Genomic DNA, 72,089 nt, shown 5'->3' on the forward strand with positions numbered 1-72,089 from the left:
GTTTTGCCTCATTTGTTTAATTTATTTCCACAAACTGGTAATGTCGAGAATGCACCGGCCTCTCTTAAACAACAAGCTGAAGCCCGGTGACTGACAGAAAGGGAAGAGGTAGGGGGCAGTGGGAGCGGGAGCAGAGAGGCAGCAGGGAAAACACACAACAATGAAAGCATAGCCACACGGCGCTTGTGAAAGGGTGCCGCGCTGATAGAGCTCACACATCCAGTGTTCCCGGAGACAGTCATCAACGTCCGGGGCAGCTGCGAGGAGCCGGGCAGGCACAGACAGCAGTGCCCCCCTGGTCTGAGCCAAGCAGCGCAGCCTTCTCTCTGGCCCGCCGTTATAACGTAGAAAGTGTTAACTTTGCCTGAAGAGTCATGTTTGGCATACTACAAGACAAGTTTAGAAAAATAACGCTGGCTGTTAAGGCGTTAATTCTGTAACTTGTTGATACCCAGTGAATTGAATTATGCATTTATTTAGGTTGTTTGCATAGCACGTCAAGATTCTGGTCACAGTATAAGCGCTTTACAGGGACAAGGCATAAGACAGGAAGAAAAGCAAACATTATAAAAATAAAAAATAAACAACAAAAAACAAGACGGAGGGAAGAGAGGGGAGGGGGGAGGAGAAATGCGACACGGCGGGAAGGGGAGGGGGCGGAGCGGGTCAAATAAACAAACAAGCCGGAGGGAAGAGAGGGGAGGGGGGAGGAGAAATGCGACACGGCGGGAAGGGGAGGGGGCGGAGCGGGTAAACAAAGACGGACGTGCACGCGCTTTTAAGCTCAATGCGCATGCGCATTGAGCTTAAAAGTCACGGGCACTGCAAGGAATCGCCACGATTCCTTGCAGTGTGGATAAAGAGTGGATAAGTCCCAATACTCTCGCCTTGCTCGATGCGCATGCGCATCGACAGGCGAGACCTAAAAATGTTAAAATTCGCAACATTTGATCTTTTTGCAATGTTTATTTTGCTTTTATTTTGCAAGCTAATGTTTTCTCAATCGGCTATTTTCCTCATTTCACTTTCTTTATTTTTTGTACTTTATTTACACTTTTCTTTCTTATTTTATTATTTTTACACAGGTGCTGAAAAGAGATTTCAGCGGGACAGGTTTAGAACATGCCAGCTGAAATCCTTCCACAGGACTTCAACCAGCATTTCAGAATTGCCTGCCAAACTTTTCACAGCTTTCTAAATTAACTGAATAAAGCACATTTTTAAGAGTTTTATATGATCGAGCTGAAAAGTAATGCTCCCTCTGAGTCATGACTGTCTGCAAAACAAAGTGTGAAGCCAGAGAACTTTGGCTTGCAGCCATTGTCATGGGTATCGGAAAGCAAACATTTTTATTGGCCAGAATACTCCTGTCATGGACACTTTTCACCGAGGTGAGTGAATGGGAGGCAGCTTCTCGAGGAATGGGACAAGCTCTTCTTCATTTGAACAGTAGCTGTGTCCTTCCCTACTCAATGAAAGCAGATTCTTCAATATTTTTCTTACAACCAGACAGTAGCCCCTTGACCAGTGGCAGCCCACACAGGAGAGTGGTGAGGTGGGGGCCGGGTGGGGTGGGCTAGAGGGGACGCGACAGATGACGGGATCGTTAAAAAAAAAAAAATAATAATAATAAAACCACTTGCTCGCCGCATTGCCCCCACCCAACCGCTCTTACCTGTGCCAGCCTGCACTGCCCTTTGACTGACGTCTTGTTTAAGGTCAGTAATGCAGGCTTGCATCTCTTTCTTGTGGAATCCGGTTTTGGTAAGCTATTGAGATCAAGCCTTTGGGCTGGTATACAACCTTTAGCACGCATTTTTTACAACGCACTACCATTACAACGCAGGCATTACCACGCATACCATTACAACGCATTGCGCTGGGGGGCGCTCTAGGATAGAGAATAAGTTTAATTTTCTATCCAACACCTTCCCTAGTGTCCACGGGGACTGGAGTTGGAATAGAAAATTATACTTACCACTATCCAGCACCTCTACGCGCTATGCGTTGTAACGGTATTCGTTGTAAATACCGCGTTGTAAAGGTATGTGTGGTAAAAGTATGCGTTGTAACGTCATACATCCCTTTCGGCTTCATTCCTTTTAACTTGAAGTTATGATTCATCACTAGCTTTGGGGGTTTGGCCTCTCATAGTAATATACCTAGGGTTTGTATAGGCTAGGACATTAGAAAATCATGGTCTTGCCACAGGTGAGCAACAATGCCTCTTTGGAAGGGTTAATTTAACCTCGAGTTGTCAAAGTTAGATCTCCACTTCAGTACTGTGAGATGATCATTTTCAGGACCCCTAAATGAGCCCTTGTCATTTCCATGAATGCAGCTGCTGCAGTGATCTTTTTTCTTACTGGTGGGCAGTGGCCTCTTTGTAGACATTCTGTCTAAGGGAAGTAGTATATGTGTGCCTCTCCCTCTTGATGCGTTCAACTTTTGTGCTCTTTCCTTATCAAATCTTTTGATTCTCACAAACCCTGCCAAATATTTTGAACCAACATATCTTCACTAGAACAGGAGGATGTCCTCCAGCAGGAAGGCTTCTGGTGAACTTTAGGAACAACAAAGCTTAGATTCAGCACATGGTACCTACTGACTTTGACCCATTTGTGTGTGGGGTGGGAGAGAGGGAGTAGCTTATCTAAATTTTAGTTTTGCTATTGTGTGCAAAATCATGTGTGATACATTTGAGAGAAGATGTGGTCTCTTGGATTAATAGTCTATGGAATGCTCAGCAATTGGAGACCCACCACAGTCTGGTGGACGGTGGGATTGCCTAAAAATAGAAGCTTGAAACAGCCAAAACTTTCTGCAATTCATTGTGTGGCTTTGTGGCTTTTGAATATGTATGAGAATGGACAAACAACATAAGCACAGCCAAATCCAAGACCTTACATGATTTTCTGATGATGTTAGTGGGGAACACAACCACATTCAGCACAGTGCCAAGATTGTTTTTAATAATTTAGCTCTCTGGTTATTTTTTTTTTATTCAAAATGCTCTTAAAGTTCATAGAGTTGCATAATTGAATTTGTAGTTGGATGCTTAAAGTATATGTAAAGCGTGTGTGGGTGTTTATTTGTTTATGTGATCAAAGGCCCTAAATTCGATTATTTATGATATGGTGTGCACAAAGCTCTTTATAGGGTTATTGAAAATCAAATCTCAAAAGGGAGCAACTGCTCTTGCAATCTATAAGAATAACAGGGCTGCAGTATTTAGGGGCCTATTAGGATGGCGGACGGACCTGCGCCCGTCCGCAACCCCAGAGGAGGAGGGACTAATTAGGATGTCACCGCCACCCTGGGGGTCACATCCTGTATTTTTAACATTGCGGCGGGTGCTGCTTGAAGCAGCACACGCCGCAATGTTAAAAAAAACATGTTTACCTTTGCGTTCACGAAGCTGCAGGCACCGCGTGGTGCCTGCCGCTTTGTGCACGCAAAGGCAGGGGGGGTACCATAGGTACCCCCCATGTGCACCCCCCACCCCCCTTCACCCCTGGGGGCCCGCAACGGAAAGTCCGTATGCCTTCCCACATCGGAAATGCCGCCCTGGAAAGGCATAGGACCGCTGACATCCTAATGTGGCTGAGACCGCCAGCCATGTTAGAGCTTTTCTGCTTTTCTGCTTTTCCGCCGCGGTTGCCTTCCGACCGGGGCGGAAAAGCGGCGGAGGGAAAAAAGATCCCCCAGCCATCCTAATCTGGCGGGGGGTCTTTTTTCAGTCCGCAGCGGTTGATCCGCATCCTCCGAGCCGGCGGTGGCTTCGCCGGCCCGGAGGATGCGGATTAACCGCATAATCGCCCCCTTAATTTATGCCAGTGGTTCTTAAACTGCGCTCTATGGATACTTGGAGGACTACAACGCCTATTGTGGTCCTCCTATTCAGGGGGTCCACCACTGCTTAGAAAATTTAATACGTTTAGCAAATTAATGAAGTATACATACATAAATAAGCAAAATTGAAAGTTGCCATCCTGATTTTAATTTGTGAGAGCAGCACAAGTAAATGGAATCTAATATGAAGTGAAGCACTGGTCTGTGCCATCAAAAAGAGAGCATGTACTAGGAGCAAAAAAGACAAAGGGCCTGATTTAGATGTTGGCGGATGGGTTACTCCATCACAGCGGTGACAGATAACCCGTCCTCTTGACTATAAATGCCATTATAACCAATAGGATTTATATTTCGGGACGGAATATCCATCAGCGTTCTGACAGAGTAAACATCTAAATCAGGCCCGAAGTGGTGTGCCAGAGTCTAGCGTGTCACTTCATCTTTTAGTAATAAAATTACATTTTGAAAATTTCCAAACTTCCAATTAAATAAAAAATAAAAAAAATAGAATTTTTTTTGGTTTGTGGATTAAATATTAAATTTCAGAAATGGTGTATTTCTTTGATGTATACTTTTTTCTGTGGGTTTGAATTTCAAATTGTAGAAATTGCTTAGATGGGGGTCTTTGGCTTTCAGCAGTGATTCAGTGAGGATTCGAAAGGTTAAGAACTGCTGGTTTATCACATTCCATTAAAGGCAGCAGTGCTTAATTTGAGCTGGTGGTTTACAGTGCTCAACACCAGCACTTAATCAACACCAACGCTTTTTAGGAGCACCAGTTAAGGACACATTCATTTACGGGCAGATTAAGGGGCAGATTTACAAGCCCCTTGCGCCTCATTTACGCCGCCGTTGCGTCACTTTAGTGACGCAGCGGCGGCCCAAATCCTGCTCCATGGTGCGGGGGTACTTACAACGTGACGCATCTGGGAGATGTGTCACGTTGTAATGCCCTGTGCCACATGTAGGGATTCCTGTGCAGGGGGGGGGGGGGGGCGTCCCGGCGCAGGAACGCCTCCTAAAAGTGGCTGAGTGAAATCTACAAGATTTCACTCAGTCTCTTTTAGGCCCATGCTGCGTCAAAACTCTGCGCCTGCCTGAAGCAGGCGTAAGGATTGAGGCAGCATTAACTAGATAGGGCCCCCAGAGCATTGCTGGAGCTGCGTCGCAACGCGACACAACTCCAGCAATGCTTCACTTTTATGGCACAGATGCGTCACGCATCTGTGCCGTTTTTGCACCATGGTGCGCCGCATTGTAAATGCAGCGCATCCATGATGGCGGAGCTGTGGCGCACAATAACTGGCGCATCCCTGCTGATTTGCAGGGATGCGCCAGTTGTTGTAAATATGCCCCTAAGTGATTTGTCCAGAATCAGAGAATGTTGAGCCAACGCCGAGACACAAACCTGGCTCCCCAGTGCCAAAGTTTGCAGCTCTGGGCATTATTCCACATCCTCTCCCCACTCTTGTGGTCAGTAGTTAGTTCTGTTTTAGGTAGCACTCACAGGAGAATTGGGCTGGTGCAACCTGCCTCCTGATGATTGCCCCAGCACTTTTGTTTTTCAAATTAACCACTGTAAGGGAGTGAATACTTCCTACCAAATAAAACACATTGTAAATAGCAGGTTAAACATGTTTCCTCCTAACATTTCACTCTGGAGAAACATACAATTGGGAGTGTGAGCTATTGGGAGATCAGTAAGGAAGTCAGCTCTAATTTATACCATTACGATTGTGTTTTCCCCTTTTGGAATCGTTATTCTTATTGTCGTTATTCTTATTGATATTAATAATGATAATACGAAGGAGAAGACCTAATAATATCAACTGCCCCATCTTTCCTACTGCATGTCCGTACACCGCCTCGTGGTCCTCAGAGGGCTACGAGGCACACTCTGTAATTTTATTCTCAACATGCTGCTTGTGATTCTTGATGTGGCCTTTTGGTGGCGCCCTGACATTAACATAGCTGAACTATCTCCAGATTAAGTGCAACGTTCAATGCAAGCGTTGCAATGCTTGTACTCTTTTTAGACTATTTTCGCTAAATGTGCATTATGAACCACTTCTCTAGTGCAGCCGGGCTAGATAGTCACAAAATATTTCTTGGTGACTAAAAGTATATTTTGTACAAAATCTATAAATTGTAATTTGCTCTGAATAAATATTGCACAGGGTGCGATTAGAGTGGGAGATGTTTCCTCCTAAGAGCAGTGCAGGATGTAAAAAGGTGTTATGTGTACGGTATTTTGTCTTGTGATCCATGGTGAATAACTTCTTTTGACTACTAGGTACAATATAGTGTTTTGATATTGCATCACTCTCAAAGCCAGCGCATCGCCTTAGAGCCCAATGCATCGGAACCGTGCATCGCCACGGCAGCAGTGTGGAGAGATCAACGCATTCTTTGACTGCATGGAGAAACCCAGTGCATCACACTTCAGAACCAATGCATCTTGGCAAGGCCTGGGCGGTAAACTCAACTACGGGGGTGGAGTTCATGAAGTTTTGCAACTCCACACTCTGCTTGGAGCACATAGTTTGACAAAAACTCTGCCATCCGCTTCATAGCATAGTTTCCAGACACTCACCCCTAATATGGTTCCCATGCGGTTCAAACGCATGTGATCTTATTATTCGCTAGACCTTTTCCTTTTACATGATCTTCCATTGCTCTTATCTCCCAGGACTACCCCCTTCTGATGTTGGGCCCCTTCTGCAGTGGACTCAATGGAATCATGTTTACAGGCTTCCTGCAGGAACTTTTTCCAAGCATTGACTGGGTAAGCAATGAAAGGGTTTTGTTGTCTTTCATGCTTATCTGCTTTGCCCTTTTCACATCCAGCATGGGCAGTAGTTGGTACCAGGAAGTGTTGTTCTCTGATGGTAATTGATAATAACCGTACTGATTGGTCCAGGAAATCACCTTGGTTTCTTTCTCGTGTTTCATGTATTTTACAGGGATTCAGCTGGGCCCTTTTTGTGTTTTTATATTTAACATGAAGGAAACACTGCATGGGGGGAGGGCCTGTTCACACCGTCTTCCGATAAGCCTAGCTGCAGACTCGTGAAGGAGGACAGATTCCCCTTTATAACAGTGTTGTGTGTGCATGTGTTTACCCTCTGTGGTAACTGGTTAGCGTGAGATGCTTCGACTGCAGTGCTACTACATTGCACCTAGCTGTGGCAAGCAAATCCTGCCAATTCTTGTCCACACAGTCGCATTTGGCCTTGACAAGGGCTGATTTGTAATTATTTTGTGCTTATACCACATCTGAGTGATCACCCTCTCGAATAGCCAGGCTCAACTCATATTTTGTTTGTTTACACACATGGTTAAACCAAGCATGTTTCCTCTCTTCTAGGAGTTTCTTCCCAGTGGGTTTTGTTAAGAATACAGCTTTCAGTGCCTCAAAGGAATCTCCATGGGCTATTAGGATTAGCTCAGATGACAAAATATCTATCTTCATCAATTTTGGTGCCGCTCGCCTAGAGGTCTCACAGCGTTCCCAGTATTCTGCCTGACATCCGCTCCAGGATTAGCCCTTCATCTTACCAGCTCTTTGTGTCCACGGAGGAAGGAGACACACACCGGCGAGGCCGCAGAGGAGGCGAGAGGCGCGGCCCCGGGACTGCGAGGTACAGCGTCAATACCACCAGCTGTTTCCTCTTCCCGCGTGAGCCGCGCCCCCTCCCAGTGCCCCGCCTCTATCAAGGTGCTCATAACCTCTCGTGGCCCCCGCTTCGCGGGAGCCGCTCACCTAGAGGTCTCACAGCGTTTCCAGTATTCTGCCTGACATCCGCTACAGGAGTAGCCCTTCATCTTACCAGCTCTTTGTGTCCACGGAGGAAGGAAACACACACCGGCGAGGCCGCAGAGGAGGCGAGAGGCGCGGCCCCGGAACTGCGAGGTACAGCGTCAATACCACCAGCTGTTTCCTCTTCCCGCGTAAGCCGCGCCCCCTCCCAGTGTCCCGCCCCCTCTCACCTCACAGAGTCTTAAGCAAGGACACTAACGCGCATCGCGGGACGCGCGCAGGTCGCTGCCCGGGGCAAAGCCCGGGCAAAGGGCGGGCCCGTTTAAGCCTGTTTAAGCCCGTTCAAGCCTGTGCAAGCCTGGTCTGGGCCTACCCCCTTTTATCTTGCCTTCTGACTTTCTCCAGCATCCTGGTAGCCTTCAGCCATCACCTCTACCCCCACCTACCTACGTGTAAAACAGCGCCATCATGACCACAAGGGGCAGTAGGAGTAAGACGGCTCAAGGAGTGGGACAGGTTACTGGTCCAATTGACCAATTTATCACGAAAGCTAACGATGCAATCAACCAGGGGATTGTACTCTTAGAAAGACGAGTTTCCCAGGACCTCGCATGGCCTTCTGGCTTTAGCCAAAACACCTATCCAACAAAGAACTAATGCCCCACTACTGCAAGAAGTCCGTGCAGATTTACACACCATTCCTATGAGTGTCGATCTATCTGCCACTCTCTTATCTCTAGGGGAAGTTACCCTGGAAGATTTGGAGAAAACACCGACTCTGGTGATTAGTCCTACTCAAACGGCCCCGCAAACCCTGATAGAGTCGCAATCTATAGTAGTTTCTCCTACCATAACTGATAAGGGGACTAGAGAGGGAGCCATTCCCAAACAAGACAGTACTAGACCAATAGACAAGACTAAGCGGAACTGTCCACCAAAGTTCACAAGGTCCAAAAAATCCCCCCGTACCAATCATAAAAATAATGCTACTAATTCCTTACCTGTTAACGTGGATGACCCCTCTGTAACAGCCGCATCTCTGGATGATGCTCAGAGGGGATATGCTGCTGGCAATATAAACCACCTTGAGCTTAATGCACAAATGGTAGCCACAATAAAGGATCTTATAAAATCCCAACTATTACCAATTGAACGATCCTTAAATAACATTGAGAAACAAATCGCTAGACTCATCAACTATACTAGTCACCTAAAACCTTCTAGCAGCACTTTAGCTCCCCCAGCCTCCATAAATGCTAACCATTCTAAGGCAGCCACTGTACAGAAACCTTCACCTCCACCTTTAACACATAAAACCCCTTTACCTACAGGCAAAACTCCCATAATTCCTACCAATACACAAGCGATCCCAACAGACACCAAGGACACCACTCAGCAAGCACAGGGAAAGCCAGTAACATCTGCCGACCCTCCCAAAACTAAACCAAAGCCTCCTCCCCCCAAACCTTTGGACGTTCAACAGGCTGGTGATACCACCAATAAACCAGTCAGACCAAAGAGGCCCATCCACCTCCCTCCAGAGGCAAGCCCCTATACTGTGATCCTCACGTGGGTCCCAGAACTAGAGGAAAACACGAGTGAATCCACCTGGTCCTTAAAAAATAAAGTCATGCAATGGCTTAATATCAACAGACCCCTTCCTTCACATTGTAATAGTAGGCTTTCCATGGTACGTAGGGTCCCTTGGATCGGGGAAACAAGAAAAAGAATACAGGGGGACTGTATTATCATTAATTTTGATGACCCAGAGACAGTCAGATACATATGTTCTTGGTCAACCCTGGAGAGAAAGGGAGGTATAGACACTAATCGTCTGTCCTTTTTCTATCCTCCAAGGTTTCCCCATGAACAAGACTACCCTCTTAGTTGGAACCAATCTCCAGGTTGGAGCTGGTCCCAAGTAGACACACGTAACAGAAGAAGGGACTGGGATCATTACCCTTGGAACCCAAGAAGAGAGCAACCCTATGCAGAGGGGTGGAGAGGGGCACCAACTAGTAATTATTTTTCAGTCTTAGAAATGGTTGATTGACCATCAAGCAAATAAACATCTTTCAAGAATAAGACAAAAATTCCCCCGTCTCCTGTTAGCTCAGGATCTTTCTCAAGTCAAACTGGGGAACTTGGTATGGAACAACTCACTGTGGGTCTTACTAACATGTCCATTTCTGGGCCCACGACCGCACAAACTGATGGATCTCTGGCTCCCCCTTCGCCCTCAACTCCTGATCAAAGTCATTCTTACCGCCAATTACATCAATCTGACTCTAACCAATATATGTCCATTCTAACCTGGAACATAGCCGGTCTTTCAAACAAAGCAAAGGACCCAACCTTCTTGAACTTCATAAACACCTTTGACATCATAGCGCTTCAGGAATGTTGGGATCTGTCACCTATTAACCTGGACGGCTACAGCACACACTTTACCCCAGCCATTCAGTCTAGTAGAGGCAGACCTTCGGGAGGTCTTTGCTTATATGTTTCAAATAGGCTCAATGTATCTCTTGAATGCGTTGAGCTCGCTCCATCTGATCTTAGTCCAAAGACCTTTGGTCTCTCCCTACAGGCCTTCAGAATGACTGGGAAAGAGGTTGTTAGTTCTCTCATTATGAACCTATATAACAGCGCACAGAGAGACGACCAACAAAAATTTACCGAGTTCCTATCCAAACTTATAAAGGAGGGCATGGGAGGGTCCTGTTCAGATAGACGTCTAGTTATCCTAGGAGATTTTAATTGTCACCTATGCCCACACAGCGGAACCAGGGTCTGTGACCTAAGAGCCCCAAATGGTGAACACACTACCCATTTTGAGCACACAACTATGGGATCCAAACTGAACAACTTACTACATGAATGGGATCTGGGCTTTTTTAATGACTTAACAGTGCCCTCGACTGATTTCCAACCTACATTTCATGGAAGGGAATCGCTTACGACAATAGACTTCATCCTCTTGTCCAACAGTCATTATGGCGACGCTCAAGAAACCAGGAGAGAGGAGCTGGTTATGAGTGATCACTATCCTATTAGTGCCAAAATATATTCTCCTTCTAGTGGTAACAAATCCGGGAGCACTTCAGGAAACCTCTACTCACACTCTATATCACTTTCGTCGAGAAACGGGTATACTATAAAATGGGCAAAAATTGACACAGCTAAATTCCTTGAAAATCTGATCATGTTTGACCCTGATCTATTTCGAACTTGCCTAGAATACCCTCCCAACCCACAAGAAATCATCCCTGCATTCGACCAAATCGCAATACAAATCAGGAAAAATTTGACCAGAATTCACAATAAAAGCCATGTGTCCAAGAGCTCCGGATGGTTTGATCACGAGTGTTCAAACACTCATAACATTTTAAAGGCTACCCTCAATAAATCCCCAAAAAAGCGGTTGGAAATAAGATCCGCCCGTGCTGCTTATAAACAGGCAATCAAAAACAGGAAAAAGGAACTGAAAACTGCCGCCTGGAAAGCTTTGTCAAAAGCAAGCACTTTAAAGAACAACACGGCCTTTTGGAGGGAGGTCAACGCCCCTTTTTTCAATGATAGGTCGACTGACCTCATAGAAATCGCCATCACGGAGGAAGCCTGGATAAATCATTTCACCGAACTGTATAAATTAGATGACCAGATCGAACCACTCAATCTTGAAACTCAACTAATGGAGAGAAATGAGCCGCAAAGAAACCACACAGAGTCGTTTCCGCTTTCCATTTATTTTAATTACTCAGAAGTGGAATTGGCCATTCTTGAAAGCTCTAATGCCAAAGCCCCTGGCCCGGATGGAATCCCAATAGATTTATTTAAAGATAACATTCAACTGTGGGCACCAATTATTACAAATGTCCTAAACTCTTATGCTCACAAAGGATTCCCCGTAACTTGGCAAGAAGCTATTATAATACCCATATTTAAAAAAGGTGAAAGAATGGACCCAAAATGTTATAGACCAATTTCCTTACTGGACTCCATGATGAAGGTGGCTGGGAGAGTCCTGCTGAACCAATTACAAACATGGGCTCAGGAAAACAACATTTTGTCTAAATTCCAATATGGGTTCGTTTCTGGTCTTGGGACAGTGGAACAATGTCTTAACTTAGCTTTGATCATCGACAAACATGTGATGGCAAAAAGGAGCAATATATATATGACTTTCGTGGACTTAAGCTCTGCTTTTGATTGCCTTAACCATAGTATACTTTGGTCTACCCTCACTGCCATGGGAGTTGATTCTAACATACTCGCTTTTATAAAAGAACTTTACCGAGGAGCTGGGGCCAAGGTTCGCTATGGAAAGGACGGAACCTGCACGAGTAAATTTTCCATCAAAAAGGGGGTCAGGCAGGGCTGCATCCTTGCCCCCTTTCTTTTTAACTTGTATATTAACAGTGTTGCCGACTGCCTGGCGAAATTGGACGTTGATTACCCTAAAATAAATGGCCTCGCAGTCCCAATTCTTTTATATGCGGACGACGCTGTTATTATGTCCAGGACCCAATTAGGGCTACAAAAAGCACTGTCAGCCTTTTCAACATTCATGGGTGTGAGAGGCCTTAAGATTAACGTAAGCAAAACTTTTACCATGTGTTGTAGCAAAAAAAAGAACACTTCTTGCAATACGTTTATTAATGCATCCAAGATTAGTCTCACGAAAACCTTCACGTACCTGGGCATACTTTTTAATAGTAAAGGGTCATGGAAAAATGCTATTCACACTCGAAACTTGGCTTTTATCAGGCAAATTGGAGCCCTAAAGAAATTTGCCACAAAACTAGGTGGGAAACCGGTTGGGATCTTGTTGGATATATTTGCAGCTAAATGTGTCTCCACCGCAACATATGGTGCTGGAATCTGGGGTCTGGCGGACTGTGGAGAGATACAAACCAGTGAGAATGCTTTCTTGAGATACCTGCTGGCTGTCCCTCGATCTATTTCTACCACAGTCTGTCACAATGAGCTCGCCCGGGTACATATCTCGGACATAATCAAAGCTGCACCAATTCTGTTATGGCACAAAATATGGTCCTCGGAAAAAACAGTGCTAAACCAAGATGTGATTAAGGACTGTATGGCCTTAACTGATTCAAGAAAAATACCTTGGCTTGCCTATGTACAGAAATTTTTAATATCACTAGATTTCGCTGATTTATATGACAACCCGACTCTGTGCCAAACCATCTCTAAAAAGGACCTTAAGGCTCTCTGTTTAGGTCTACTTGAAGACAGGCGCTCCTATTTTGAAGGCAATAAATCATCGATTGCTCACCATAACCTCTTGCTTCGTGATGCAGGCATTCCCTCTTATCTTTCCCCGACTCTCTCAACCTATACGAGAATGCTGCTAACAAGGATGAGGACGGATTGTTTTTTCCGTCTACTAACATTTCCCACGACAAATGACTGGTCTACTCACCTGGTGGTCTGTCCATGTGACAATGCTTCTAAGCAATCCAACATTCACTTTCTCTTATTCTGTAAATTTTATGACTGGGGAAGAAAGAAACATCTACTCCCACTCCTGAAGCTGTGGGGTTTAAGACAGTGTAGGCCAGCCTTACTCAAGCTATACATGCTTGAGGATGAACTTACAATCACTGCAGCTGCTAGATTTCTGAAATTTGCAGGAAGGTGCAGAGCGACTATGAATTGACTGTCTTCTGATTCCTGACAGCCATAATTTGTATAACCCCAAAGACTCTAGTATTCTTCAATTCTATGTTTTTATGCTTGAGTTTTGAACTCATTTTATTATGCTGTATTGAATGTGCTTTTATGATTTTCCTTTGCAAAAATCGAATAAAGCTATTATTGAATTGAATTGAATTGGTAAAATAATATAAGAATAGTTCATAGATCTTTGCTTGCCGTTTAGTATTTTCCTGAATCTTGGGCCAGAAGACTCTTTTAAGATTATTTGATCAACTTCCGAAGAAACCACATTGAGAGGAGTACCTCCCATAGTTAAAAACAGGGGGTTGGGGTCACTATCTGGCCGAAACAGGCATCACCATATAACTCACCAATTGCCAAATTCTAACATCCACCAGGATGTAATCGATAACACTAGAACTAGGGCTGTCTTGAATGTGGCTTGCCTGTCAAGACCTGAGGGAGTTCTTTCATTGCAAGCCCTTAGCCTCCTCCCACCGACCAGTGAAGTATGCGGTAAAGCTGCATTTGTATTGCAATGACATTGTGCTTTGTGTGTTAAATTGGGGATTCCCCAGAACTGGTCTTCATCTTCAGTCAAAATACTGATTGGGGTGATGGTTCAGATTGTCTATCATGGACAAAATTGATGAGTCAGTCCCTGTGGAAACATACCTCGCATAAACATTAACATTAGTCAGAACTAACTCCAAAGGGGAAGTAATCTGTATCCCCATTAAATCACATGAGTTGATCAACAACTGTTTGTGGGTGCATGCAATAGAGTTTTTTACAGAAATAGCTAGACTAAGCTTCCGCTTGCCCTCCCTGAATTCCTTGGGGCTAGTGCTTTGGTAATATATGTAGTGTAGCCATTTATACCCTATCAGTGGCTCAGGTCTCCTGGAAGATACAGATGTCATTTTCCCCAATAAAAGTAAACTACCCTGGATCAGAGAATATAGAATGAATCCCTGCCTGGTTCCAGGAGATAATAGACAAACTGGAATTAACTTCAGGATCTTCCACCAGGGCTGGAATGGCTGTAGCGCGCACCAGGCAATCCCCCAGTGCGCAGTACGGGTGGGGGCCGATTTTGGGCCCCTGTGTGCCGTTTTTGTTACAGGGCCGTTATTGCAGCATAGCTGCAAAATCGGCCTTGTACCAAAATCGGCTGAAAACCGGCCCAGGCAAAGAGCTCGGCAGCACCTCCAACCCCCACCCCGAGTGGGGAGGGGATGGCGGCGGCCAAGCACTGTTCCAGGGCCGGTTGTGGTTCCCAGTCCGGCCCTGTCTGCCACTATGGTACACAAGAGAACCCCTGCTTTAATCTTACAATTGGCAACACAATTAGATTTGACTTTATTTGACCCAGCTCAAGATTGTTTGTATTTGGAGGAGTAGTAACTACGGCATCATTTAATCTTTTAGGTGAAAAAGACATCATAGATTGACATGTTTTGCCTAAGGTTTGCCCTATATGTGAGAAATGCTTGAAGTCAAGGGTAGCCTCTTGATCAAGAACATTCTCAACAGATGGAACAATATTTACGGATGTATGACGTTACGACACGGTCTTTACACCGCACTACCATTACAACGCTGGTTTTACAAAGCAAGTCGTTACCACGACTTGCGCTGTAGGGTGCTGGACTTAGGAATAGTATAATTTACTATTCCAACTCCAGCCTACGCACAGTAGGGAAGGTCTTGGAATAGTAAATCTACTATCCCTTAACCTAGAGCGCCCTCCAGCGCAAGTCGTGGTAACGACTTGCGTTGTAAAAGCAGCGTTGTAATGGTAGTGCGGTGTAAAGACTGCATCGTAATGATGTTCCCCATATTTACAGCCACGCTATTGACATTAGAGCTGGCCATTCCAAAAAGATTACACAATTTAGATTCAGCACCCAAAATGTTAATACAAGTTTGAGGAATTTGATCACTATGGAGCTCAGTTCTGGTCAATATGTCAGAATCCTTAGATATTGAATAAATCAAATGGGGTGCAGGTTTAGAAAGAGCAACAAATCAATTAACATCATTCAGAGAGGATAACATACTAGTTCTATGTTGAACCCCAGAGAGCAAATCAGTACCAGGCCTACAGTATTTAAACTATATGCTTGAGTTATTGGACTACACCTAGCATCAAGGGCAACCAGATTATTCCCCAGCTTCCCAGTTTTCAGTGTCAGCTCAATTGTAATATATATTGGATTCGATGTTGTGCTCCTCTGAGCGTGGAGCAAATCTTCACGAATCACCGAGCGGCAACCCCTAATGTGCCAAATCCAATGTATTACCTTGTTGATAAGAGAGTCCCCTGACTCGTATCTACCAAAAGAAAGGGGTTTTGGAACTCTAGTCATTACAATTCTGTATCTAAGAGGATTGTACCTCCCATTGGAGTATATAGTGGACTTATGACCACCCACTTTTGCCCCATCACGACTATTGATTACACACTCATGTAAACTCTTTGGTTGCCTGTCAAGATTACATTATGCTATGTTCCTCAGGTTGGATTTAGATACATGGCCAAAACCAGACAGGGAACTAGTCCATACTCTGGGGCACTATGGCCAGTGCCATCGCAACACAAGGGTGAGCAGGATTCACGGAGGGTTTGGGTTGCTGAGCCTTCGGAGTAACAGCCGATGGCTGGGCAACAACTTGTGTGGTGGGCATATTTACATTTACATTTCTGGTCAACTGGTGTTGTTTAATTGTAGTTATCAGCTGGTGGATGGTGATTTTAAGCTCTTTCGCCTCAGCAACCCCATGGTCAAAGGGATGCAATCAACATTAGAAGAGGTAGGAGCAACTACTAGAGCAGTGGAAGGACAATCAGTGCTCGCAACAGACAATAGCAATTCCTCTGGTAGTTCAAGCAATGGCAGAAACCGGTTACTACAGGGAATAACATCTTCGTGGGAGGGCGTGGATAATGAGGATATAGATACTAAGTCTGAAAATGTATTTAAATCTTTGTTAAGAGGTACATTCTCAGGCTGAGGTTAAGGCTTCACAAACATATTGGGAATTCTTATTTATTGTGGGTTAAAACTAGCCGACCTAGGGTATTCCCACATTGGTAGAGAAGTCGGAGGCTGTTTTGGGTCAGGGTTTAGCAATTTTCCACTCTTGACCAAACGATTGTCTATTCGATCAATGACACAGTTTGCTCCTGCCATTTTTATTATCTTTTTTTTTGTTTTCTTAATCTTTCTTGAGTCACTCACCCCCTCCATTGCCTTCCTTTTGCCCATATTTCCTGACAAAAAAGTAGCTTGACACTTTCCTTATGTTGGAGCAGTAGATATCCACTATCAAAGATGTCACACAGGTCATAAAATAATTTTTACAAAGAACCTAAAACGGGCAACACTCACAACATAAATGGCCTGGGTGTACACAGGAAAGGATACTTTGGATAAGATCCAACCTACTCCCCCGGTAATTCTATTACACTGGTAGAAGTGTGTCCACAGGTTTTTATACACAGTGTGTGACTGACAATACCTTTAGTGGAGGATGTTAGAGGGGGGGCAGCCCTGCCTCTTCCTGGTGCTGACGGGTGCGTGTCAGGACAGCCCTCAGCCCGGGATTTGCCTGGACACAGCCCGAGCTCGTCCCGCACTGCAGGAGAACTTCAAGCACTATAAGCTTATGTCACATTGAGCGGGAGGTGGCTGGCGGCAGGCCCCTCCTCGTTTTCTGTCAAGCTGGACCTTGGAGTCCTGAAACAAAGGGGCGGTGAGTCCTGCCCCAGTGCTCCTACGTGTTCCTGCTAAGCTCTGCACATGACGGGTTTACTGCAAATGTACATTATTAATGCGCTAAAAGGCAGTCCTCCGGGTTGGTATTTGACTGTGTATTCTTATTTTGTAGTGCTCTGGCCTGCTGTGACAGGGCTCAGTGGGTCAACTGCTGTTTTGGAAATGTACGTGACCCGTACTTCACAGGCTCAAGTCCTAGTGTGGTAACTAGGTCACTTTTTGGGATGCTAATGACAACTTAGCTGTTTGGGGCCTGCGGATGACAACTATATGGTCCGAAGGCCTGAAGTTCAAATTAAAATCAGGTGACTGGGTTGAGAGGCCACTCGGAGATTATGAATCACAGATTCAAATTTACGTAAGGGAGCTTAGTGCATGGCTTATCCAATGTCGAAATAAGCATGCATGTCACAGGTTCAGCCACTGGCATGACTGACTTAACTTGTCAGTCAGTCAGTCAAAAATTTACTTTATTTGGTTTATCAAGACCATAAAGCATACATGTACAAAAATTCTATTAAAATAACGACAGGTTAAAAGTTCATGTGGTTAAAATTTGTTTTTACATTCATTAATTAAATACTTCCTCCCAGGCCTTATCTGTGGTCTGTTTCTATTTTTGGAGCAAATTCTCTACAGAGTTCATGAATTTTACCCCGCGGCATATTAGAATGTTTGAACCTGCTCCCATCCAGCTGGTCACAGCTTGCCTACAGGTACGGATCTGTAGCATATTAAAAATAGGTTTCAATAAATTCTTCCTTTTTTCTATGGAAGATTCACATGTACACAGGAGGTGACACAAGGTCTCACTGTGGTAGTCACATAACCTACAACTTCGTCCCTGATGCGTGCCTTTCCATGATGGGATCAAGTCTTTGGAGCAGTGGTCTCCCATTCTGAGGGCCATGAATTTTGTTTTTAAGGATAGCCGGAAGTGCGCTATGAGGTAGGCTTGCGGTTTTAATTGTTTGTATGAATTTAAAACGGTCCATGCATGGCGCCACTTGGCCAGAGTCTTTTTATCTTCTTCCAAAGATAAGGCTTTTGCATTTAGTTTGCAAATCTTTTTGAAAGATGATTCTTCTAGTGGTTTCTTCCAGATCTCCTCTATTTTGAGGGTTTCTAGTGATGCTCGCAGATCATTGCCCCATGAGTTGGCTTCATGTCGGTCATATTGTTTTTTAATTTCTTGCCAACATAAGTTGTTTAAAGAGCCCATTTCCGCCGATCTTAGTTTCCAGCACCATTTTACTAGAGCAGCTTTCCGTTGGTATCTTTGATTTTGTAAACCGAGTTCTAGTCTTATTTGGGCCGAGGCTGACCCTTTGTATAGATGGAACACAGATTTGTATATTTTTGTCTGGAGAGTATTTAAAATGGCTGCTTCTTTTCCATGCCATATTTCCAGACCGTATGAGAGTGATGGTAAGACTTGGGCTGCCATTACCTTTAACAGGTGGTCGTATGATGGACATTGCAGTTTATCTTGGAGAACTCTGTACGCGAAGCTCAGTGATTGTGCTTTAGCGGTGATGATTCTTTTTTTGGTCTGAAAGTGACATGTTTTTACTTATTGTAACTCCCAGATATTTATAAGCGGTTGTTTCCTCGATTTGTCTGCCTTTTGTGTACCATTTAAAAGATCTTCTACTGTTGCCCGCTAGTCTCACCACTTTTGTTTTTTTGATGTTTAATTCTAGGCCTTCTCTCTCAAAATAATCTGTTAATTCTGATATTATTCTTTGTAGGCCTATTGGCGTTTGATTTAAGACTACTATGTCGTCGGCATATTGGAGAAACTGAATACTTTCGTTGGCTAATTTTGACTTAACTTGTCATCCTTCTAAGGTTTATAAAACGAGTCCATTTGGGTTGACTACCAAAAATATGGCAAATGGAGAATCAATATAGTTAAGAAATGGCAGACTGTGTTAATAAGGTGGCAATGCACGTTGGGGAATAATTACGTTTTGCAGAAGACAAGGGTGCTGTTTACCCCGTTGATAAATGCAAGTCTAGTGTGTTGCAGCTGCAAATCTTTTATTTGTTTCCTGAAAGCCCCTTTCATGTGGAGAGGTGTAGTGCAGCAGCCTGGGCAGCTGACTTCAGAGCACAGGATTCATGGGTCTATCCCCGGCTCCGGCGGCAGCTCTGTGAAGCACCCTGTGACTCTGGGCAATAGCTCACTTCATTTCCATGACGGCCCCCAGCGCCTTGAGACCCGTAAGGGTGAGTAGTTTGTGCTTTACAAATACAGAAGTTTGGATATCCAATTTGAGCTTTTCTTGAATATAGAAATGGGTGCAAGAGCCTGCTGTAGATGAGCCTCTGTACTGCAAGTGGTTCATGACACTTCGTTTCCTGTAGTAAATGTTCTTGCTCTGTAGAGTTCTGCAAACCATTCTTTGGTGGGCAAGCTTAGAAAGTCGCTGATATCTGGGAACCGATCGGACCTGGGGCCCTATTATGTATTAGGCGCAGTTTACCTGTTTGCGCCCAGCAGCAGACCATAAAACAGGTGCGCCGGCTGCAAACAGGGAAAGTTACCATATTACATAGAATATGCTGCCCCCAGGGCAGCCAGGGAAGCAGTGCATACAGGTGACCAGCAGCTTCGAAGCCGCAGCTGTGTGTTTCACTGTGCAGGTGACAACCCGCCTGCACTTTAAAAGGGAATGTCTGGTTGTCCAAAGAACCCCCTTTGCCCCCTCAAGAGGGCTGCTATCAGGACAGTGCACCCCCTGACCACTTCTTTGACTCTGACAGACCTTTTAGGTGGCACACTTTCAGTACCCGCCGCCAGCTTCTTTGCGCCTGTGTCTATAATACGATTCAGAAAAGGGGGTGGTGACGGACAGAGTATCTGAATTAAACAGAACACTCAAACCCAGTCAACAGATCAGGGCTTGATCCATCACCGTTTTTTAGCTCACTGCACCATCCCAGCTCAGAATCTGGCTACATGCAAATTAGTCTGTCCCTGGCCCAGTGCATCATGGGAACAGGGCAGACCAAACTACCAAGCCAATTCTTATACTGGGAAGGAAACAAGCTTCCGGGGACCGGTTTCTGGCATTTCAGCCGTCTTCGGCTCGGCTTGCTTGAATCCTGATGGAGCAATGAGCAAGGGACTCACATCTGAGTATACCCTCCCACGCTTATGGTGGACAAAACGATTCAGAAAAGGGGGTGGTGATGGACAGAGTATCTGAATTAAACAGAACACTCAAACCCAGTCAACAGATCAGGGCTTGATCCATCACCGTTTTTTAGCTCACTGCACCATCCCAGCTCAGAACCTGTCTACATGCAAATTAGTCTGTCCCTGGCCCAGTGCATCATGGGAACAGGGCAGACCAAACTACCAAGCCAATTCTTATACTGGGAAGGAAACAAGCTTCCGGGGACCGGTTTCTGGCATTTCAGCCGTCTTCGGCCCGGCTTGCTTGAATCCTGATGGAGCAATGAGCAAGGGACTCACATCTGAGTATACCCTTCCACGCTTATGGTGGATAAAACGATTCAGAAAAGGGGGTGGTGATGGACAGAGTATCTGAATTAAACAGAACACTCAAACCCAGTCAACAGATCAGGGCTTGATCCATCACCGTTTTTTAGCTCACTGCACCATCCCAGCTCAGAACCTGGCTACATGCAAATTAGTCTGTCCCTGGCCCAGTGCATCATGGGAACAGGGCAGACCAAACTACCAAGCCAATTCTTATACTGGGAAGGAAACAAGCTTCCGGGGACCGGTTTCTGGCATTTCAGCCGTCTTCGGCCCGGCTTGCTTGAATCCTGATGGAGCAATGAGCAAGGGACTCACATCTGAGTATACCCTTCCACGCTTATGGTGGACAAAACGATTCAGAAAAGGGGGTGGTGATGAACAGAGTATCTGAATTAAACAGAACACTCAAACCCAGTCAACAGATCAGGGCTTGATCCATCACCGTTTTTTAGCTCACTGCACCATCCCAGCTCAGAACCTGGCTACATGCAAATTAGTCTGTCCCTGGCCCAGTGCATCATGGGAACAGGGCAGACCAAACTACCAAGGCAATTCTTATACTGGGAAGGAAACAAGCTTCCGGGGACCGGTTTCTGGCATTTCAGCCGTCCCCGGTAGCTTGTCTCCTTTCTGGTGAAGCATTGGCTTGGTAGTTTAGTCTGCCCTGTTCCCAAGATGCACTGGGCCAGGCCAGGGACAGACTGATTTGCATATAGCCAGGTTCTGAGCTGGGATGGTGCAGTGAGATAAACAACGGTGATGGATCAAGCCCTGATCTTTGGACTGGGTAAGAGTGGTCTGCTTAATTCAGACACTCTGTTCATCACCACCCCCTTTTCTGAATCGTTTTTGGCCACTATAGGTGTGGCAGGGTATACTCAGACATGAGTCCCTTTCTCACTGCACCATCAGGATTCAAGCAAGCCGGGCCGAAGACGGCTGAAATGCCAGAAACCAGTCCCCGGTAGCTTGTCTCCTTTCTGGTGAAGAATTGGCTTGGTAGTTTAGTCTGCCCTGTTCCCAAGATGCACTGGGCCAGGGACAGACTGATTTGCATATAGCCAGGTTCTGAGCTGGGATGGTGCAGTGAGATAAACAACGGTGATGGATCAAGCCCTGATCTTTGGACTGGGTAAGAGTGGTCTGCTTAATTCAGACACTCTGTTCATCACCACCCCCTTTTCTGAATCGTTTTTGGCCACTATAGGTGTGGCAGGGTATACTCAGACATGAGTCCCTTTCTCACTGCACCATCAGGATTCAAGCAAGCCGGGCCGAAGACGGCTGAAATGCCAGAAACCGGTCCCCGGTAGCTTGTCTCCTTTCTGGTGAAGAATTGGCTTGGTAGTTTAGTCTGCCCTGTTCCCAAGATGCACTGGGCCAGGGACAGACTGATTTGCATATAGCGAGGTTCTGAGCTGGTATGGTGGAGTGAGATAAATAACGGTGATGGATCAAGCCCTGATCTTTGGACTGGGTAAGAGTGGTCTGCTTAATTCAGACACTCTGTTCATCACCACCCCCTTTTCTGAATCGTTTTTGGCCACTATAGGTGTGGCAGGGTATACTCAGACATGAGTCCCTTTCTCACTGCACCATCAGGATTCAAGCAAGCCGGGCCGAAGACGGCTGAAATGCCAGAAACGGGTCCCCGGTAGCTTGTCTCCTTTCTGGTGAAGAATTGGCTTGGTAGTTTAGTCTGCCCTGTCCCCAAGATGCACTGGGCCAGGGACAGACTGATTTGCATATAGCCAGGTTCTGAGCTGGGATGGTGCAGTGAGATAAATAACGGTGATGGATCAAGCCCTGATCTTTGGACTGGGTAAGAGTGGTCTGCTTAATTCAGACACTCTGTTCATCACCACCCCCTTTTCTGAATCGTTTTTGGCCACTATAGGTGTGGCAGGGTATACTCAGACATGAGTCCCTTTCTCACTGCACCATCAGGATTCAAGCAAGCCGGGCCGAAGACGGCTGAAATGCCAGAAACCGGTCCCCGGTAGCTTGTCTCCTTTCTGGTGAAGAATTGGCTTGGTAGTTTAGTCTGCCCTGTTCCCAAGATGCACTGGGCCAGGGACAGACTGATTTGCATATAGCCAGGTTCTGAGCTGGGATGGTGCAGTGAGATAAATAACAGTGATGGATCAAGCCCTGATCTTTGGACTGGGTAAGAGTGGTCTGCTTAATTCAGACACTCTGTTCATCACCACCCCCTTTTCTGAATCGTTTTTGGCCACTATAGGTGTGGCAGGGTATACTCAGACATGAGTCCCTTTCTCACTGCACCATCAGGATTCAAGCAAGCCGGGCCGAAGACGGCTGAAATGCCAGAAACCGGTCCCCGGTAGCTTGTCTCCTTTCTGGTGAAGAATTGGCTTGGTAGTTTAGTCTGCCCTGTTCCCAAGATGCACTGGGCCAGGGACAGACTGATTTGCATATAGCCAGGTTCTGAGCTGGGATGGTGCAGTGAGATAAATAACGGTGATGGATCAAGCCCTGATCTTTGGACTGGGTAAGAGTGGTCTGCTTAATTCAGACACTCTGTTCATCACCACCCCCTTTTCTGAATTGTGTCTATAATACGGAGTGGGCGCAGAGGCAAAGGGATTCTCATTTGCTTGAGGCCACGCCTGCATACAAATGAGGGAACACTCTCTTGAGAAAACATTGGTGCCCTATGTGTGCCAGCGCTTAAAGTATTACTGGGCTGCACAAGGGTCTGCAGCCGCTTCTGTAATACCAAAGTGCCCCAGGGGCGCTTAAAAGGGGCGCAAAGGCCTATTTCCCCTCTGGGGCACTTTAATGCAGGCCTAGATGGGTGTGTGTGAGGACATTTACGTGGGCTGGGGCAGAGGTATTTGTCCTGGTTGGCCAGAGGTCAAATATAAACTGGAGCACATAACCTTGAAGGAACATGGGGAGGGCACTAAACCATGACAATTTATTTCTAAAGGCTATGAAGGTGAACCCACAAGGTAGCCAGACTGAAACGGATGAGGCTGGTGGAGCAGGGCCACGTTAGATGCTTCCCACAAGTATGCACTTTTTACAAAAGAGACAAACAACTTTAATGGAAATCAGGTTATTGGCCAAATGTTACAGCATGAGGCTAGAAAAAACAGTCATGGCGAGTGGTAGACTAGCGGACACCAACTAGGGCGCATTTCGAAACAGACTGCAATATTTTCTCTGAAAGAGACAATTTTTCCTGCGATGTTCTAATAATGTATTTGTATCTGGTTGCATATTGTGCTCCAAGCACCCAGCTGGCTGTTATATAAGTGTATTTTAATGTGATGTTAAGCCGTGGCCTGCCAGGTATTCTTCATCACTTTATAGAAAGTGGTGATCAGCTTTAAATCATACTGCGGGGAATGAGATTTTGATACCTTTTCTGATTACCTAGATACCTATCTCATCCTTCCTTTTGGATCGATTATTTTCTGTCATTGAGTAAAAGACAAACCCCACATAGATTAAATCAACCCCATAGACTGACGCAACTCTGAAGAACCACTTACGACTGATAAAGTTTAAAGTTTTAATATAAAATCAGAATTAGTTGCATATACAATCCTCTCAGGATAAGATTCAACAAGTATACAGGAACTAAAAGGAACATAAATTCCCTAAAGAATCTAAGTCTACAAAAAAATACAATTAAAATCAATTCTAGAATCAACAGATTAAAAAGCATAGACACAAAGTGGTTCCGTTGCGTCATCTACAAAAAGAGAATAACAAGTTAATTCTGTCCCTACTCTATACTAGGTGACATCCCTACTTCGCAAGTTCGTTACCTAAAAAAGGTGTCAGCAGTTTGACTTCCAAAGAAGTTCAAACTCTCTTAGCCTCTAATGGTAACTTATATCGAGAAACAGTACCCTCTCTGCCTACCCATCCGCTCTCTAAGGGTCCTCGGCCTACTGCTCTCTTGCGCTCTGCTCTCTCTCTCTCTCTGACTCTTCAGGCCATCTGCGCATAACTTCTCCCCGGGGTGCTGTCCCTAAATACACAATCACAGTATAGGTGGAACGCCCCTTGACGCCCACCACGTATACATTTACACATGTTCTCATTCTTGGGTTTTTCCATAACTTCATCTCTTCGCGTCGTCCGTTAAGTTGACCTTGCTTCTTAGGCACCATCTTCGTCATCTGGCTGGCGACTTCATTGACATTCCAGTTGACACTTTCAGAGCAAAGTCTATCACCTCAACAGAACTCCATTCTTTACGTTTGTGTTCGTAACCTCGTTTGGTCCTGTGAACGGTCATTTCTAAACAAGACCCAAATTCCAAGTGTCTCTTATCTCACTTAGGCCATAAACTTCGTCCAGCATTGTCACCTTAAATCTAGCAAGACCTTTGACTCTTGTCTCGCACGTACAGATCAAGGCTATCCCCTATTCCTGTGAGCCCACTAAATTACATACAGCGGACTACGCTCTTGCGAACCCTTGGTCAGTTAGGTTAAAATCACACATGACCACACTTTCTAAAACTCCTTCGTCTACACAGTATAACCTTTAACACACATACATATATATATAATCGATTTAGCGAATCGGTGATTATACTTGAATCCATGTTACATAAAATACAACGTTTATATTCTCGTGCTTACACCGTCTACACATTTCTTCGCTTTATAATTCGTCTTCTTTCTCCGTCTAATGATTACATACATATATTCAGTTTAGCACGTTTAAGCATTTTCACATTTCTATATTAGACCACTATATATACGGTCTTTCTAAGGCATATTCTAAAGTGAATACAAATACATTTCCTATTACCTAAGTTACATCGGCTAACTTATACGCTACAAGTGCTCCTTCATGTTACAACTTCTACGTTTATGCGATATGCTTGTAAATATGGTACGGATATATTTTTCATTCAAATTGCGCTCTCTCAGTTCCCCCCTTTGATAACCTCTGGAGTCATCACTAATTTCAATTGGAATGACACTTTACACAGAACTAGTTACAAGGTTCCCTCTTTTCATTGTTTCGAGAGCTCTTAAACTTTTATACTGTTGATCTTGTAAAGCAGCTAATCTCCTTTCTTGCTCTCTCATGGACCTTTGTAACCGGTTCGACCTATACCATTTGTACAGTTTCACTAACCCCAACAATGTAATTATGCAAATCAATATTATTAAAACAGGTTTCAATATGTACCACACAACGCTTTTACCAAGATTGGCAAACCAATTTCCAACTTTTCCCACTCCATGACCTACTTTTTCCCAAACATTTATTTTTGTTAAATCTTCGATTTCTTTATGTATCTCTGTAATGTTCTGTATGACTTTCTCAAGTGGTTTTGAATTGTCTGGAATGTAAGTACAACATTCTTGGACCTTCAAAGCCTTGCAAACTCCGCCCTCTTTTGCTAGCAGAACATCTAAAGCAAGACGGTTCTGAAGAACCATTGCCCTAATCGACTGCATCTCTCCTTCTACTAGCATTAATGACCTTGCAGTACTTGCAGACAATCTATCTACAACCGTAGCTAGTCTCCTGATCTTAACATCGTTAAGTATTAAACCTAACATAGGAAACATTGCTCCAAATATGTCTCCAACTACCTCAGCATCTCCTATTTCCCTTTTCGCTCTTCTCGAAGCCTTTCCTTCTATGATCGCTAAATCCTTTGCATGATATATTTTGGGGAAGACAATTGCCAAGTAACACGAACCATACCAATTGTCAGGCAGTTTTACATAGGCATTTCTTCCACATACAAAATATACATTAGGAATCGCTTGCATCCCTTTCATAAAATCTTTCGTATAGTACTCTAACCTAAAAGCATGTTCGCAATTTACTTCACCTACAAATACACTCTCATAATATGTCTTGCTTCGAGTTAAACATAACTTCCCTTTCTGCGTTCTATCCAAAGCTATTGGACCATTGCTACCCTTCTTCTTGTGTGCTTTTTCTTCTTCGGTCCAATCTGTTTTCCACTGTCCTGACATTTTTAGAATCTTCTGCCTTCTGTACCGGTCATCTACTTGTCCTATGAACTTTTTCTCTACCTCTGACACTTTGCAAGTCAGATTATTTCTGCGTGCATATGAAGTATCTAATGTATCCCAAGGAAGAAAGAATTTTGCTAATCTATCTTCCTTTTTGTGATAGTCCCACTTATTCATTTGTTTATAATTCGGGACTTCAGGCAGTACCGAATCATAATTTGAAAAGTAGTACTCGAACCCTTCTCTACCATAAAATATACTGAGCAATAAACTACATGTTATCCCATAAGTCAGTGGGAGATGATGATATCTGATGCCTTCATCTACGGAAGCCGGCAATTGCATGCATACATAACAATCCTTGGCCTCCATGGCATCAATATACTCATACAATAGCTTGGCATATGCGTTTGATCTAAAATTTCCCTGCGACTCGTCTACGTGTAATCTACGAGCTTCATCTGCCAGTAACGTCTTTTCACGGATGACATTGCTCTCCTCCTTCTTCCCAACAAGAGCAGGTTTCAAAGTCGTTACAGGCTTTACATCTGTTGTCTCTTTTTCACTTGCATGTCCTACCATGTACGATGTGGTAACTACTGTAATAATGAGAAAAATTACTACTGCTATTAGTGTACCTATTATGCATTTAGCTTTTCGGTTTGGGTTGCCATTCTCCATGTTATCAAACAGCGTAGCTCTTTCTTTTTCGAAGAAAAGTTTTCTTTTCAAGTCTTTGTCTTGCTTTATTTGCTTTCTCAGTCTGTGAAGCGCTCTTTATCAACAAAAAAGTCTCTTTTCACAACAATGTCCTTTTATCTTCAGCAATAGGCAACCCTAACCCTTCTCCGTCCTCTAAATGTAATCCCTAATTTTATTCTTCTTTCCACTCGGCGCTAGGTTATCTTCTTCTTTATAGCTTAAACACAAAAGTCTTTATGCATCTACAATGATTCTCGTACCAGCAGCTCTAATAACATGTTCCAATAATTCTAAATGAATGACTTTTTCTTCTTGTTCTGGTATTTGATGACCAAAAGTCGGAAACTCTAATCGATTTAGCACTAGGTCTTTGATCCGACTTAGGTAAAGGGGAATGGGAAGTGTGAAAGTCAGTAACCCCTCAGTCTCGATTCCAGGCGTCAACATCCATATCTCCACTGCCACAAATGGATCGAGATTGATCACTTGCACTTCTCTCACTCTCCCAGATTTCTGTCCCCAAGACATCTGCTAGATAAGTCCACTCTGTGGTGGCGTACCTTCTGCAGGGCACACGTACCCTTCTTGATCTTCTCTGACTCTCAGAGCCTGAATCTATAGCTTCTTCGTCTGGCTCTGAATCTTCGGAGATCGGGACAAGGGTGCTCTCTGGATTTGCTCTCAAGCTTGACCTTCTCCTTCTTTCCGGCCAACTAGCTTCTCCATTCCTTGTCCTCCTGCTCCTTGTTCTTGGACTCGTCTCCTGATCACTTGCAGCTTGTTCGGTATCTGACTCGAACTCCCAGCTACTTTCCTCTTCTGAGGCGACTTCGGCCTCACTGGTGTCCTGACCGTCGTCAGCCTGCTCCGACACAGGCTCAGCCTCTTCGATCACCTCTACAGCTTGGCTTTCCCTCTCTGTGGCTTCTCCGCTTTCCGCTGGATTCTCATCCGAGGGAGGAGCTGTTTCTTCCAGAGGTGCTGGAACTCTTCGGGTGTGTGAGGCGTGTATCCAGTTGGGCAAGCCTCCACACTTTACTGCAGTGTTCGTAACTAGTATGACTTGGAACGGTCCTCTCCAGCGCACGTCTAGACAGTTCTTCCTGACATGCTTCTTCACCAGGACCCAGTCCCCCGGACACAGGTCATGGCACAAGTCTTGTGCTGATGGAACCTCTGCAGCCTGGACCTGGAGGGACACAGAATGAATGGCATCAGATAGTCCCTTGCAGTAGTCCAAGATCAAATCGTCTGTGATGTTCAACAACGCTGCAGTCGGAACCGATGGCAATCTCATAGCTCTTCCCATTAGCACCTCGTGTGGAGAGAAACCTGTTCTTCTATCTGGTGTGCTACGTATGCTCATGAGAACCAATGGAAGTGCATCAGGCCAACTCAGAGATGTCGATGAACAAACTTTGGCAAGTCTGGATTTAATTGTGCTGTTGATTTGCTCTACAATCCCCGAAGCTTCTGGTCGATAACTACAGTGGAGCTTCTGGTCAATACTCAAGGCTGAACATAGCATCTTCACTATTTCGCTGTTGAAATGAGTTCCTCTGTCCGATTCCAAAGAGGATGGCACCCCGAACCTCGGTATCAACTCTCTAAGCAACAATTTTGCTACTGTAAGTGCATCGCACCTACGTGTCGGGTAAGCTTCAACCCATCTGGAAAATATACAGACAATCACTAAGACATATCTGAGTCGATTGCACTTGGGCATTTCAATAAAATCCAGCTGCATTCTATTGAAAGGCCCCCCAGACCTCCCTATGTGTCTCAAAGTAACTGGTGTTCTCTTTCCTACGTTTAGTTGCTGACAGATCGCACAACGCTGACATACTGCTTCTGCCGCTACTCTAAACTTCGGATTATACCACGTCTGTCTGAATACTCTCACCATAGCATCTCTACCTATGTGTGCTGGTCCATGCAATCTCCTTGCCATTGGACTAACAAGTTCGTTTGGTAAAACTGCTCTCCCATCTGCAGAAATCCAAAAATTCATTTCACTTTTGATATATCCTGCTGTCTCCCATGCTTTTTTCTCATCATCTGGTGCATTTTCCTGAACACACTTCAGTTCGTCCCACGTATCTACGGTGTCTAACAACATAGTCAACTGAGTTCTTTCCTGTATTCCCCCCACTTCTACATTGGTGTGAGAATACCCCTGTTCTGCACAATAACGTGCAACTTCGTCTGCGTAACGGTTACCTTGCGACACAAAGTCTGTATTCTTCGTGTGCGCGGCGCATTTGACAACCGCTATGGCTGTTGGACCTTGTAATGCCTCTAACAATAATCTCACGAATTCTCCATTCCTAATAGGAGAACCCGAGGAGGTCATGTAACCTCTTTGAGACCATAACTGCCCGTAGTCGTGAACTACCCCGAAACCATACTGGCTATCGGTGTATATGGTGACTCGAATTTTATTACCTGCCAAACAAGCACGGGTCAAAGCAATGATTTCAGCTACCTGAGCGGAGTGTACTCCTTCCAGGCAGGCGGCTTCCAAAACTCTGGTAATTGTACAAACTGCATATGCTGCTCTCAGCTGACCGATATCGTCTCTTACGCATGAACCATCAACAAAGAATATTTCATCGGGGTCAGCCAATGGTTCATCTACGATATCTGGTCTCGGTTTGGTGCATAGTTCAGTCACATCAAGGCAGTCATGATCTGTACAGATTTCATCATCAATATCATTTGGAAGTGGCATCAAAGTAGCAGAATTCAAGACAGAGCATCTCTTTAGGGTCACATTCTCAGCAGCCAATATAACTTGCTCGTAGCGTGTGAGCCTGCTATTCGTCAGATGCTGAGTCTTAGTCCTGGTCATTAACAATTCCACAGAATGTGGTACGTACACCACTAACTGATGTCCCATTACCACATTTTCACATCTTTCAATGCTGACACCTGTTGCAGCAACGGATTTGAGACATCCGGGCAACGCTGCGGCTACTGGATCTAATGTAGCCGAAAAGTAAGCAACTGGCCTACGCGCGTTCCCGTGTATCTGGGCCAAAACTGCTAAAGCACAACCTTCTCTTTCGCAGCAGTAAAGCAAGAATGGTTTTTCGTAATCAGGCATTCCCAAAGCCGGGGCACGACACAAGTCCTCCCTCAGCTGCAAAAATGCCATCAAACAATCTTTGTCCCATGGTACCGGATCACTTACTCCCTTGTGCGTCAGTTTTAGTAAAGGTTTTGCCTTCAGTGAAAAGATGGCTATCCACTGCCGACAATAACCGACCAAGCCTAGAAACATCCTGACTTCTCTTTGTGTTTTAGGCGCGTTCATTTTCATGATTGCCTCTATTCTGTCTGGAGACACCTTCCGTCTTCCCTTTTCAATCCTGTGGCCCAAGTATTGCACTTCGGTGAGACAATACTGCAATTTACTTGGAGACACCTTGTGTCCGTTCTCGGCCAAATGATTTAGTAAGGTGATGGTGTCTACCTTGCAAGCTTCCTCAGTTTCTGACGCCACTAGGAGGTCGTCTATGTACTGGACTAGAACCGAGTTCTTGGGCAGTACTAGACTTTCAAGATTTTTCTTCAGCAGCTGGTTAAAAATCGACGGGCTTTCGGTCTACCCCTGGGGAATACGACACCATGTTAAAACGCGATTTTCCAGCTTAAAAGCGAACAAATACTGGCTCTCCTCATCTAAAGGAATCGAAAAGAAAGCCTGGCACAAGTCTATCACTGTGAACCATTCAGCTTGGAACGGTATCTGAAACAATATTACTGATGGATTCGGTACCACTGGACAACATGAAACAACAATATTATTAATCTTTCGAAGATCCTGCACTATTCTGTATTTCCCACTAGGCTTCTGCAAACCCATAATCGGGGAGTTACATGGACTTCCCACGATCTCCTTCAGTATTCCCTGTTTATTCATGGATTCGATCACAGGCTTTATTCCTGCAATCGTCTCCGGTGTCAACTTATATTGTGGTGTTCTTGGATACTCAGCATTGGGTTTTACCATGATCTTTACCGGTTCTACCCCTTTGATCAGTCCTATTTCTTCTCCAGTAAAATCCCACACCTCAGCTGACACTGTCTCCTTCAAGTCCTGTGGAAGCTCCTCCACTGTTAAGGTACGATATAGTTCCACGCATTCCTGCGAGTTTACAACCTTAAAATCGGCATCATCATCGTTAGTCTGCACTTCTACTCCTTCAGGTGTGCAATATATTGTGCAATTTAGTTTACACAACAGATCTCTTCCTAACAGACACACAGGGCTAGAATCACAGATCACAAACTGATGTTCATCACTGTAGTTCCCTATCTTCACTGACACTGGTTCAGTCAGAGGATTCGTCATTCTCCTGTTTGCGACTCCTACCACCTGAATCGTCTCTCCCGACATTGGCAAACCTGGGACTACCGCCGATCTCAAAGTGGATCGAGTGGCCCCCGTATCTATCAAAAAGGTCGTAGGACATCCAGCCACCTCAGCCTCTACGTATGGTCCTCTCTGGTCTACTTCCAGGGCTGCTCCTAGAGTACAGTCTTCTTCCCTATTCACTCGTTGCCCCGTAAGAGGATCAACGTAGTAGCATTCTTCTCCTCCTACGAACAGTGGCAGTTGTCTATAGGTTTTCCCTCCATTTGTAATGCGAGGCGGTTGAGGGAACGGGGCTCGAGGAGTCTGAGTCCCCCCTTTGATAAACTTTCCCTTCGGGACTGCTGTTCCCTTTACCATGCTGGTTTGAACCTCATCCTCCTCCTGTTCTAATTCCCCCGTCTCGACATTATAGGGACACTCGCGTCTCCAATGTCCCACCTCGTTACACTGATGGCACCTCGTTGTCTTTTTCAGTGTCGCGATATCTACCCTCGGTCTCGGTCTTTCTTCCTCATCTCTGCTTAGATTATTCTGTTTCTTTCCTAGTGTTCCTGTTCCCTGTTGTCGCTGTCCACCCTTTCCAGCTGATTGCATCTGCACCAACATCAGCTTTTCCTTAAGTTTCTTTGCCTTTGAATCTATTTCATCGCTACAGTACCTCGCATACCTCAGAATCTCATCTAAAGGTTTGTTCTGCCAACAAATCAAATGCTGTTGAATCATCAGGCTTATGTCTGGCCTCAATCCTAGGACAAACTTCGACACAAACTGTCCTATGTCTTTGGGGTCCATCACATCCAACCCACTGTACTGTTTGAATGCTTTCAGCAATCTCTCATAGAACTCGTGAACGGTCTCTTTAGGCTCCTGAGTTGTTCGATCTATCTTAACCCAGTCTATGTCTTGCACCGGCACCTTCTCTTTTAACCAGGCAATTACCCTCTCGTACTTTTCCATGACTCTCTCTGATGGACCATTCGTCTGGGCATCCCTCGCGGGTTCACAAATGGGCCATTCGACACTAAGTTTGCAGGCCGTCCACAAATCTCCGGGTACTACGATATCAAACAGAGTGTTCAAATCGATCCACAGTACCTTAGAGATCTTCACAAACCTCTCTACCTGCTTATACCACTCGACGGGATTCTCCCTGAGCTTTGGAAAGGAATTGGTAAATGCCGTTAAATCCCCCCTACTCCAGGGTACATGCACGTAGCTTCCGTTCGCGATTTCTCGCAAAGGGAAAGCTTCCATTCGCATTATCTCTCCATCCTGGGACCTCGCAAGTGTACTCCTTCTGACGGATCCCCTCTTAGACCATCTTTCCTCCCATTTATCCAAATCCCTCCATACTCTGATACTCAGGATCAGTTCCTTTATGTGTACTTTCAGCCCAATCGTCCTACGCTCATCTAGATCTTGATCCGTGCAATTTAGCCTATGGTTACCCTGTAAAGCTTTAGTTCGTGACATGTCTATCATATACCTGTCTGCCAATTCAGATAATTTTTCATGAACTGACCTCGCTTTCCGAGTAACATCCTTAGACATAAACAGTATTTCATCATGATCATACAGCTCTATCCTTTCCATTGGCAATGTGCCGTCTATGATTTCATCCAAGTCTGATTTTAAACTCATTACATCGAGCCGTTTTGCTTTTATCTCAGCTTTCAATACCTCACTCCTAGGTTGTTCGTTTACATCCCTCTCACCCCCACTACGAGCCCTACGTCTCGGTGCAGGTGAGTTATGAGGCGTCCTTCTTGCTTCTCTTTGTTCCCACCTCTCTAGATCCCAAGCTCTCCCATCCTCCCTTGGGGTATGGTGGAACAATGTTCTATCCCCCATTACTGCGTTCTGTCTTTTCGGCTCGGTCTCTCTAGATGCAAGATAGGATCCTCCATTCTGTTCTACATCACTGCAACTCCCTTGCTGTCTGGTGTCACTCAATAAACGATAAGGTCCTTCACGGTCCTCCATGTTCCCGCGATCCCGTCCGTGATCACTGAATGTATGGCGAGACCTTTCGCGACTCTCTATATTCTCGTGACTCCAATGTCGCACGTTTTCTCCCGGGGCATGGTGAGTGCACCTGAAACTATCTCGGTACTCCTGCGTCTTTCGTTCTCCCTCACTAAGAATGAGGCGAGGCACTCCCCCACACCCTGTACTCTTGTCCTCACACATTTGTCTAGTGCCACCGATGGTATGGCAAGTATCTCCCTTGCTTCCTTGACTCCCTCCCTCCCACTCCGGGCTGCTTTCGCCAGCTCCGCAGTGAGAGAGGATCCTGTTATCCTGATCTCTCCATTCTGCTTCTGTTTCTAATCTTTTATTCTGAGTCTCTTCGGCAGCATCCCATTCTTTCAAATACTCCCTTAATTCCTTAAAGGTTTTCGGTTTCGGTCCCCTCAGATCCATCTGTCCTCTCTGACCCCCTTGTTCTATCCAGGGACCCGTTGCTGAATCCAATGGGGTACTCTGACTCTTTGGTCCTAACAACTGCCTTTGGGAATTGATCGTATTATTCCTACTCTCCATCTCTGCCCTTTCCCTGTCCCATTGTGCCTGTTCCTCCTGCTGGACTCCCTCCGGGTTGTAGATTGACACTATAGGACCTATGGTAACAGGTACTTGTAGAGCATCCGGCAATTGATACGACCTTGCATGCTGTGTTTCTGGCACCTTCTGGACCACGAATCTTCCTACTACTCTCTGTACGGGACTAGATTGAGGTACTTCCTCACCTTTCTTGGGATCCCACTCTGATGTGGGGAGCGGTTTATATTCCCCCCACCTAGCCCCATCCCCTTGCTGTAGTTCGGGACTTTCGGCTTCTCTGTTGTACGGAGGTGGTCTATCTAATAATAGCCTCTCTATCAGATCCTCATCCGGCTCGCTATCCTCATCTTCTTCTAGAGGTTTCTTTTCTCCCGTAGTCTCTAGCATTGTGAACAGTTTGTCTGCTTCTATCTTCTGCACCCTCCACTTTTTAGCTTCATCATCCCATTTAGCATCCTGCACTGCTTTTACCGATCGTCTCACTCTTTCTTGGCGCCTATTCAAGCTCTTTTCGTGTGCCGTTCTAAACCATGCACTAAGGGCTTCAAACTGTGTTGGCCTCGGTAGAGGTCTCGTTGCTAGCATTACCGCTTTTAGTTGGTTCAATACTTCTATCCTAAACGTCCCGTATCTCGGGAACGTCAGTTCCTCATTTCCTTCTGTTAGCTTACTCCACTCGGAGATCCATAGTATTGAGTGTAACCCTACATTCACAGCCATATAATAAGCTGGTGTGCCTTCTGGTGGAGCTTCTTCCCCTGCATACAAGTTTCCTCTATCTCTCTTAAAGATCGCCCTTAAACGCTTAAAATACTTCATTTTCAAAAATCTACGATTTTCCTTATTTCTCTTCCTTATTTACTTCCCGATGACAAACCACCAATCCCTGCACGGCTCTCACTGACCAGCCTATCCCAGCGCGACTCTACGCTGACCGACCAATCTCAGCGCGGCTCTACGCTGACGTCACTCGTCCCCTCTGCAGCAGTTCCCCTCCTTTCTCAACTCGTCTCACGGTCTTGCATGCGTTTTCATTCATACGCCGAAAAATGACTACTTCCGTCCAAGCGATCACTTTTCTTGACTGTACGTCCACAGTCTAACTGTAATTGTCACCTCAACTGACGAGACGTCTTCCTCTCACTTCAGACGCTCGCCTTAACTAATAGGTTACTTACACACAGTAAACGTCCGACCAGCGTCCGTTACTCATACACTCACTCTGTCACTCCCCCTATCATCGGTCCTACGGGCGATCAATGGTACCTCATGACCCCCTTTACAATGGTAGACAATTACTCTGGGTGTTCGATACACCCGAACCACTTAAGCCCTTCTCTGGATCTTAAGATTTTATCCGGTTGCGCGCGCTCACAACCTTCCCTCAATCACACTACAGGCATTCAACTCCGCTTGACATTACAACACAGGTACAACACAAAACACCGCAATCTGGCAACGCATGACCCTTATACTCACTCTCGACCGACTCTGCTGCTTTTCTCTCGCACCGTCAGCACCGTCTTCGGCAGGGATTCTTTTTCTGGTCGTCGATGACTAGGGACCTTGGGGTAATCTAGACCTGACCTAGGTTGTCTTCCTCAAGAAGAAAACCATCTTTCTCTGCTACCAACTGCGGGGAATGAGATTTTGATACCTTTTCTGATTACCTAGATACCTATCTCATTCTTCCTTTTGGATCGATTATTTTCTGTCATTGAGTAAAAGACAAACCCCACATAGATTAAATCAACCCCATAGACTGACGCAACTCTGAAGAACCACTTACGACTGATAAAGTTTAAAGTTTTAATATAAAATCAGAATTAGTTGCATATACAATCCTCTCAGGATAAGATTCAACAAGTATACAGGAACTAAAAGGAACATAAATTCCCTAAAGAATCTAAGTCTACAAAAAAATACAATTAAAATCAATTCTAGAATCAACAGATTAAAAAGCATAGACACAAAGTGGTTCCGTTGCGTCATCTACAAAAAGAGAATAACAAGTTAATTCTGTCCCTACTCTATACTAGGTGACATCCCTACTTCGCAAGTTCCTTACCTAAAAAAGGTGTCAGCAGTTTGACTTCCAAAGAAGTTCAAACTCTCTTAGCCTCTAATGGTAACTTATATCGAGAAACAGTACCCTCTCTGCCTACCCATCCGCTCTCTAAGGGTCCTCGGCCTACTGCTCTCTTGCGCTCTGCTCTCTCTCTCTCTCTGACTCTTCAGGCCATCTGCGCATAACTTTTCCCCGGGGTGCTGTCCCTAAATACACAATCACAGTATAGGTGGAACGCCCCTTGACGCCCACCACGTATACATTTACACATGTTCTCATTCTTGGGTTTTTCCATAACTTCATCTCTTCGCGTCGTCCGTTAAGTTGACCTTGCTTCTTAGGCACCATCTTCGTCATCTGGCTGGCGACTTCATTGACATTCCAGTTGACACTTTCAGAGCAAAGTCTATCACCTCAACAGAACTCCATTCTTTACGTTTGTGTTCGTAACCTCGTTTGGTCCTGTGAACGGTCATTTCTAAACAAGACCCACATTCCAAGTGTCTCTTATCTCACTTAGGCCATAAACTTCGTCCAGCATTGTCACCTTAAATCTAGCAAGACCTTTGACTCTTGTCTCGCACGTACAGATCAAGGCTATCCCCTATTCCTGTGAGCCCACTAAATTAAATACAGCGGACTACGCTCTTGCGAACCCTTGGTCAGTTAGGTTAAAATCACACATGACCACACTTTCTAAAACTCCTTCGTCTACACAGTATAACCTTTAACACACATACATATATATATAATCGATTTAGCGAATCCATGTTACATAAAATACAACGTTTATATTCTCGTGCTTACACCGTCTACACATTTCTTCGCTTTATAATTCGTCTTCTTTCTCCGTCTAATGATTACATACATATATTCAGTTTAGCACGTTTAAGCATTTTCACATTTCTATATTAGACCACTATATATACGGTCTTTCTAAGGCATATTCTAAAGTGAATACAAATACATTTCCTATTACCTAAGTTACATCGGCTAACTTATACGCTACAAGTGCTCCTTCATGTTACAACTTCTACGTTTATGCGATATGCTTGTAAATATGGTACGGATATATTTTTCATTCAAATTGCGCTCTCTCAATACCATCTGCCTGCATCATTCGCTAGCGCATGCAGGTGACTGCAGACCGTGTATACCGGGGAAAGTGAGAGCAGGAAGGCCCGCACAGGTCACAGTGGGGCCACTCCAGGCCGCATGCACAGATGAATGCAGGCTCGCTACAGGCAGCATGCACAGATGAATACAGGCTCGCTACAGGCCGCATGCACAGATGAATGCAGGCTCGCTACAGGCAGCATGCACTGATGAATACAGGTTCGCTACAGGCAGCATGCACTGATGAATACAGGCTCGCTACAGGCAGCGTGTACAGCTGACAGCGGGTACAGTAAGGGCAGCGTGTACTGTTGACAGTGGGCTCACTGCAGTCACTGTGCACAGGTGACAGTGGGATCACTACAGGCAGAATGCACAGATGAATGCAGGCTTGCTACATGCAGCATGCACTGATGAATACAGGCTCGCTACAGGCAGCATGCACAAATGAATGCAGGCTCGCTACATGCAGCATGCACTGATGAATATAGGCTCGCTACAGGCAGCATGCACAGATGAATGCAGGCTCGCTACATGCAGCATGCACTGATGAATATAGGCTCGCTACAGGCAGCATGCACTGATGAATACAGGCTCGCTACAGGCAGCATGCACTGGTGAATACAGGCTCGCTACAGGCAGCATGCACAGATGAATACAGGCTCACTACAGGCAGCGTGTACAGCTGACAGCGGGTACAGTAAGGGCAGCGTGTACTGTTGACAGTGGGCTCACTGCAGTCACCGTGCACAGGTGACAGTGAGATCACTACAGGCAGAATGCACAGATGAATGCAGGCTTGCTACATGCAGCATGCACTGATGAATACAGGCTCCCTACAGGCAGCATGCACAAATGAATGCAGGCTCGCTACAGGCAGCATGCACAGATGAATGCAGGCTCGCTACATGCAGCATGCACTGATGAATATAGGCTCGCTACAGGCAGCATGCACAGATGAATGCAGGCTCGCTACATGCAGCATGCACTGATGAATATAGGCTCGCTACAGGCAGCATGCACTGATGAATACAGGCTCGCTACAGGCAGCATGCACTGGTGAATACAGGCTCGCTACAGGCAGCATGCACAGATGAATACAGGCTCACTACAGGCAGCGTGTACAGCTGACAGCGGGTCCAGTAAGGGTAGCTTGTACTGTTGACAGTGGGCTCACTACAGTCACCGTGCACAGGTGACAGTGGGATCACTACAGGCAGCGTGTACAGGTGAATGCAGGCTCTCTACAGGCCGCATTCACAGATGAATACAGGCTCGCTACAGGCAGCATGCACAGATGAATGCAGGCTCGATACATGCAGCATGCACTGATGAATATAGGCTCGCTACAGGCAGCATGCACTGATGAATGCAGGCTCACTACAGGCAGCATGTACAGCTGACAGCGGGTACAGTAAGGGCAGCGTGTACTGTTGACAGTGGGCTCACTACAGTCACCGTGCACAGGTGACAGTGGGATCACTACAGGCAGCGTGTACAGGTGAATGCAGGCTCTCTACAGGCTGCATGCACAGATGAATACAGGCTCGCTACAGGCCGCATGCACAGATGAACGCGACTCGCTACAAGCAGCATGGCCTGATGAATACAGGCTCGCTACAGGCAGCGTGTACAGCTGACAGCGGGTCCAGTGAGGGCAGCGTGCACTGTTGACAGTGGGCTCACTACAGTCACCGTGCACAGGTGACAGTGGGATCACTACAGGCAGCGTGTACAGGTGAATGCAGGCTCTCTACAGGCCGCATTCACAGATGAATACAGGCTCGCTACAGGCAGCATGCACAGATGAATGCAGGCTCGATACATGCAGCATGCACTGATGAATATAGGCTCGCTACAAGCAGCATGGACTGATGAATACAGGCTCGCTACAGGCAGCGTGTACAGCTGACAGCGGGTCCAGTGAGGGCAGCGTGCACTGTTGACAGTGGGCTCACTACAGTCACCGTGCACAGGTGACAGTGGGATCACTACAGGCAGCGTGTACAGGTGAATGCAGGCTCTCTACAGGCCGCATTCAAAGATGAATACAGGCTCGCTACAGGCAGCATGCACAGATGAATGCAGGCTCGCTACATGCAGCATGCACTGATGAATATAGGCTCGCTACAGGCAGCATGCACTGATGAATACAGGCTCACTACAGGCAGCATGTACAGCTGACAGCGGGTACAGTAAGGGCAGCGTGTACTGTTGACAGTGGGCTCACTACAGTCACCGTGCACAGGTGACAGTGGGATCACTACAGGCAGCGTGTACAGGTGAAGGCAGGCTCTCTACAGGCCGCATGCACAGATGAATACAGCCTCGCTACAGGCCGCATGCACAGATGAATGCGACTCGCTACAGGCAGCATGGACTGATGAATACAGGCTCGCTACAGGCAGCGTGTACAGCTGACAGCGGGTCCAGTGAGGGGAGCGTGGACTGTTGACAGTGGGCTCACTACAGTCACCGCGCACAGGTGACAGTGGGATCACTACAGGCAGCGTGTACAGGTGAATGCAGGCTCTCTACAGGCCGCATTCAAAGATGAATACAGGCTCGCTACAGGCAGCATGCACAGATGAATGCAGGCTCGCTACATGCAGCATGCACTGATGAATATAGGCTCGCTACAGGCAGCATGCACTGATGAATACAGGCTCAATACATGCAGCATGCACAGATGAATGCAGGCTCCCTACATGCAGCATGCACTGATGAATATAGGCTCGCTACAGCCGGGAGACGACGGAATCCTTTTTAAAAAACTTGTATCTTTCTTGTGTCACTGATAAAATACTCTTTTGATTTTAAACGCGCACTCACCTGGTTGCCACCTTCTTAGCGGGCCAGTGAGACGCTTAAACAGCGACTCCTTCGCTGCAACGACCACCTCAAAACAAATGTTTTGCCGCCATTGACGGCGAGGAGTAGAGGCCACGCCTACCTCGAGGCCACGCCCACCCGCCGCAGTATATAAACGCTGTCTCTAGCGCTACACTAGCAGAACCCTGCAATCTCCTGAGGCGGAAGCCGGGAGACGACGGAATCCTTTTTAAAAAACTTGTATCTTTCTTGTGTCACTGATAAAATACTCTGTTGATTTTAAACGCGCACTCACCTGGTTGCCACCTTCTTAGCGGGCCAGTGAGACGCTTAAACAGCGACTCCTTCGCTGCAACGACCACCTCAAAACAAATGTTTTGCCGCCATTGACGGCGAGGAGTAGAGGCCACGCCTACCTCGAGGCCACACCCACCCCCCCCTCTTCCCCTTTTTAGGGATGTGCATTTACCGTACGCGCAGCGGACGGGCGCAGCGGGCGCGCCGTCAGCGCGCCGAAGGCGCGCCAAAGGCAAGCCCGTCTTCGCCCGTCCTCGCCAAGTCCTCGCCTCTCGCCAGACCCCTTGCCCAAAAAATCGTTTACGACAGTAACACTCTGCGGTCGCTTAACATCGGCCCCAGATGCAACAATATAGAAGGTTGCATTGGTCGTACCTCCCTCCACTGCAAACTGTGCAATCTGGCCATACACGAACCATGCCTGACAAGCCATAAAGGGACTATAAGAAACGATACCTCACTTACCATCATGCAGCTGAACGTTAGATCGCTGGTCAAACACCATGCAGAGGTAAGAACTCTCCTAATGGACGAGAACCCAGACATAATGTTTCTAAGTGAAACATGGCTTAAAGATGTTCTTACTAGCATCCCTAATTTAACAATACCTGAAGGGTTCTCTATGACGTGCATCAATAGAGACTCAAGAGGAGGCGGCATTGCTGCCATCTACAGAACCCCCTTTACCTGCTCCTTCCAAAAGGAAAGTATTGCAGATTGCGAATGTGCCCGCTTTAAAATCTCCACAAGCCCCCACTGCACTCTTTCGGGCCTTTTTATATATAGACCCCCGGGGCCTCCTGCTAAGTTCACGGAAGAGGTCATCGATGCTACACATGCCTGGATCACTGGCTCGGCTAATTTCACGATTTTAGGAGATCTCAATCTCCACATAGACAATGGAACAGACGCTAAAATTAGCAACTTTGTTGCGGACTTAGCCGCCTTACAACTAACCCAGCTGGTCAAATCCTCCACACATGTAGCAGGACACTTACTTGATCCAGTATTTACTAATATTCCCGAGGCCAAAACGGACGACCCTAAACCTATGGCATGGACGGATCACTCATTAGTAACCCTCTCCATTCCTAACAACTCCCCGCCCAAGAAAAAATTACCCACCTCCTGTTTAAAAAGACCCTGGCATAAACTCCAACAAGGTGACCTTGCGGCCAGCCTGGGCCAACCTACCCTGGAGACCACAGACGACATAGAAAAATCTTATGCGTCTTTCCAGGATTGGATCACCAAGGGGCTGGATGCCATCATACCAGCCAAGTGGACTAAAGGACGTAGTACCCCTTCCAACCCCTGGTTTGACGACAGCCTGAAAAAAATGAGGAAAGACTGCAAGAAAATAGAACGTCAATGGAGGAAGGAATATAGGCAGGATGATAAAATCTTATACCTGGCTTCGCTGAAATCATACCACAAGGCAATTCGGATAGCCCGTGCTGCCTTCTACGCTTCTGAAATTGAATCCAGCTCAAACCCTACGAAAACTATCTTTCAAATAGTGCAAAAAATACAAAACGGAGCCAAACCAGCCACTCATATCACCTCCACGCAACAATGTGAAGACCTAGCGACCTTCTTCACAGACAAGGTGAAGAAAATTTATAACACCTTCACCCAGGACATCCCAGGAGACGTCGACTCTCCTAACGACACCTTCGGAGACGCGAGGCTCACTTGCCTACCCGCCATCTCCAGTGATGAACTTGCCAAACTCTGTAGGAAGGTGAAGTCGGGTGCACCCACAGACCCAATGAGACCTAGTCACTTTCTAGGAGCCTTGGAATTCTTCCTCCCACCCCTAACCGCGATTTTGAATTTATCATTTGCTACGGCCACGGTACCCATCTGCTGGAAACAGGCTTGGGTAACCCCGATTATAAAAAAACCTTCCCTAGACCCCGCCAAACCAGAGAACTACCGGCCTGTCTCACTGCTACCTTGGGTCGCTAAATTAGCAGAAGCCCACGCGAATAAAATACTCAGTGAGTATATGGCGGAAAATAACATCCTGGACCCCTCCCAACATGGCTTCAGGCCGGGCCATAGTACGGAATCCGCGCTCCTCACCTCCACTGAGAGCCTGCGGGAAATCATGGACACCGGCAAAAGTGCCGCGCTGATACTGCTTGATCTTAGCGCGGCCTTTGACACGGTGTCCCATGTCATTCTCCTAAAACGCCTGGAAGATATAGGAATCATGGACTCAGCGCTCCAATGGTTTCGGTCCTTCCTAACCAGCAGATCCTTCAGGGTATCTGCCCCCCCGTTTATCTCCAAACCCCAAGACATAGGGCAAGGGGTACCACAGGGCTCAGCTCTCAGTCCCTCCTTGTTTAACCTATATATGCAACCTTTGGCGGAGGTTGCTAAGAGATGGGGCCTCACAATGGTGTCGTATGCTGACGACACTCAGCTAGTCATCAGCCTTAGTGAGGCTCCCTCCCCGGAGGCCACCAATTTCAGGGATGGACTGTCTGCCGTCGCCAAATGGATGACAGCAAATTGCCTCCAGCTGAACGGTGGCAAAACCGAGGTACTGATAATGGGGAAAAACAGCAACAACTGGAACGACTCATGGTGGCCTCAGTCCTTGGGCCCAGCACCCCCTCCAAAAAACTTAGTAAAAAATCTAGGGGTGTGGCTGGATTCGACCCTGAGCTTCCAATCACACACTAAAAAAGTTGCCGCAACCTGCATTGGACTACTGAGAAGCCTACACCACATCCTAGGCTACTTCGACTCCAAGACACGACAACTCATAGTGCAGTCCACTATCTTGTCCAGACTGGACTATGCGAGCGTCCTGTTGCTGGGAGCTAATAAAGCAGAGATAAAGAGATTCCAACGAATCCAGAACTCGGCAGCTAGAGCGATAGTAGGCCTTCCTAGAAGGTGTTCAGTAAGAGCGACTATGTACAGACTCCACTGGCTGCCCATAGAAGCCCGTATCCAGTTCAAGGCCCTCTTATTTGCCTTTAAGATCTTGAAGAATGAAGGCCCAGAGCTTCTACGTCCTCTGATGACCCCCTATAAGCCCAAACGGAACCTTCGGTCTTTGGGGCAACATCTAGCTCTGATACCCCAGACAAAATTTTGTCGCATCGGAGGTCGCCCCTTCAAGCTCCTGGGGGCCAAACTGTGGAACTCCCTCCCTCTCCACATCCGCTGCATGGATGATTTGCTAGCCTTCCGAAGAGCGATCAAAACCCATCTATTTCCCGCCCCGTAGGTCCCTCTCTCGCATCCAGTAGATTGTGTTACGGTTCTAGCGCCGGGACGCCCCGTCGCTGGGGCAGCTGTTGCGCTCTACAAAACAGGTAACATAACATAACATAACAGGCAGCATGCACTGATGAATACAGGCTCACTACAGGCAGCATGTACAGCTGACAGCGGGTCCAGTGAGGGGAGCGTGTACTGTTGACAGTGGGCTCACTACAGTCACTGCGCACAGTTGACAGTAGGATCATTACAGTCACTGTGCACAGGTGACAGTGGGATCACTACAGGCAGCGTGCACAGGTGACAGCAATGGGAGCAGAAAAGAGCAGGCAGTGCTCAACAGGATGTGCTGATTCATGCCTTCATGCCTTCCGGTGGAAGTGTACTCCTTGCTCACCACCGAAAGCGGACGGTGCCACCCTGCTGAAGAAGGAGGAGGCCTCGGCAGTGGGAGCTGCCAGTCACAACCCTGCACAGATTTACGGATCACCGGTTTAACTTTACTGCCCAGTTCGCAGCATGACACCTTACATACAACCAAGATACAGAGGTGTAAAGTTAGAATGCATCATTACCTGCAGCATGCTGGTAAGAGAATCGAACAATGCAGGGGGATCTATCTTTAAGTACAGTTTCTGCAACATCAAATTTGCTGTTCTGTTTGTTAGGGACTGGAGCTCCATCTGCTAGCAATTTGAAGGTTTTATTGAGCTGAATTTAACATTGTCCCACAAGAACATGTCACTCTTCTTTAATCGGACCGAGTCCTGAATCCCGCCACTCGCGGAACTCTGCGGTATTGCACAGTATTTAGGTAACTCCATGGATTTCCACGGAGTAAAACTCCACGAGCTCCGCACATCCCTACTCTTGGTTCAGCACATCCTCTACAAAATGGATGAATCGACATCAATACATCAGACAAAGCATCGCTCGACTGCACCCCTCATCTCTCTGTGGCGACCAGTGTAAATCACTTTGTTCACCTGGTCTGTATGGGTCCTGTAGCTGGCCTGCACTCCCTCATGGTCGACCCAAACTATTAACTTTGACCTGGTCCAGTGCGACCATATAACCCTTATGGCGCTTATTGCTTCTAAGCACTAGAACTCTTTTTATTCTTTAAAAATTCATAATACATCTACTTATTTGATTTATCCGGTTTTACTCTTGATTTATATATACATGTATTTTCAATTTATCTAAAACTGTGTGGAGTCTTTTTGTGTGTTTTCAGTGTGTTACTTTCGGTGTATTTTGCACAAATATTTTACACATTGCCTTTTTAGATACCTCTGAATGCTGTGTTTGAAGTTAACAGAGGGTGGGCACATGTTATCTTTTAGTGTGTATCTGACATACCCTGACTAGCTTTGTGGTTCCTGCTTGGACAGGGTGCATACCAATGCCAACCAGAACCCAATTTCTAACAGCTTGGTATTCATTTTTCATGCTCAGAAACAAAAAGTATGTTCAATGACTCTCCTTCAGGAATGTTTGTTCTAGCTGCTCCTTTTTTCTGTTTTTGTCTTTATTTTCATGTTCTATTTACCACATATTATTCCTCATATTCAGGAGGCCTCAAGTCTATGAAATTTACTTAGATACAAACTCCAATCATCCTCCTCAGACCCCTGGTCCACTGCACGAAAAGAATGCTGGTTTGTTGTTTTTTGATCTGTATTTGTATAGCACATAACTTACTCTGGAGGGTATCATATTTTTGAAGCAATAGCTGGATGGGCTGAGCCAGGGTCGAGCTAGGTGACATTTTCAATTTAATGCTGAATTCAAAAACTGAGGAGGAGGCTGTGATTTGGAGGGTTAGGTCATTCCAGGGTGAAGAGTGAGGTAGGAACAGGCATGACCTTGGCTGTTGCCTGATGCCCATTTGCACAAGTTGAAAATATAAACTAAAACTCCAGTGCAGCTATTTAGAGATCTTTGATCTGCTAGACTTGCCATGACCGGTGGTGCTTCCTGGAGATCAATCTGTATATTCCTGCAATCCATAGGTTAAGAAAATTTTCGTGCCCTAGCCTGCATGCCTTGCTGCCCCGACTGCTGTCTTCAAGACGTCCTCAAGAGGTGGTCATGCTGCTTTCTGAAGTCTGCCACTTTGGGCCTCATCAGGATGTCGGTTGGTAAGCCCCCGACCGCTCATCAGAGGCTTACCGACCGTCATCATAAGTTTACAGTCCGACCGCCGAATTTCAATGTCAGCAGTCGGAGTATAAACAGGCCGGTCAAACTGACGGGCGTTGTCAGAAATGGTTCATCATCCCTTCGGGATGTTGTTTTCGCCATCGGGATTATGATGTTGGTTTCTGACAGCCTTTCCATGTTGAGGTTTCTGAAATGGAAAGTCTGTCGGAAAGCGACTTTGAGGGCGCCTAGCAGGTACCCCATACCTCTGCGGCCTATGGGTGTGACAGTGGGGGGCACCTATGGCGCCCCTCTGAAACTCCCTACACAATGTGGCAGGCATCCTGAGGTGCCTGCCACACGCTGCAGGGATGTCCACAAACTCCCATTTATCAATGGGAGCTTGTGCTGCAGCCGGTTTCCGCCTGCTACACTCCCATTGAGAAATGGGAGTTTGCGACTGCACCATGTGCGATCGCATCGTAATAGGGTGTGCGGAAACGCCGACCTATGGTGGGTCGGTTCTCACACAGAAATGGTGTCGGTCTGAGGCAACTCCGACCAACATCGTAACAGGTGCATATATGTCTAATGATGCCTTTCTTGTCCTACCCTTTCCTGGGAAGTATATTTAGGTACCTTTCAAATTTTTAATAAATGCATATATAAAGAACGTGTCTTTTAGCTGCCTTCTCATGTTGCAGAGACCCTCTGCATGTCTCTTTTTACTGTATTTACTACTGGGATTTTGCAAACCACATGGAATGGGTCTTCCCTGTCACAACTGAGACAAACCTGGCCTATGAAAGTCAAGCTTGACCGCATTCATCTTCTTGTTACTTCTCCATCTTGATGTGTCTCCCTTTTCTTTGATTTTGACCTTTGTCCTGTTTACTTTCGTTCTTTCTAGATTTGACTGTGCAGTGCCGTAGCTAGAACTACTGCCACCCGAGGCTGCTCCTAACGTTGCCGCCCTATACAGGTAAGAGTGGGATGGTGGCGGCCGATGGACAACTTGCTGGGTGAGGGGAGGGGAGTTGGGTGGCAGACGATGGACGACTTGTTCTTGGGGTGCATGGGGATGGTGGTAGTCAACAAACATGACTTGCTCACCTCCACAATCCCCAAAAGAGTGCTGCCTGGGGCGGACTGCCACTCAGACCCTCCCTAGCTACAACACTGTGTCTGTGAGGTGAGTTATCCAGATGCACTCTCTCTCTCTGTTTGAGCATCACTGGTTTTACTTCACGTGGTCTGACTTTCTGCTTTACTGTCAGTTCTGGCCATGGCATGAAAGTTTGTTCTTCCACTGAGAACTTCTCTGTACAAGTTCTTTCGACGCAGTATCTATCATGCTACCCATAGCTCACAGATCTCTCAGCGTGTGGTTTTGAAATGAATATTGGGAACTTGGAACGCCTTTTAAGTTGTTGCAAAAAACAGTATTTTGCCAACATTAATTCAAGTTTCAAAGCTTGGAGAAAAATTGTTTTAAGGGTAAATAATGAGAAAACGACGCAGCCATTTCAGAGCCAGCTGGCAGTCTCAAGATCTCAAGGAAATACTACTAGTTTGAGGAGAAAAGTAAGCAAGTCCATGCACGTAGAGGCGTGAAACTCCACAAGCTTCAGGAAAGGCAAAGATCAGGGCTGTGCACCACTGCGCTCATATACTACACACTGCGCACACCCTTAATCCTTACAAGGCAGTAAAAGTTTTGCACACCCGTCACTTTTACGAGCCACATTGCACAGCGTTAATGACATTTGACCCTCATAACGTTTTCTAAAAGCCTCAATAAAGTAAACGAAATGCTCAAATCAGTGAATCCATGTGGGGCAACAAGTGTATTTGGTAGTAACCATAAAGGGTTGTATGAAATTACAACAAATGCCTTTGCCATGCACGCCTTTACCACACATTGCCTCCCACCCCAAACCCCTAAAACACCTTTACCACTCAATACCTTTACCCACCCCTAAAACCTAAAAATACCCTTGCAATCCAACACCCTTACCCACCCCTAAACTCTAAACTCACCCTTACCTGCCTATACCCTTACCCTTTCCTAAAATGTATTTTGTCAAATTTCAATAAAAATTTAATTCCCAACTAATCTAAAAACATATTTTTATTTTGCTTATTTTTAAATGTGATGTACAAAAATAATAAATAATAATTTTTGTATATTTAATAAAATGTATTGATGCATTTTAAATTGCTGAAAAGTTATTAAAGTGTTATTAAAGTAGTTAAATAAAAATATGCGCAGCTTTTATATTTTTTAATATTAAATTACATGTATTTATATTTTTAACTTTTTAAAAAATTGTCATTTGATTTTAACATCGTTTCCTTTGGACTTTTAATTTAAGCCCCTAACTCCATTGATTTGCATGGGAAGGTGTTGCAGTACCGGTGACTGGCAATGCACGGTGCTGGACTTCTTTCAGGTCTGAACTGGAGTAATTTACTACCAGTTTGCAAACCCTGCTTGACTGTAGTAGCTTTTGAAGTGCAGTTTGTGAATAGCTATGGACTCACTCTTTTGTGAGTAAGTGCATTTTGACCCCAAATCCCTCCCTAACCAATTTCTAACCTCGCCACACTCTTTCCTTCCTCTTTTGAAGTAAGTATTCCTTATTTTCCAGTGACTCCCCTGTGTCCTTTCCACTAAAACATGTACTTAGCAATACAGAGACTGTGCACAGAAAATGATAGGAAAGGCAGGGGCATGAACCCCGCACGTATTTTTGTAAACCTTGGGGCATATTACCAAGCAATAGCGATAATTATCGCTATTGCTTGGTTAGAGACAAAAATTTACCGCTGAGCTGCGGCGATTTTTACCGCAAATAAACCTTGGTATTACCAAGGTTTATCGCAAATGCGATAAAAATCGCCGCAATGCATGAATATCGCTGAAATGTCAGCGATATTCATGCATTACGGAGCTAATGCTCTTAGCCATGTTATCCACCTCCCATTGGATAACATGGCTAAGAACTGCTCAGGGCAGGTGTTAGCTTTTGGAGATATTCGCGCTTAGAGCGAATATCTCCAAATGTTGGTAATAGGAGATAGCGATGTTAGCGACTGTTTCCAGTCGCTAACATCTTGGCATGCCCACTTTGCATGTCATTAGTGATAAATATCACTGACATGCAAAGTGGGGCCCAAGATGGTCACTATCTCCTACTAGCTGTCGTTAACTGGTGTTAGCGACAGCTAGGTAATAAGGAGATAATTTTATCTCTGCTTTCTTGGCTTTTAAAGCCAAAAAAGCGGAGATAAACCCCCTTGATAATATGCCCCAGAATTTTGGAGTATGTTTTTTGTACTACAAAATGCAGTTTGTGATTATGCACAATAAATGTGAGCACATAAGCTACATTTTAATTTATGGACAGGGTCGCTAGTCAGTTATGTATGGTCAATGATCTTTATTTAGTAAGCAAACTCAGAATAAGGGGATCTTAAATTGGCAAGCGGTCTTCACTCACTGCTGATATGGCAGTCAGACCGTCACTGTCTATCGCTGGAGTATCACCCGTAAACAGAGAACAGACTGGGAGTGGGATGCCCTCTCTTAAGAAGGCAGTGAAGGCGCACAACACGCATGGTTGATTGTGGACCAATTTGGCATTGAACGATGATTTTGGTGAAGGTGGCATTGTCAAGCAGCTCAGGTGTTTCATCCTGTAGCATTGCTTTGGCCAATGGGGGCCAAATAATGCAATCCATATATGCAGAGCGAATCAAATTCACAATCTAACAAATATTACAGATTAAAAATAAAGTGAAATCTTAATAACATCCTCACAAAACTACATGTTGCCACAAACTGTGCATCTTACACCCGACCAATATTACGCAAACTTTAAATAGCTATTTCTGCATGTATTTGTGGAATTCGTCAGCGTTTTTGGGTTTCTTACATTTTCAGTGGATTTCATGAATATAAAAAAATACTCTCTGAGGGTTAGAATCGTACTTGCTGCAATCTGTAGCCAATTAAGAAACAGAAAGCAACATCAAATTGCAATGTGTTTTAGAAATATACAGTTACATTTGATCAGCCGAACGACTAAGAAAGGCGTCAAACTCATATGAATGCTGCTTGAAAGACAAGGCCAAATTCCCATAGATAGAAATGTAATTGTCCAAATAACCATGACATCACTTGTTTTGTACTAAGCATTCTTTATGCTGGGAAGTAATAACTCATCGAATTAGCGTTTTTTTTTTAAATATATGAAAGAAGTATTCTTTAGCTTGTCCCCGTGAGTAGCTTAAGAAGCCCTAAGTTCTAACCTGTCTGACAGGTTGTGTTTGCGAAGGAACAGGCTGAACTGATACCAGTGCTGATGTGCAGAGAAGCGTTTCCACGCTTCGCAGCAGCTCTATTATAAGTACAGTATTAACAGACTGTCTGACATACCTCGCCGTCTGGAGTAGCCACACCGTGTACAAACATTCCTTTGTGCTTACAGGCATTTTTTTTCTGCGTTTAGCAGTACACGCCCTTAAATTTATAAATCTTAGAGTCATCACTCTCTTTAGCTCGAGGGGTGTGAGATCCGCGTGGTGGGGACTTTTCATGATATTCACCATTTAGGCACGTCATTCTTGTGAAAACTATGTCAGCCTCAAACATCATCAGTGTCACAAGTCAACAATGAAGAAGAACACTGCTAGTGAATATTGGAGCTATTTTTCCATGTGGACAATGAAATCAGTCTTCGGCTCCTAAAGGTTCAATTGACTTGCAAAGAATGTGCCTGGTTATCAGTGCTGGAAAATCACTATTTTCTTTTATTCTCAAATACAGTGAGAATTTGATTCAGATTTTCTAACACTTTATGCCAGGTTTTCCTCAAAAAAGTGATATAATCCTAGGGCAAAGTATTTTGGTGGGATGTACTTTTCAATGCAAATCATTATTTGCGTTAAAAAGATGCCTAAAATCACGCAAAGTAGCGCTATGGGCTACTTTGTGCTACTTTGCATCAAGGGGGCATACCATGGGTAATACATGGGTGCTTCCATGCAACCACTTGTACGTTTATGACACAAATCCCCATCTACTGTCATTTGTAGACAGGGATGTGCACCAAAAACATGCAACTGGTGGTAGGCATAAAAGTCAATCAAATTTTAAAACTCTCCACCTTTTCCAAACTTAGCATATGTGAAGATCTCGGACACTTGTCCACTGTATTGGAGGATTCAACTTTCCTCTATGTCTATGTCGCAGAACAAAGCTAAATGACGGTATATGCCAGGCCGGACAAACAGTAACTCGTCTGAAAAGTCAACGGATAGTCAAAGCAGCCCAAATAGGCTAGGCCACGACAAAATTCCGTAGGCTGGGTAGCAAATTGCAGGACCAACAGGGGGTGGCCCAGCCCAGCCTCCTCCGGGGATGACGGGCGCAAGACGGGCCTGCACTTGGACCGAGCATTGCCCGCGCTGGGATGCCTGGTTCGTGCTAAGTAGCGCCACTGAGGTATCCTCACTGGTCCAGGTGAACAGGGCCCCTCCTCTTGCCTCCATTGCCCCTGGGACAGGTAGCTCCTGTTCAGAAGCTCAAATCTCTCGACCTGCACTATGGGATGCCTGGTTAGTGCTATGTATCACATGTAGGTGTTCCCAGCTGATCCAGTTGAATGGGACTCCTCCTTTCGGCCCTCCTGGTCAGGTAGTACCTAGACAGGAGCGCCTCTCTCGACCTGCACTGCGGAATGCCTGGTTCAACCTATGTATCGCCTCGAAGATGTCTCCAGCTGGTTTAGGTGAATGGGGCTCCTTCTCTCACCTCTGTTGCCTCTGAGACAGGCAGTCCCTACACAGAGGCCCTCTCTTGACCCACGCTGCAGAATACCTGGTCCGTGCTAAGTAGCACCACTGAGGAGTCTCCAGCTAGTCCAGGTCAACGGGTCTCCTCTCACCCTGTTGCCTCTGAGACAGGCAGTTTCTGTACATGTGTGATGCAATGTACAGCACACATACAAAGTGGGAAAAGTATTAAAACATCATATTTTACTGGAAGGGTCCCTTTCCATATATGCTTAACAGAACAGTTTGGCACACAGCAGCCTAAGATGCACCAGTTGTGGGAGAGAGAATAACAGGTCCAATTCTTAATAGGGAAGGAACTGTGTTTCACACTCCCCTTAATGCAATACAGCACAACAACTTTGGTTGCTCTACTGCATTACATTTTTGTAACTTTCCCCTATGGTTGCAGAGGTTTAATTCATTTGCTTTGGACTGTTGTCTTCAGATCTCCTCCAATTGTGACTAGCATATATTATTCACGTGCGCAACATATTGTTTCGATATGGGGTATTTTTGTTGTCACAAATGAGTTTTTTTGGGTACACTGACATAACATCGATGTACAAAATATCGATGTAAACAATATCGATAAAAAAATATACACAACAGAAATATTGCCTCCTATACTTAAAAAGGTAAGTACAAAAATATTGAATACAAAATATTGTATTGATGTAAAAAACTTCAGATGTAAAAATATCGATTTAAATCTATATATAAAACATATACTTAATATATTAAATATTAATATTAAATTTAACAAAATTAATAACATTTAATATACATTTGGAAAAAATATAACAAATAAACATAATTAAAACAATAAACACACAAACATAATAAATTATACATATATATTTTCTTTAAAATAATTAATACATTATTATCTTGAATTTATTTTAAAACTTTCAAATTATACAAAACTAAAATTATGGGGTGGAGGACATGGCGGCCATGTAGCGTGTAGGTCGCAAGCTCCGGAGGTTCCCAGCCGATGCAGTCGTGTAATCGCACCTAATTTCACCCCCAAAAGCTGCTCGTATTACCTGGGGATGTCTTCACTTCTCGATGTGTTTTATTTCTGAGATCTCCTCGGTACTGCCGACTCCTGGCAGCCTGAATCCTGACGTTGGTCCGCGCTGTGTCTCAGCCGCCCTGGAGCTCAGGAAGAGCCGCAGGGTAGCAGCACGAGGCTACCCCCGGGCGAGTGGTGGCAGCGTCAGCACATACGCCGTAGCCACACGCTTTGGTGGTTTGGAGCTTGCAGCTCCATCGAAGCAGCCAGCCGCCATAAACAGCTAAGGATGCCAGGAGTTGAGAGGTAGGGGGGCCTTTGCAGGGGTCTTTCTTTATGGGTCTAAAGGGCAGGCTATAGTGGGGCCCCAAGCTGAAAAAAAGGAGAAAATTGAGGACATGGAAAGGCATACTACGGGGGCGTGGCTTGGCGCCGGACGAGTATGGGGAGAGCGCTCCGCTGAGGTCGGTGAACTTCACGGATATCGTCACCTTTTAGCCTCCTACGAGACGGATTTGGACGTCGGAGGACCGTGGGCATGTTTTGAGGCCCTTCCCAACGCTGGAATTGCGGCTGTTATTATTTTTTCACCGAAGTAAGTCCTGTCGCGGCTCTTTGCCGACCGCCATCTTGCTTTTACGCGCAATTCGCGTCTCCTCAGATATCGGCTACTTGCATGTTCCCATTATGTAGCCTGCTACTCTACAATGCCCCACACGGTGTTTTTGCCTTCTTCCTGCCGTGTTTTCGCTGGAATTGACTGCATTTCAAATGCCAAATTTTTTGCCATTATCTACTGAGGCATTTTCTCTCATGCGAGGCAGTCATTTTGCGACCTTTCCTCAGTCAACACGTTATTCTCTCAGCATGCTGCCTCACCAATTGAACCAACTTGCTGCTTGCTTCTGAATGCCTTCTTTTTTGCCAGGGGTGAGAGATTTATGTCTTAAGTGCTGGAGTTAATATTTTAATCTTTGCGTATCACATGCTTCCTTGCTATTTACGCATTGCGCCTTCAACTATGTTATGAACACTTTGTTCCTATTGCTCAACTTTGATAAAGCATAGTTTAAACTCTTTCTGCCCTCATACTTCGTAATCAACCTCCATTTTCCTCAACATTTGTGATATTTGACAGCATATTTATTCATCCTGAGTGCATTAGGAGACTTCCTTCAGTTTGTTGTTTTAGGTGTCTTTTCCTTTTGCAGAGACTCAATATTTTCAGCTGTACATCTTTCACGGAATTGCTCCTTTCTGTGCTTTGTTGGAGAATCGCTGTGAGTGTACCTTATGGGCAGATTAAAAACAACACATTCATCTAATACTAACCCACAGCGCATCTTTCTTAAAAATTCAAAGATATTCTCTGAATTTTCTAAGTTTGAAGAATCTCAAGCATCCTCTCTTCAGAATACGCAGTTCATAATAGAATCATCTTCGATAGTCTCAGGGAATACTATGACCAAAAGGCTGAAAAAAGACCCTCCTTCTCCACCCAAGTCAATGTCGACAGTTTCTATGGAGCTTTTGTTGGAGGAAGTTAGGGCTCTACGTCCCTTTATGGAGGAAACCAACGTCAAATTGCAATTGTTGACAGACAACTGGTCTCAAATGGACACAAGGGTCACATCAATGGAACAAAGTGTTTTATCTTTCAAAGAAACATCTGCCACAGTTTCTCATTTACATTCACAAGTTACCTCTCTCCAACAGCAAGTGGAGGATCTTGAGAACCGCAACAGATGCAATCACATTCATATTTACGGCCTGGTGGAGGGCTGTGAGGGGAATGACCCCATCACCTTCTTTAAATCTTTTCTTCCCAAACTTTTACACTTACCGGAAGAGACTGTGCTCAACATCCAACATGCTCATCGTCTGGGCCAGACTCCTTCCTCAACTTCAACTTCGCTGAGACCAACGGGAGTCATTTTGTATTTTCTAGAATATACAGATCTCCTGAAGGTGCTATCGGCGGCTAGAGCCTCTTTACGAATCACCTGGTCAGGCTCCTCTTTGTTCTTCGGGCACGACTACGCTAAAGCTACAGTGAACAGTCGCAAAGCCTTTTTGAATACGAGAGCTGATTTGCGATTAATAGGTGGTCGGTATGGGCTTTTCCACCCATGCCTCTTCAAGGTTACGTACAACAATAGAACAACGACATACGAAGATCCTGTGCGTCTCCAAAGTTTCCTGAACTCTTGCAAAATGACCAATATGGACTCTTCTGGTCCTTCTTCTTCACTCCCTACTTGAGTTTCTTTATTTTCTTTACATGAATCTTTCAAATTTTGGTTCTTCACATGTTTAGTACTTTCTGCTTTGAAGTTCTTTGTTCTTAATGTTTGTTAGCTCTAATAGATTTATTACATTATAGTTATAGCTTCTTATGTTGAATATATTTATTATCATTGATGTTTGGTATTGTCAGTTCCTTTCTTAATATTTTCTTTTAACCTTTTTATTCTTTGTCTCCGTAGATTTGTATCCTTGCCCCGTGGTGTCTTCCCGATCATGCCTCTCGCTGACCCTGGAAGTTCTGCCTGCTCTATGTGGTTCCACCCCCTTCCTCTCTGTTCCCGATTGTGTTTCTTTGCCTTCCCCTGTTTGTACTTATGTTTTCCCTTTATTTGTTTAGCATATGTTTTTTTCCCTAAATGTTCTCCCATCTTCCCTTTCTTCTCCCCTCCTTTTTATCTCAGTAGGTGTCACTTCTTTTTCTAATCTTTCATTATCTTCACTGCTTTCCTCTCCTCTTTGGTTTTTCTATGTACTTATGATAAACTACTTGTTTTCTCACTATGCTTCACTTTTCCTTACCTCATATATATCATCTTATTCTGATCTTTATATTCTTTTCCACGTGAACTTTATTTTATTAAAGTTCTCTTTCTTTCTTCACTTCTTTTTTGTTATCAAGGTTCAATTGATTTGGGCCTTCTTTTTTCTTTCTATCTGAGTTGTTTACATCACTGTGTTTCTAATATTTTATGTTGTTAAAAGTTATTACTTGAAACGTTAAGGGTTTGAATTCTCCTATTAAGAGACAGAGAATTTTGTTTCATTTAGCCAAACTAAGGGCCTCATTAGGATGGAGTATTTTCCGCATCCTCCGGGCCGGCGGAAGCCACCGCCGGCCCGGAGGATGCGGAAAATCCTCTGCGGACCCACCAAAGACCCACCGCCACATTAGGATGGCTGGTGGGTCCTGGTTTCCGTCTGCAGCTTTTCCACCGCGGTTGGCTTACAACTGCGGTGGAAAAGCACTAATATGGTGACGGCGTCTCTCAGACACCGTCAGCCAGATTAGGATGTGCTCTGAAACATGCTTTTCCGCGGCGGCTTTTCTGCCGTGGAAAAGCATGTGTAACTTCACTGCGGGGGCCCGTTGCAGGCCCCCTAGGTGAAGGGGGGGGAGGGTAGGGGATACCTATGGTACCCCCCTGCATTTGTATGCAGAAAGCGGCAGGCACAGCGCGGTGCCTGCCACTTTTTACATACAAATGCAATGCGTGCATTTTTAACATTGCTGCGGGTGCAGCTTGAAGCCGCACCCGCCGCAATGTTAAAAATAGAGGATGTGACCGCCAGGGTGGCGGTCACATCCTAATTGCACAGGAGGGAACTCCGCAGCGCATGCGGAGGTTCCCTCCTACTCTATGGTGGCGGACGGACTCAGGTCAGTCCGCCATCATAATGTGCCCCTAAATGTTGATTTTGCATTTCTACAAGAAACCCACCTTTCCGATATTGAATCTTTAAAACTTAAGAGAGGTTGGGTGGGTTACATGTCAAATTATCTCTCAAGGGTGTTCCAATCTCTTTTCTAAATGTGTATGCTCCCACAGGTGGTGATCCTACATTTTGGCACACAATGGCTACTCAAATTACCAATTGTATGGATGATAACTTTATCCTAGCGGGAGATTGTAACCACTCTCTTGATCCCTTTCTTGATAGACATTTCAAAGTTCCATTTATCCCAAATAAATCCCACAAATTCTTTGTTCAGGCACTTAACCAACATAAGCTTATTGATTCTCTGTAATCCGACTGCTAAAGAATTTACTTTTTATTCCCCTTCACATCATTCTCAATCAAAGATTGATTACATTTTTGGCTGTCATAATATTGCACAAACTCTCACCAATGCAGAAATTGGTCCCATTTTATTGTTGGATCATGCCCCTGTCTCGATAAACATTGATATTTTACCTATAGTCATAGGACCTAAGAGATGGCGTTTCAACAATGCCCTTCTTTGGATCCAAAGTTTACTGCTTCCTTTACAAATTTTTTTGATGAGTTTTTTTAGATTAATGATACTCACTCCATACCCACGCACACCATATGGGATGCCTTTAAGGCTGCAGCAAGAGACTTCATAATTGGTTTTGTTGCAAAAAATGAAAAATTGCTTGCAAATTTACTGGGGACCTTCTTCAAAAGATTAAGAGACTGGAGCACTACACTTCACAGTCCCGGGATTGTTTAACAGCCCTTATAGATGCTAAGATGCAATTCAACAAAAAATCTACAGAAGATGCCTCTTTGTTTTTGTTAAAATCTAGTGAGAAATGTTATGGGGGTGAGAATAAGGCCGAGAAAATGTTGGCTAATTATTTAAAGGTTAAGCACAACAAGTTAAATATAGAGTCTATTTATGACGATAATTCTGACCTCAAATGTAAGGAATTTCTCTTTTTTACAAAAACTTATGTTCCTCCGACACTCACCCTTCTGCCCAATCCTTATTGCATTTTTTCTCCAGCATACACAAACCCCAACATTTTCCTCTTGATCTTACTTCTTTGGAATCAGATCTGTCACAGCAAGAATTACTCACTGCACTTCAACACCTTAAAAAAGATAAGGCCCCGGGACCGGATGGTTTTATGGTCAAATTTTACCTTCATTTCTCCAAACTAGTATTACCGAAGTTACACTCCCTAATCGACTCTTTCATTACATTGGGTAGTTCCTCAGGCTCCTTTTCTGATGTTCATATCTGCCTTATACCGAAAGAAGGAAAGGACTCTAAGCATTGTAAAAATTATAGGCCCATTTCCCTGGTTAATATTAATTACAAAATATTTGCCAAGGCATTAGCAATAAGATTGGATCTCCATTTACCTGATTTGTTAGGTAAGGAGCAATCCGGTTTCGTCAAAGGGCGTTTTATAACAGATAAAACTAGACTCCTTTTTAATGTTTTATCCAAATCCTCACATTTGAAGCATCCCTTTGCAGCGATCGCTTTGGATACTGAAAAAGCACTTGATAGAGTTGAATGGATCTATTTATTTTATGCTCTTAAATTGTTTGGTTTTGGCCCGAAGTGTATTTCTTTAATCTCCCTTCTTTACTCCAATCCTCGTGCGGCGGTTTCTGCCAATGGTTTAGTTTGTTAATTTTTTTACCTGGGTAGATGAGTCCGTCAAGGTTGTCCTCTCTTCCCTTTCCTTTTTAATTTGGCCTTGGAACCTTTTCTTTCTAAACTTTGTCAAAATCCTAACATACATGGCTTTCAATCACTACATTCCCATATCAAACTTGCTGCATACGTTCATGACATTTTACTTTTTTTGTCTAACCCTAGTAATTCTATACCTGCCTTCCTAGAAGAGGTAAGAGAATACTCCAAAATTTCCGGATATAAATGAAATAACGATTAGTGTGAGATTCTATCTTTAACAAAATTTACCTTTAAATCAGATTTTAGTGCTTCTAATTTCAATTGGAGCCCTACTCACATTACATATTTGGGATTACATGTTATTTCCTCAGTTTTAGACACAGTTTTGCTTTGTATGAACAAATGTATTCAGAAGATATCGGATTTGACTGCCAGATGGCATCCTCTTTACTTATCATGGTGGGGTCGCCTTGATACCATTAAGATGATGTTGTCACCTATAATTATTTATACAATTTCCAATATTCCGGTTCCTATCCCTACTAAATTTTTAAAGAAGATTAACTCCACTCTCTCTTCCTTTTTATGGAATAACAAAAAACTTTGGATGTCCCTTATTAGATTGATACGTCCCAAATCGGAAGGTGGGTGAACTTTCTGGATTTTCCGGCTTACCAGAAGGCATTCCTTCTAAGACAAGCCTCTTTTTGGTTGCAGGATCCTGCAGGTGAATGTCCTTTATGGACTACGATCAAAAGTCTTTTCCTGACCCCCTTCTCCTTTGCCAAATCTCTTTCTTTCTCACGTAAACCACATGCATTATCCACTCCCATACATAAATTCCCCTCCAAATTGCTTTTATCTTTTACCCCTTCTCCTCCTAATACAGTAGATGATTTTCTTAATTCCACCATCTGGCACAATAAAAATGTATTAATTAAAAATAAACCTTTCTATTGGAAAGTTTATCTTCCTCTTTTATTGTGTTCCTATTGATGTTATATATTTAGGTTTCATTGTTGGTCAGTTCACATCTCCTGTTGGAAACCTACCCGCTGTTATTTTGTTTTCTTGTTACCATGTTCATTTTTTAAATATTATACAATGTATATACCTATTGTTTTTTCCATAGTTGCTTACCTTCTTATATCCTCCACAGGTTCGCGTTGCACTTCCCCTATTCCATGTGACTACTTTTGTTCAATTTTGTCCTGGTACGATTAGGAGTCCCGTCTGTCGAGCAGTTCGTCTTGTTGAGTGTCGCCATTGTCCCACCCTTCCTTTGTATGTTCCCCTCAGGTACGTTAATTTCAGTCATCCGTTTGGATATGTACTGTCTCTTCTTCTCATTTTCCTTTTCTCTCCTTCCCTTTGTTCTTCTTCACTGGCTTCCCTTGTTTAATCTTTGGTTCTATGTATGTTTCCTCCAGTGTTATTTTCTTATCATTTTTTCTGCTACTTGTACAGACCTTTCTCTCTCTTCTTTTCCTTGCTCTAATTCTACTTTTATTACATCTCTCTTTATTCATTTCCTTTCATATTTTTATTAACACTTCAGCTATTTGTTATGTATTTACATTATTGCAATTTTTGTTTTTAGTAATCTTGTATTTTATTCGCATTCAGAGTTATCTCTTGGTTTCAATAGTCCCATTAAACGGCAGAGAGTCCTTTCCCATTTAGCATCTTAACCCCTGATTTAGTCCTCTTACAAGAAACTCATCTTACTGACACTGAATCCCTTAAATTAAAGAGACATTGGGTAGGAACGGTCTTATTTTCCCCTTCTATTAACAAAAAAATCAGAGTTGCCATTTTATGTCATAAAAAACTGAATTGTAAAATTTTAACACAAGAGAATGATGACAATGGTAGGTGGATTTTGACTAAGTTGCTCATCAACTCCATTCCTTTAACTGTTTTTAATATTTATGGCCCAACTCAACCTGACTGTTCTTTTTGGCCCCTCATTGCAAATAAATGTACTCAGCATAAAGATGATTTTTTTTCATTTTTGGTGGTGATTGTAAACAGGTTATGGTTCCATTTCTTGACCGCAAATCCTCAGTTCGTTTCATTCCTCACAAAACACATAAACTGTTTCTTTACACTATTTCACAATCACGTCTTGGAGACTTTCCCATCCGGATATTTTGGATTATTCCTTTTTCTCTCATCCTCACACATCCTTCTCTCGACTGGATTACATTTTCCTTTCTCAAACTCTATCTCAAAACTTATTGTCTTCTTCTATTGTTATTTTGGACCATGCTCCCATTGTAACGGACCTTGATTTGCTTCGACCGCGTTCCAAGCCATCTCGCTGGCATTTTAGTAGCTCGCTTCTCACTGATCCGAACTTCTCCTCTGCATTTCGTTCCTTTACTAATTACTTTTTTCTATTTAATTCCAATCCTAATACTCCTCCTTACATCCTCTGGGACTCTTTTAAAGCCTCTGCAAGGGGATTCATTATTGACTTTGCATTTAAGAAAAAGAAATATTATCTTCAGAAACGCAAATCTTGAGAGGGAGGAGCTTCGCGGGCAAGCAAGATGGCCGCGTAAGCTCGGAGCTCTGCGGACCCTCCGCAATAATCCTGCTTGAAATCCTGTTCCACGTAGGTGGATTCCGACTGCTGGCGGGTCACTGATGCAGAGCCTGCCTCCCGCTTCCGAATCGGAGGTTCCTACGCCGAGCTACGTCGTGTGATGCCCCTTGCCAAGGAAGCGCCATTGTCTCCTCGGTCTCCGCCACTCCGCATGACTGGGATGCGTAGTGCTGGGTGGTGATCCCCACTGGCGGAATCTCCGATACTGCTGTGTCTCCTATCACTAGATTGGACTCCACATCTGTCCTACAACCTCGGCTCGGCGCATCTAAGGCTCGGAGCTGGGTGTGGTGGCTCCACAGCCTCATCGGACCCAACATGGCGGGCAAGGGCGACTCGGACAAGACATCAAACAAAGGCGTTCGTGGCAAGTCCCAAGTCCAGCAGAACAGAATTGATAGATATGCTCAACTGCGCATCTCGCCTGCACCGGGGCCTCCACTAAAGACTTCTCCTCTTCGGGCTCGCCAAATGGGTCCGAGCCCACCCTCAGTGACATTATGGGGGCCATCTGGGGCATACGAGCCGAAATACAGAAGCAACACGAGGTTTTGACCCACAAAGTGGACACGTTGGCAGTGGATCTCACCCTTATCAGAGCCGACCTGGGTAAAACCAACGATCGGGTGAAATCGTTGGACTTAAAAACTTCGAGCCTCACCACCGACGTCTCGGACCTGCAAACCGAGGTCCGGACTGTACGGCTCACTTCTGACCAATTCTCCAGGAGACTGGACGACTATGAAGGTCGTGCCAGGCGACAGAATGTCCGCATCATTGGCGTTCCGGAAGGGTATGAAGAGGCATCGGCAGACCTGTTCGTTGAGGACCTGATACAGAACCATCTTACTCCCCCCGGGTTGAGCAAATTCTTCTCGGTGGAACGAGCACATCGGGTACCAGGTGGCCCGCCGAAGTCGGGCGTGGCACCTAGACCCATCATTGCCGGGTTCCTCAACTTCAGGGATCGGGACGCAATCTTACAGGCGTCCAGGAGGCATGGACCGCTGCAGTACCAGAACTCTGAGGTGCACTTCTATCCTGACTTTACCAGAGCGGTACAGAGACAACGCCAGAGCTACGCGGGAGTGAAACGGCGACTGAGGGACATGGGACTCAAGTATTCGATGATGTTCCCGGCCAAACTTCGGATTGAGCACGAAGGCTGTGCCCTGTTTTTTGACTTTCCGGACAACGTAAGCGAATGGCTCGACACCCTACCACAGCGTAGCGACGGCCGGGAGAACAGCGAAGGGGGCGCTGCTGGTGGCGCTGATTTGTGAGAACTGGCTCTACTACGAGAACACTGGCGGTTGGTGGTCCTGCAATATGTGACTTTCGTCCTTTTTTCCAGTGTAATAGTAATTGGATCTCCTGTCGTTTCATGGGGGGCGGCGGGAGGTGTCCGCGGGGAATCCTTACTCCTTTTGGGGCTTTTTGTAGACTAGTTAATGGGGCGACAGGCACACTGCTGGTTGGGGGGGCTTTTTAGTCTGATGCAGGGGTGCAGGGTGGGGGGTGTTTTGGGACAAGTTCGAGTGTCTCTTAGTGTGATTTTGTTTTCTTTCTTTCGGCAATGGGTAGTGTATATTGTTGCACTTTTGATTCTGCAAGGGTTTCTCGGGTCGGGCTGGGGAGGGAGTCACGATGATGGGGGGTAGGAAATTAAAAGTGATCAGCTGGAATGTCAATGGGTTGGGTGACCGAATCAAAAGGGGGATTGTGCTTCAAATGCTCAATCGTCACATGCCTGATGTGGTTTTTCTACAGGAAACACACTTGATTGGGAACTCATGTAAAGCGCTCAATCGCAAAGGGTACAAGATGGTGGCACACTCAGGGTTCTCTTCGGGCTCTCGGGGGGCGGGCGTTCTTGTCCGGACATCCCTTCCGCTGGAGATTGACGTCACCACGATAGATGATAGAGGGCGCTACGCAGCGGTGGCTGGGCGGTGGGAGGGGAGGGCCCTCATCCTACTTTCAGTTTACATCCCGCCTGGACTACAGACCAGTATGTTCCAGGACCTTGGTGGCGCCATTTTAGCTCTGCCTGATGGCTTACTTATTGTTGGGGGTGACTTCAACTCGGTCTGCTCTGGCTCCCTGGACCGACAACCGTCTAGAGACCTTCGCCACTCTCAATTGTGGTTGCCCTCGTTCATAGACTCATTGGGCCTCGTGGATAGTTGGAGACTCCTGCACCCCACGCTTCGTCAGTTCTCCTTCCTGTCCAGTGCGCATGGTAGCTTGTCCCGCATAGACTACGTTCTTACCTTGGCAGCTCACGCTACGGCCGTGTCTGAGGCCCGTTTCCTGGCGCGAGGAGTTTCTGACCACTCACCGCTCCTGGTCTCTTTTGACTTCGATATCGCCCTGTCGGAGCGACCGGCAACGGTCAATCCCTGGTACTTTCGGAACCCAAAGACCCGTGCTCTTCTGGCCAAGGCTATAGACCTTTACTTCTCTGAAAATGAGGGTTCGGTTGGGTCGGCCGCGACCCTGTGGGAGGCATTCAAGACCGTCCTAAGGGGCGAGGCATCTACCTTAATAGCGGAGGCCCGTAGGAATAGAGATGCCGATCTACTTTGTATCGAGGAAGAGATCTTAAACCTCGACGCCCAGCTGGACCCTGAACCTACCCCAGACCTCCTCCATGCGCTCTCTCTAAAGCAATTGGAATACCGAGATCTCGCTACGAATGCCGCCCAGACCTTGGCTAGGGAACAGCAGGGCCGTATCTACGATGTGGGAGACAAGGCCGGCAAGCTGTTGGCCTGGTTGGACAGGAGGGAGTTGGCCAGTCGGGTGGTACCTGAGATCCTGGGGGCAGACGGAACCCCCGTCACTGACCCTTCCGCCATTGCCGAGTCCTTTGCCGACTATTTCAGGGGTGTTTACACCTCCACTTCTGACTGCTCAGAGGCCGACTCGGCAGAACTTCTTTCGACCGTGGATCTTCCCTGTCTCTCTGAGGCGGATCGCGATGATTTGGACAGAGACATATCTTCTGACCAGATTGCCCTCGCGATCCGCTCCTTGAGATCTGGCAAGGCGCCGGGTCCCAACGGTATCCCGGCTGAGCTCTACAAGATACGGCCTGATGTGCTCTCCCCGCACCTCCGTACTATGTTCCTGGAGGCGCGAGACGTCGGCATTCTTCCCCTTGACCAGAGGATGGCCACTATTGTGGTCATCCACAAAGACGGTAAACCAAGGGATATGTGTCGGTCATATCGGCCTATTTCCCTCCTGAACACCGAACCCAAGGTCCTCGCCAAATTGCTGGCCAACCGACTGGTTGGGGTCATTGGCGACTTGGTGCACCCGGACCAGTTGGGCTTTATTCCGCACCGCAACACTGCCCTCAATTTGAGACGACTCCACGGCGCCCTGGCCAGGGTGCACACTCTTGCGGAGCCAGCAGTGCTGGCATCCCTCGATGCCACCATGGCGTTTGACTCCATCGAGTGGAACTACCTCTGGGCAGTGTTAGCTAAGCTCGGCTTTGGCCCGGTCTTTCTTAGCTGGGTGAAACTTCTTTACGCTAGCCCAATGGCTAATGTATCCGTGAATGGTCGTCTATCGACGTCCTTTGTCCTTCACAGGGGTACCAGGCAGGGCTGCCCCTTGTCGCCTCTCCTTTTTGCTCTGGCTCTCGAGCCCCTGGCGGCCACGCTGCGTTTCCACCCCGACCTCCATGGCATCACCTGGGCGCCTGACTTCGAGGACCGTATCTCCCTGTACGCTGACGACATCCTCCTATATCTGACGTCCCCGTACGAGTCTCTCATTCTTGCCTGTGATGTTCTTAGACACTTTGGGAGATACTCTGGCCTTATTATCAACTGGGCCAAGTCCTCCCTCTACGTTTTGAAAGGGGACACGCCGCGCCTCCCTAGAGGCTGCAACATTCAGGTGGCCACACAGGGCTTCAAGTACCTAGGGATCTACATCTCTGGGAACCCGAAGGTTCGATACAACCAGAACTTATTCCCTCTACTACAGCGTCTTCGACGCGACGTGGAGGGTTGGCGTAAGCTCCCGCTCTCCCTGCTTGGCCGAGCGGCCCTGCTTAAAATGATGTCCTTGCCCAGATTCCTGTATGCCTTACAAAACACCCAAGACCCGGTACCGGCCCGATATTTCAGGGAAATTGAGGGTCTTCAGCGGGCCCTGCTTTGGGATGGCCGCCCTCGGGTGGCGATCACGAAGCTTACGCTCCCGTGGTACGACGGGGGCATAGCACTACCGGATGTTCGTAGGTATTACTGGGCCTCCCAGCTTGCAGCCCTCAATCACGGGTTTTATGGCCCAGTGAATAGCCCCGGCTACGCCATGGACAGGTGGCTCATGAGTGGTGGTAATTATTACCGAGCCCTGTACTCCAGATCTCTTGATCGGCGTATGTTCGGTCCCACGAAGACGGCAGTCTCTATTTGGCGTACGATCACTAAGGTGCAGGGATGGCAGGGCAGACTGACCAGCTTCACTCCTCTGTATGAATCCGACATGTTGGGCAGACTATGGCACACCAAGGGCTTCAACAAATGGGACCTCATTGGCATCTCTAGAGTGGGAGACGTGATTTCCAAAGGGACTATCAAGACCTTCCCCCAGTTACAGACCGAGTACCAGCTGGGTGCCTCGGAGTTCTTCCGATATGCCCAGCTGAGACATGCCTTGCTTTCTGCTATGGCCCCCGGGGAGGATATCCCGGAGAGCTCGCCGCTGGAGGACAGAGTGCTGGACGGCCATATGCCCGACAGCGCTATCTCATTGTCTTACAAAAAACTAATTAATGTCCGCACTGACCTTCTCCTTGGGTTGCGCGACCAGTGGGTGGCGGATGGCCTGGAAATCGACGAGGAGGACTGGCAGAGTGCAGTGTCCTCCCTTAAGGAGGTTGCCATCTCATCTCGGCTTCGTCTGGTCCAATTTAAAATCCTACACAGGGTATACGTCACTGGCCCCCGCCTTATACACATGGGTTACTCGCACGACGGGCTCTGTCGTCGAGGCTGTGGCGCCCTCGCCACCTTCTTACACATTTTGTGGGAATGCCCAGCCATAGCGTCCTACTGGAGAAGAATTCACAGGGTCATGAGCGAAGTGTCGGGAGTGGGGATTGCGGCGGAAGCTCGTAGGTGTCTCCTCAACATTTGGGAGCCGACAGATCACAACACGGCCCAGACCCAGTGGGTGACCCTAGGCAATATGGTGGCCAAGAGAGACATTGCTCAGAGGTGGGGTGCCACTACGGCACCCCTTGTGGTACAATGGAAGGCCAACATGGATTGGTGTATGTTCCGGGAGAAGACTGTCTATGTTGCCAGGGGTAAACCTAACAAATGGAACAAGGTGTGGGGTGCCTGGAACTCTTACCGGGGAGATGTGTGTCTGCCACCTGAGCCTGCTTCATTGGATGAACATCTGTCACTGTGACCTATGACACCGACTGTATACGATAACTGATTGATCCTGTTTTTCCTCCCCCCTCCTATCATCCTCCACTCTTCTGTATTTCTGAGCCGCTGTTCTCTTTCTCCTCCCGGCTTTCTATTCCTTGCTGTACTCTTCATCCCATTGCCGATTTTCGGCGCCAGTTGGCGTCTTTTTCTTATTATTGTTATAAAATCATAAAATAAACCTATAATTTCCTGACGTAACTGACTTGCACTATTATGCTCTGCTTACTATGCTGCCTTGCCTCCGGGATGTTAGGCTGAATAGCTGTGTGCTTTTGTGAAATAAAGGTTTTCAAAAATTAAAAAAAATTTAAAAAAAGAAACACAAATCTTCTCTAACACACATAAAATCCCTGGAACATGTTTTATACTTCACCAGACAATTATATTTCACCAGACCTTTTGCGTGCAAAATTTGAATTTAATAAATTTACCACTGATAATGCATCTTCAATTCTCCTCCGCAGTAGTGCTCGTTATTATGGTGGTCGTAATATATCCATGAAGCTCCTTGCTAATTATCTTAAGTCCTGGAAGGAGCGTACTCTTATAGAATCTGTTTACTTTCCTAATAATTCTCTCCTCCATAATGATAAGGACATACTGGACCAATTCCAAATGTTTTATCAGCAGCTTTACACTTCAGAATCACCTCCCACTCCTGCCATTATTCAGAATTATTTTGAGAATAGTCCTATACCTTCTAATTCTCACCTTAACTTTTCAGCCCTTGATCTTGATCTCTCATTACATGAACTCTCTGTGGCTCTGACTTCTCTCACGAAAGGTAAAACACCAGGTCCTGATGGTTTCCCTGTTGAATTGTATCTACATTTTTCTGATCTTTTATTACCCAAACTTCTAACGCTCTTTCGTTCCTTTTATTTATCTGGTAAAGCTGAAGGTACTTTTCAAGACGCCACCATCTGTCTTATTACTAAAGATGGTCGCAACCACAAATTTAGTACAAATTATCACCCGATCTCGTTAGTTAATGTGGACTATAAAATATTTGCTAAATTAATTGCATTGCGTTTGGACCCTCTGATGCAACATCTTATTGGCAAGGAACAATGTGGTTTTGTAAAAGTTAGACTCACTTCTGATAATTCTCATTTACTTCTTAATGTTCTGAATAAGGCCCCACTCATTTCTGTACCATTGGCTGATATATCTGTTGATGCAGAGAAAGCTTTTGATAGGGTTGACTGTCCTTTCTATTTGCTTCCTTGCGGTGGCATGGATGTGGTTCCAAGTTCATATCCCTTGTCTCTCTCCTGTATTCTCTACCCAAAGCTTCTGTACTTGTGAATGGTCAACTTTCTTCCTCTTTCCCTCTTCAGCGTGGAGTCGGTCAAGGTAGTCCGCTCTCCCGACTCCTTTTTTTCTTAGCTCTTGAACCATTTCTTACTTCCATTCATAATAATTCTTCAATCTCTGTTTTTTCTTATGGTACTACTCAACTGAAACTCTCTGCATATGCAGATGATATTCTTTTGTTCATTTCTAATCCAGAAGTATCCATTCCCCCTTTACTTTCTGAATTTGACTCATTTTCTATAGTCTCAGGCTATAAGATTAATTCTGATAAAACTGAAATTCTTCCCTTAACTAAAACTTGTCTTCCCCATTTTTTCTCCTCAACTGGTTTTGCCTGGTATAGCTCAAAAATCAAATACCTAGGTATTTGGTTTACCAACTCCATTTCCTCCACAATTAAATTGAATATGTCCGCAGTATTATCTCGTATTGATCGACTTTTTTCTTCGTGGAATCCTCTTTTTCTTTCCTGGTGGGGCCGATTGGATTCATTTAAAATGATGATAACCAGGGCTTTAAGTGGGATGAAAAAACTGGGGGGTCTCTTAAAGGGGCGTGGTCAATGTAATTAGGGGCGTGGCTTTAACACACTCTAAAAATCTATGTTTAGCATAGTGTGCAGCCCGACTTGTATTTTGCTGTTCCTGTCATTGCATCCAAATATGTGAGACAACAAGTCACATTACACCTACAGCAAGTAAGGACTATTGGCTTTGTCACTGGTTATTAGTTGCATAAGATAAATTAGATGCAACTATGGCTGGTTACATATAACATTGAAAAAGCTTCCAATTGAAGCCCTGGTGCCCCTACCGCAATGCTGCTGCTCTAGCGTTTCAGAAATAGTGTGGAAAGTGAGCCCATATTACTATCGATGCCCGGGCTGCTGGCGCAAGTCGCCTCTTAGTTCCCATTCTGAATAGTTACCAAATAAAGAGACGGGCGCTGGAAGCAGGAATCACAAGAACAGGATTTATTACTCATGAGGAGAGCCTGTCATTTCGGACACGAAACACAGTGTCTGTCGGGAGGTGCTCTAACAAGTGAGCTGAGACATCGTCTTTTATACCTTACAAAACACTTGGCATTACAATCAGGACATTGTGACACAAAGAAAAGACATCCCCATAATCCTCGTGTCAATCCTACCCCACATATGTTATCAATAGAGACCCTTGAACTGTAGATAAAAGAAGGGGCAATGACGCAGCTGAGTGTTCCGCTGATTATTAGAATATGTGCGCCTGATCGTATCCCAAGGGATGGGGAAGCCAGGATCAATAGTGGGTTCTTTGAAGAGGAGTGACTCCATACAATAAGGGGCACTAAACAGTATCTTCCGGCTTAGGCGATGGCCTCGGACATGTGTGGACAGTCCATCGCAGAGGGAGGGTTTACTAACAGAGGGGTTATTCATGAAAGGAAAGGAGGTGTTGGTCAGGCGCGGCCGTGACTCCCAAGGTCCGGGTCTTGCAGAAGAAGGAGGTTTATGACTTATTCATGTGAGGGAGGGGAGGGGAGCCAGGGTGCGCACAAGGACAGAGCCGCACAGAGAGAGGTCTTACGACCCGTACATGAGAGGACGGGGGCAGTCAGATACAGCTGGGGGGGTTATGTCAGCTGAGGCGAGGGATGCTTCTTCAAGAGGAAATGGGGAGGGGGTTTTGCGTGGGTCAAGCAGGTTGCCTTTCATAGTAGGGTCGCGCAGAGGGAGAGGGTTTCATGGTCTATGTATGTGAGAGGGGGTTAAAATACGCGCAGGAGGGAAGCCGGGGTTTCCAATGAGCGGGCAAAAGGCCATGGTGCCTAAAAATGGCTATCAGGTACATGTGGGCACAGGCTTTTACTGGCGGAGTGGTGTGGTTAACGTACAGGGAAGGGAATGAGAAAGGGCAAATGAACGCTGCTTATGTATATCAATTTCGTTACTTTTCCACAGTCGCCGCTTTTTACATAACAAAGTTCATTTTCCCTATTCTTCCTAGTAAATGGGTGTACATATAAACATGTGTGGTTGACGAAACGGCATTTGTCAATACTAACATATTGCATACAATCATGAACAGTTGGTGTGATTGGCAGAATGCAGCACATAGGAAATTGCATTTGCAAATGAACTTCATAACATAGATGCTTCCGACTTTCTCAAAAAGGTGACCAATGAACATTTTGACCAAGCAATTGAGGGAGGAATTCAGTCCAAACAAGATCTCTTCGTCACAGTGTCTTTTTAGCAGTGAGCCATCACTGGTAGGCTTTAGTCCGTGTCCTTTCGTTGGCGCTGTTGAGCACCGGCGGTGGAGCTATAGGTCCAGCTCGGATCCAACCTTACGCGTTGCAGGGTGCGGTCAGTCCTCTGCTGTTAGACCACAGTCCTGTTCCCTAACCAATCCTTTTAGTGGCGCCTTATGCTCGGCACCTGTATTCCTGTGGTGCAACCCCATTTCCACCTAAATGCTGTTCTTCCTTTCGACAAAAAGTCATGTGGAAAAGGGGGTACGGTTCAGTAGTCGATGGGAGAGAGAGAGAGAGAGCACGGAGTGGGGTCGGATTTCCTGGGACACACCAAAGGGGCCAAGGGAGCAATGGATAACATGCGGGCAGGCCCATCAACCAGGCTTGAAAAGGGGGACGGAGGCTTCAGGCACGCGTGGGTAGGCGGACAGAGTTCTTCAGGACATCCTTTCGTTTACCACATTGGAGAGTGCTGCCTCGTCCCGTATTCCTGCTGTGCTGTGGCTCCACCTTTGGTCGAGGTCGCATGCGTCCCAGGATCTGCAGCCAGGCCGTGTGTCACGTCCGACCCTTCTCCTCCGATGGTCGTATATCTTTGAAGGGGTAAAAACAAGTTTTAGAGAACTGACAGGAGAAGAGATTTTTACATTCGAATTTCACCCGCAATCCTAGCACCTGGGTGTTATGCTCATTGGTCAAAGTCAGAAGTCTATCACCATGAAGTAAGTATGTGGGCATTTCTGCCGTGATTGTACCAAGTCTAATCGGCGTTCATTCATGACACTTTAAGCAGAGCGGGGGTGCAATAATCATAGGGCAGTGATAACGCATTTCTCTCGAGGGGCGACAGGTACTCATGGCCATTATATATATCGGGGACGCAGCTGGGGTCAATCAAGTGGGGCGGGGACGCCTCGGGCATTCGCGCTTGGGTGCAAAGGGGGTGGGGCAATCTGGGCATTGGGGGTCAATCTAGACATTGGCGCTTGTTTCTAACAACAACAAAAATAGGGTGCCATTGACATACAGTTCCCCTTTTAAGAGGGCCAGATTAGGGGGCCTTAGTCGTCTCACCTGTCCTTTCTTTCTTAGCCAATTCGAGTTCATTCATTTTGCAGAAAGGAGAGGTAGTAATATGGCAAATTACAATCATTTTATTTTCTGTCAATTTCGCCGAACACCTTCGTGTTCGATAAGTATCCAATCAGACTGGTGCCAGCGGGGCACAATTTTATATACAAAAAAGGAAGATGGAACAGGGGGACTCTCGTAGAGAGTGAGAGTCGTCCGCAACCTAAACGAGCTATTCAGTACACATATGACATGTAGAGAGAGAGAGAGAGAGAGACAGACAAATAGAGGGAGAGAGAGAGATCGAGGGGGGAGAGAGAGAAAGACGTGTACGGTAATAGGTCATTTAGTGCGCTCACAACATAGAACGACAGGGGTCAGGTAACACGCAAACACAGACAGAGGGAAGACATAAACCCGTACATTACATACACACAAACTCAGACAAGGTAAGACAGTACATGTGTTACATACAAAAGCGTTCACGACAAAACATACAACAGTTGTTGGCCAAACAAAAATCTCCTTGCGCATGCTGCGCATTTTTAATATCCTATTTATCCATGGGCTGAGCTCTTTTTACCTTTCCTCCTTTTCTTCTCGTTTGCTATTTTTGCGAGCGCTCCCAATTGCCAATACTTACACCTCGGTCAGCCGGTCAGAAATTAACCTGGTCGGGCTATTGCCCATAGGTGGACCTTAGACCATTTTTGAGTTTCTTCCTTTGGTTGGAGGTTCTCCAGGCTGAGGCAACAGAGGGTATTGATCAGGAGGACAGTCAGGCAGCTTCGTTATATCTATAAGAGGGTGAGAAGGAGGTGGTACATTTCGAACATCAACAACGTTTCTAACTTCCCAGACGGGTGGTGACTGGGAATCCTTACCCCAGGATTCTCCTTTGTCCTTTCCCTATCTAGGTAACCGTCATAATTATATTATCCAACGTGCTAATTCGAGTCAATTTCCGTCATACAGTTTCCCGTCAAGTTTCTATGTCAGTGCATCCACCCAGTCGCTATGTTCTAAGGAGGAACAGTCATATCTAAGTCTAGCATAAGTACTATGCTCAAATCCCCTCCTTCCCTTATCGTCGGTCGTTCGATCACCACTCTTCCATACCTCAGCCGACGTTCCGATGTGACCTGCAGAAGGGGAAGAAGAAGGGGGTGGGGGCAGCATTCAA

This window comes from Lissotriton vulgaris, chromosome 8 (assembly GCF_964263255.1).
Source record: "Lissotriton vulgaris chromosome 8, aLisVul1.2, whole genome shotgun sequence".
NCBI classification, from domain to species: Eukaryota; Metazoa; Chordata; class Amphibia; order Caudata; family Salamandridae; genus Lissotriton; species Lissotriton vulgaris.